At 42.0% G+C, this 72089-nt stretch overlaps 3 protein-coding genes across 3 annotated transcripts in view; all 3 read left to right on the top strand.

The window, feature by feature from the left end:
- LOC133457929 (60 kDa lysophospholipase-like) overlaps positions 1-21893 on the top strand; it is a 23811-nt gene extending 1918 nt beyond the window's left edge. Inside the window, exons 2-16 of the mRNA XM_061737315.1 lie at positions 1028-1145; positions 6871-6982; positions 7165-7290; positions 7370-7453; positions 8081-8207; positions 8302-8414; positions 9841-10023; positions 10108-10218; positions 10353-10469; positions 10746-10841; positions 14186-14349; positions 16836-16922; positions 19300-19399; positions 19480-19545; positions 21141-21893. Coding sequence (XP_061593299.1) covers positions 1028-1145; positions 6871-6982; positions 7165-7290; positions 7370-7453; positions 8081-8207; positions 8302-8414; positions 9841-10023; positions 10108-10218; positions 10353-10469; positions 10746-10841; positions 14186-14349; positions 16836-16922; positions 19300-19399; positions 19480-19545; positions 21141-21152 — 1616 coding nt within the window. The 3' untranslated portion in view covers positions 21153-21893. The remainder of the gene's footprint in view (positions 1-1027; positions 1146-6870; positions 6983-7164; positions 7291-7369; positions 7454-8080; positions 8208-8301; positions 8415-9840; positions 10024-10107; positions 10219-10352; positions 10470-10745; positions 10842-14185; positions 14350-16835; positions 16923-19299; positions 19400-19479; positions 19546-21140) is intronic.
- Positions 21894-29421: 7528 nt separating this feature from the next.
- Positions 29422-55601, top strand: trmt1l (tRNA methyltransferase 1-like). The gene is made up of 16 exons (XM_061737314.1): positions 29422-29506; positions 32859-33173; positions 34542-34619; positions 35915-36028; positions 38561-38625; positions 42563-42719; positions 42802-42922; positions 43050-43129; positions 43464-43701; positions 46330-46542; positions 47673-47863; positions 50733-50799; positions 51078-51241; positions 53229-53294; positions 53911-54037; positions 55221-55601. The coding sequence occupies exons 1-16, from the start codon at positions 29428-29430 to the stop codon at positions 55402-55404; spliced, it is 2259 nt and encodes a 752-aa protein (XP_061593298.1). The 5' UTR covers positions 29422-29427; the 3' UTR covers positions 55405-55601.
- Positions 55602-68423: 12822 nt separating this feature from the next.
- Positions 68424-72089, top strand: part of niban1a (niban apoptosis regulator 1a) — a 57536-nt gene continuing 53870 nt past the window's right edge. Inside the window, exon 1 of the mRNA XM_061739015.1 lies at positions 68424-68544. Coding sequence (XP_061594999.1) covers positions 68490-68544 — 55 coding nt within the window. The 5' untranslated portion in view covers positions 68424-68489. The remainder of the gene's footprint in view (positions 68545-72089) is intronic.

The following is a 72089-nucleotide window of genomic DNA, read 5'->3' as shown; positions in this document are numbered from 1 at the left end:
CAGGATATTCCAGTTTAAAAAGAGGAGTTGCAGCCCTCAACTGATGTTTATGTTGAAGCTCCACCCTCCACCTATCTCCCAATCACCAAGTCAGTATTGTTTCTGAAGCTCCACCCTCCACCTATCTCCCAATCACCAAGTCAGTATTGTTTCTGAAGCTCCACCCTCCACCTATCTCCCAATCACCAAGTCAGTATTGTTTCTGAAGCTCCACCCTCCACCTATCTCCCAATCACCAAGTCAGTATTGTTTCTGAAGCTCCACCCCCCACCTATCTCCCAATCACCAAGTCAGTATTGTTTCTGAAGCTCCACCCTCCACCTATCTCCCAATCACCAAGTCAGTATTGTTTCTGAAGCTCCACCCCCCACCTATCTCCCAATCACCAAGTCAGTATTGTTTCTGAAGCTCCACCCTCCACCTATCTCCCAATCACCAAGTCAGTATTGTTTCTGAAGCTCCACCCTCCACCTATCTCCCAATCACCAAGTCAGTATTGTTTCTGAAGCTCCACCCTCCACCTATCTCCCAATCACCAAGTCAGTATTGTTTTCAGCATCCGGGTTGCCAGCTCGGCTCTAATTATGGCAGCCATGGCAGCCTACGTTCCTGCTGCATTCTGCAGCCTACCTGGCAACCTCTGGTCGGGGGAGGAGGGGGAGGGTACACGCCGCTCAACAGTATTTTGAAAGTGACTGCAGTACCAGTTTTGGACATTTCTTACACACGGCTCCTTTAATTCATAACCGGTGTGTTGGAACCCACTGAGCGGGTTTAGTCGTCATGGGTTCAAGTAACCTCAAGATGAGACTTTAACTCAGTGTTTGTTAAACCTCCTTCTTGGAATACCCCCCTGGTCTGAAGTGATTTTCAGGATCGGTAACATGTTTCTCACGTTTACTTCTAGGATTCAGTATGAGACTGATGATGCTGTGTTGTTGAGACTATAGTAAATGCCTTTCAATGATGATCGGTAACCCAGCAATGGTTATACTATGACACTGTTCTCTGCTGTTGTTATCCACAGGTCTCAAGCCAAAACCCGGTGCTCTTGTGGAGTACCTGCGCAAGCAGCCCATGTTCCACGATGAGGACTATGCCAAGGAGCATCACCTGGATGACCTCAAGAACACTCTGGTCCTGCCGTAAGTGCGCCCGGCTCAGTCAGTTTCACTTTTATTTTAAACCTTCCTGTGCTCTTGTCCTATAAAGTATAAGCGTAAGGTCTCATTTGTCACTGTATGTGTAGTAATATAGTGGCCTTTATAAGTCATAAAGTCGCATTTGCAAGCAGAAAAAACAATATTAAGCAGTGTCCCAGGGATAATCGATCACAAGGAAATAAAAAGCATTTGAATTAGAACAGTAACGTTTTACTAATCTGGGAACAGCAAGATCATCAAGTAGGCATCATATAAGCATTGTTGGTAGTGTATACATTTTTAATGATCATCACTTATTTTGAACTTAATTTATTGTTATTCCTTTCCTTTCAGCCCTATCCATTTTTTGCATATCCATCGCCTAACTTAAATTTTCCATGGCGTTACTATAAAATATACTCAAAAACAAGTTACATCATTCTTGTGGAGAAATACATCACATTCAGTTGCAGAATTAAGCAACCAAAGAGCAATACAAAGTAATTGAACAGAGAGATCCAGTGCTTCATTAGAGACAACACACACACACACACACACACACACACACACACACACACACACACACACACACACACACACACACACACACACACACACACACACACACACACACACACACACACACACACACTCAGGACATCTTCATACACATGACAGTTTCTGTTTTGGGATGGAGACCAACAAGGGGAGTGCCCATCTCATGATCTGCTTTCATTATCACATTGCTTCAACTTCCTTCTTATGTTATCTGAAATTAAAGTCCTGGTGGACGGTTGCGTGGGAGTGATCACGCTTAAAAAAAAAGTGACTAATAACCTCTTGTGTCTGTATGGCCATTTTCTTTTTTTTTGGCTGCTTAATTTTGCGAGTGAGTAGCATGTGATTAATTAGTCTGTGAGGATAACGTGACTCGATCACAAGAAGGTTTAACATCCAACATTAAAGTGATGGATGGGACGCTGTGTGTGACAAATAACGACACGAGTGAAAACAGCAAATCAAGCAAACTTATGGTTTCAGTTCGAATTAAATCTAGCATAATTACATTTTCTCCCCAGCAAAAATGCAACTTTAACAGGAAATCAGTGGCTCCTTGTGCCCTGCTATCACACAGGTGCTGTAAAACTGGTTGCATGGTAGGTGTCCTCACTGTTCTTATGTGCACGATGTCCTTGACGACAAACGTTTGGGTGTGCTCGTCCGATAGAAAACATAGAAAACACAACAAATATTTCCCATAGTTTTTCATTTTCAGTTCTTAATTAGCTTACATAAGCCTCTTACATATGTAATCAGTCATTAAAAAAAGGAGTATTCCCAAGTAAAATGAAAACTGTAAAGGTAATACCCATATTCAAATCAGGAAATAGTCATATATTCTCAAACTACAGACCTGTCTCACTTCTCTCACAGTTTTCTAAAATACTGGAAAAAATATTCTATTCAAGGTTATATGACTTCATTAATAAACATGAGGTCCTGTATGAACAGCAGTACGGTTTCAGAACTGAAAGAACAACATCATTCGCTCTCATAGACTTCATGGAAAACTTAACATCTGCAATTGAAAATAAACAATATGCTGTAGGAGTATTTCTAGATCTAAAAAAAGCCTTTGACACAGTGGACCATGACCTGTTAATATTAAAACTGCAGAAATATGGAATTAGAGGAGTAGCACTTTGATGGATAAGTAGCTACTTAACCAATAGAAAGCAATTTGTGCAATTTAACAACAGTAAATCTCAATTAAGGAAGGTGAAATGTGGGGTGCCTCAAGGCTCAGTTCTGGGACCATTGCTGTTCATCCTATACATCAACAATGTGAGGTTTCAAACACACTGAAAATGATTTTATTTGCGGATGACACTAACCTGCTATGCTGTGGAGATAATTTAGAACAGCTTTTGGACACTGTGGCAACTGAATTAAAAAGAGTGAAGAGTTGGTTTGATTCAAATAAACTCACGTTAAACCTTAATAAAACCAAGTTCATAATATTTGGAAAACGATTAATAAACTCACAAAAGAAACTTATGATAAATGACATAGAAATAGAGAGAGTAAATGAAATAAAATTTCTTGGAGTCATAATAGACAACAAATTATCCTGGAAGCCACATATAGAGGGGGGTATTTTATTTGTGTTAGTTCTTTAATATTTTAGTTCTAAATTGGAAGATTATTATGATCTTGATCTTGAATTTGTGGAGAAAAACTGTCTAACAATAAACTCCCGGTTCCCCCTATGGCCAGTCCCGGCCTGGCGGCTGCTCACCGTAGTTGCGAGACCTGTTGCGGCTCAATATTGATCCATATATGAGGCGCACTGGATTGTAAGGCGCACGGACAGCTTTTGAAAAAATTGAAGGCTTTTAGGTGCGCCTTATAGTGCGGAAAACACAGTATATTTTAAACAGGCCTTGAAAGTCTTAAAAACAATCAAACGCTTGTTTATTCTACATAAATCAGAAATTCAGCCTGTGGGCCATGTCTCTATTTTTACCGCTTCTAGCCTCCTTTTCTGTGATTGATCCAAAGGGGAGGGGAGGCTAGGATAATGAGGCTCTGCGCTGATTGGCTGCCTGAATGACGTGTAGCAGGGGAGGGAACAAAGCCTCTCCGGGCTGAAGAGCAGCGGCTCCGTACACAAAGCGTGTTCCATGCGATGCGATCGAAAACTTCAGTGACAAAATCAATTCCATTGCTTTATTTTTTTTGTATTAGACTGTCCTAACTGTCCGCAAGTTTAACGGTTTCAGTGTGGACAGAGAGAGTTTAACAGTTTCAGTGTGGACAGAGAGAGTTTAACAGTTTCAGTGTGGACAGAGAGAGTTTAACGGTTTCAGTGTGGACAGAGAGAGTTTAACAGTTTCAGTGTGGACAGAGAGAGTTTAACAGTTTCAGTGTGGACAGAGAGAGTTTAACAGTTTCAGTGTGGACAGAGAGAGTTTAACAGTTTCAGTGTGGACAGAGAGAGTTTAACGGTTTCAGTGTGGACAGAGAGAGTTTAACGGTTTCAGTGTGGACAGAGAGAGTTTAACGGTTTCAGTGTGGACAGAGAGAGTTTAACAGTTTCAGTGTGGACAGAGAGAGTTTAACAGTTTCAGTGTGGACAGTCAGAGAGAGTTTAATGGTTTCAGTGTGGACAGAGAGAGTTTAACAGTTTCAGTGTGGACAGAGAGAGTTTAATGGTTTCAGTGTGGACAGAGAGAGTTTAACAGTTTCAGTGTGGACAGAGAGAGTTTAATGGTTTCAGTGTGGACAGAGAGAGTTTAACAGTTTCAGTGTGGACAGAGAGAGTTTAACAGTTTCAGTGTGGACAGAGAGAGTTTAACGGTTTCAGTGTGGACAGAGAGAGTTTAATGGTTTCAGTGTGGACAGAGAGAGTTTAACAGTTTCAGTGTGGACAGAGAGAGTTTAACGGTTTCAGTGTGGACAGAGAGAGTTTAACGGTTTCAGTGTGGACAGAGAGAGTTTAACGGTTTCAGTGTGGACAGAGAGAGTTTAACGGTTTCAGTGTGGACAGAGAGAGTTTAAGGGTTTCAGTGTGGACAGAGAGAGTTTAACGGTTTCAGTGTGGACAGAGAGAGTTTAACGGTTTCAGTGTGGACAGAGAGAGTTTAACAGTTTCAGTGTGGACAGAGAGAGTTTAACGGTTTCAGTGTGGACAGAGACAGTTTAACGGTTTCAGTGTGGACAGAGAGAGTTTAACAGTTTCAGTGTGGACAGAGAGAGTTTAACGGTTTCAGTGTGGACAGAGAGAGTTTAACAGTTTCAGTGTGGACAGAGAGAGTTTAACAGTTTCAGTGTGGACAGAGAGAGTTTAACAGTTTCAGTGTGGACAGAGAGAGTTTAACGGTTTCAGTGTGGACAGAGAGTTAACAGTTTCAGTGTGGACAGAGAGTTTAACAGTTTCAGTGTGGACAGAGAGAGTTTAACGGTTTCAGTGTGGACAGAGAGAGTTTAACGGTTTCAGTGTGGACAGAGAGAGTTTAACGGTTTCAGGACAGAGAGAGTTTAACGGTTTCAGTGTGGACAGAGAGAGTTTAACGGTTTCAGTGTGGACAGAGAGAGTTTAACGGTTTCAGGACAGAGAGAGTTTAACGGTTTCAGTGTGGACAGAGAGAGTTTAACAGTTTCAGTGTGGACAGAGAGAGTTTAACGGTTTCAGTGTGGACAGAGAGAGTTTAACGGTTTCAGGACAGAGAGAGTTTAACGGTTTCAGTGTGGACAGAGAGAGTTTAACGGTTTCAGTGTGGACAGAGAGAGTTTAACAGTTTCAGTGTGGTCAGAGAGAGTTTAACGGTTTCAGTGTGGACAGAGAGAGTTTAACAGTTTCAGTGTGGACAGAGAGAGTTTAACGGTTTCAGTGTGGACAGAGAGAGTTTAACGGTTTCAGTGTGGACAGAGAGAGTTTAACAGTTTCAGTGTGGACAGAGAGAGTTTAACAGTTTCAGTGTGGACAGAGAGAGTTTAATGGTTTCAGTGTGGACAGAGAGTTTAACAGTTTCAGTGTGGACAGAGAGAGTTTAACAGTTTCAGTGTGGACAGAGAGAGTTTAACGGTTTCAGTGTGGACAGAGAGAGTTTAAGGGTTTCAGTGTGGACAGAGAGAGTTTAACGGTTTCAGTGTGGACAGAGAGAGTTTAACGGTTTCAGTGTGGACAGAGAGAGTTTAACGGTTTCAGTGTGGACAGAGAGAGTTTAATGGTTTCAGTGTGGACAGAGAGTTTAACAGTTTCAGTGTGGACAGAGAGAGTTTAACGGTTTCAGTGTCGGACGCTCTCATGCAGTTACACGGTGGAAACGGATCTTAAAGCCTTATTTACGGTTCTGCGTTAAATCGACGCATACCCTACGCCGTAGGCTCTGCGTTGGTGTAACGCAGAACCAAAAGTCAGCCTTTAGTCACCTCGTCTTCACACAGGAAGATTTAATTGAATTCTAAACAGGGACACCATTTCTTATGTTACAAAACAAATGAATCATGTTAACTGTAAAGAACATGATATGTATACTTACCACCGTTGAATTTGCAGTGAAAAAAGGTCAAACAGGTTTTTGCTTTAAGTTAAAATGAGTTTCTACAATTAACAAGACATATCAAATAAGCCACTTTAGTGTGTGTTGGCTTTGCCTGTAATTTGCAGAACATAGTAGTTGAGTCGCTCAGACCAGTCCCACTTTACTGTGGTAAACAATTGGTCTTATTTTAAATTCTTGATCACCATGTCCACATGACAAAACCTCCCGCTTTTCCACCGGCAGAATTCTTTGTGAGTGTGTGTGAAACAGGTTCTGGCAGCCTGGGGCTGAGACAGCCGGCCTGCTAAATAGACTCTTGTCTCACTTCATAAAGTCAACATTAAACTCACTACCCCTCTTTGATCAGAACTTGATCCAACCCATTTTAAATGAGCTTAATGGACAGAATAATTTGTGTAACTGTGTGTGCTGTATGTTCTTTGGAGTGACTGCACTTGGAAACAGTGAATCCTTGGAGTTTCATGCGTTTCATCATCGGTTATCTTCTTTTTGGGGTATTTGATTGAGGGAGCACACTGACTGGAACACGGGCATGAAGAAATGTACAGTTTGTTAATCTTTTGTCCCAATTTTGATCATTTGTCCTTGCTGATGTAACAGGGTAAGTGCCCATAAATAGGCTGAATAAAAGTCTTATCTTTCAATGTTTTCTCTTTCAGAGAGACTAAGTCAAAGAAGAGGATCATTTACACGATACTGGAGTACGACCCTTTGCTGGACTCCTCCAATATGATCCCAGATAACTGGGTCAAAATGGGAAAGGACATTGAGGTACTTCTGGATTCATTTCAGTTGGATTTTGATTTTTTAAATTAAGACCTTAATTAATCACACAAACGTCATATAGCCCCTAAAATGCCGAACATAATGCAGGGGGAAAAAAATGATATGGCCTGAATGTTACCATACACAGCAATCCCCATTATGCTCTCTGTTTTCTTGTCTGACTCCAGGACAACTATTTAGATTACGATGGGTTTGTGATCCTTCACGGCACAGACACGATGGCGTACACGTCCTCTGCCTTGTCCTTCATGTGTGAGCATTTGGGAAAGCCAGTCATTCTCACCGGTTCCCAGGTAAGACCATTTGGCTTCTTAACCACCAAATTCATGAAATGTGCCTGCAGAATTTTAATAGCTTGCTTGGTGCGTTCAGGTGCCCATCTACCAGTTGAGGAATGACGGCAGAGAAAACCTGCTGGGCGCATTGATCATTTCTGGCGAGTTTGTCATCCCTGAGGTGAGGAAAAGGAGATGTGGAAAAGAGTCATTTGGTGGCTGCTTTATTCATCAGCCCTAAGTCGGCATCCATGAAAGTTTTATTTATATTACTACAGTGTTAGTGGATGGAGGTCCAAACAAAGTAAAATATTTAATAGAATAAAAAAGAAAACTACAAACATATTCAGTATATCAGTTCATGTTTTTAAAAGATGCTGTCTTTTTCTTAGAGCAACCAATAGCACGTAAAAAGTAACAAATCGTCACTTTCCTGTCGTGTTTCGAGAATGTTTTCTAATGCCTGCGAGTTGTTTCGCAACTCTGAACAAAAGTTACAGAACAGGAAGAACAATGTACTCTTCCTGTTCCGTATGTGCTGCTCAAAAGAGCCGTTAAAACGGCGTCTGCGTGGCAGCTGAAGCTCGTTCCATCTCAGATGAGTCCTTTTGGCCATTTAAACACAACGTTAATGTGCATTTGCAATACCAAAAGGGTTACTATTCAGTAGTTGAAGGGTGTCATTTTGAACATATACATATTGACCGTTTTTGCTACTAACTCTGAGTAGATGTTTGGGTAGATGTTTTTTGAGTAGATGTTTTTGACCATCTTATAATCATCTTCTGCATCTTTGTCTTTTTTCCAGGTGTGCTTGTACTTCAACAACAAACTCTACCGAGGGAACCGCGTCACAAAGGTGGACAGTGAGAGTTTCGATGGATTTTCCTCTCCTAACCTGGATCCCCTGGCCACTGCTGAAGCGGAAATTAAAAGTGAGCCACAGATAAAACACTCACCTGCATGCTGCAAACAAATCCAGAAATGCGTGGGATATTCTTTACCCTGTCTTCCTCATCTTTCCTTTAGTTAATTGCGACATCATTTGGAAGGATCCCAACCCTGGCAAGTTTCAAGTCAGCACCAAGCTGAACTCCGATGTTGGTGTGCTCAGACTGTTTCCGGGAATCACTGCTGATTCTGTGAGTCTTCCTTTAGAAATGACGTTTCCGTAGCCAGCATCTGTCACTGCTCAGCTGCTGCTTTGGAAAGGCTTTCCTTGGATTAGTTTCTGATCAACAAGCTTTCAGTACCCCACAGTGACGCCACTTAAGTAAATAAAACTGATAGATGTCCATCACCAAATGCTTTCTTTCCATGATAGGCCTTTCCAGTCATGATATGGTAAAGATGAACCGGACTTTAACCTCAACAGTCTGCAGTGCAAGAACGGCGTGTTTCCCACTTAAACAGATCAGCATTTTCATTCTCGGAGTACCAATATATAAAAGTAGTTAAAACAGCACCCAGCATGCTCCAGTCTTTTAAAGAGTTAAGCTTGAGTTATGGTTCTGCGTCAAAACGACGCCGTGCCTACGGCGTGTGGTACGCGTCGACCCAGACCACACGCCGTAGGCACGGCGTCGTTTTGACGCAGAACCATAACTCAAGCTTAACCAATAAAGGTCAAGGACTCAATACCGAGTCCGATGACACCACCCACGACTCTCTATGTCAAACCATTCAAAAGTTATAGCCGAAAATAGGGACAACCAATCAGAAGAAGGGGCGGGGCTAATTTTCACCAATTATGGTCAAGGACTCAATAACGAGTCCCATGACCCCACCCACGAGTCTTTATGTCAAACCATTCAAAAGTTATGGCAGATTCACATATCGGCCAATCAGCTACTAGTATCACTTCCTGTTTAGCGTTGAAGTTTGACGTGTGTCGTATGTCGAACGGACAATCCTGCTAGGAGAAGTTCGTTAAAGTACGAAACGTGAAAATGGCATAAAATTGCGCCAAAATGAGACGATTAATTCAAAATGGCCGACTTCCTGTTGGGTTTCGGCCATGGCGCCAAGAGACTTTTCTTTAAGTTGTGACATGATACATGTGTGTACCGATTTTCGTGCATCTACGTCAAACCGTATTGTGGGGCTTGAGGCACAAAGTTTTCTAGGGGGCGCTGTTGAGCCATTAGGCCACGCCCCTTTTTGACACTATTAGAATATGTAATTTTTCGCCACCTGGAACGTCAGTGCCAAGTTTCACAACTTTTCGAGTAAGTTATGCGCCTCAAAAACGCAATTGTTTTCGGATAAAAGAATAATAATAATCGTACCGATTTCAATAGGGCTTCGCACAAGCCTTGCTGGTGTTCGGTCTCTAATGATGTGGTACTGGGCCTCCCAGTGCCAGCCATCCAACCAGTGACAGAGATACTGGTTGCAGAGATGACACCAGATGGGCCTTTAGGAGAGTGATCGGTCTCGTGCATTGGAGTGAAATGCACTGCAGGAAAAATAACATGGAATACTAATTTTTCAATTGGATTCAGCAGACTTTAGGCAACCATAAATCTGGGGTGTTTGTAATCTGAAACAGCTCACATCTGTGACCAGGTGGAGGCTTTCCTGAAGACCATGAAGGGCGTTGTCCTGGAGACATACGGAAGTGGAAATGCCCCCAACGACCAGCCTAAGCTGCTGACAGCGCTGAAGAACGCCACCGATTCTGGCACCATCATTATCAACTGCACACAGTGTCTGAGAGGTACCGTGTCGGCATCCTATGCCACTGGTCAGGTAGGCGTTTCATTTGGTGGTCAGTCGTGACCTTTCTTCACATAGCATGTTAAGTACAGTTCAACTAAGAAAGATTTTTTGCAGGATTTGATGAAGGCAGGCGTCATACCTGGAGGTGATATGACTCCAGAGGCCAGCCTGACAAAGCTGTGCTACGTATTGGCCAAGACAGAGGACAGTAGTGAAAGAAAAAAGGTCAGTGCTTTCATTCATTCTTGAGATCAATTTCAAGACTTTCCTTTTTTTTTGATGGAGCTGAGATTTTGAAATCCGGACAGCCTTCTGACATATCATGCAATACCAAATTTTTTCTTTGTCTCCCTGCTCAGATGATGAAGGATAACCTGCGAGGTGAAATTACCCTGCTGAAAAGAAACGAGCTGTGTCTGACCAACAGCCATTTCATCCAGATCATCGGCAAGTCGCTGAGCATCAGCTGCAAGGAGGTGAGGACAGCAGCAGCTCCACGCAGGCTTCACCTCTGTACAGCTCACTTTCACCTAATTCTCCCTTGTAAAACTTGTCACATTTGTACTTAAGAGTCTCTCAGATGAGCATCAACTCTTTTACAGCCTTGACCTGGGTGATTTATTAAGAAAAACAAATGGTTGAAGAATAGAGTTAAAGTTATTTTGAGCTGTTTAAGTGTGAAAACACTGTACAAAGGTGTTATTTTTATATTCAAACATATTTCATGTGAGCTAATTTTTTGGTGTCCACAGGACCTGGAAGCCATCAGTAACGCTTTGACTCCTCCTCTGGCATGTTCTGCAGCCAAGATTGGTGACATTGGGGCCTTAGAAACCCTAAAAGACATGGTGAGTGACCCCTGTGCGTCTGTAAAGCTGATTGTGTCCATACATTGAATAACCCAGTAACACACAGTCTCCTGATTGGATGTTAATTGGGAGAGTTTGTACTCCAGCAGGGAAGTATTCGACCTGTCTCATCATGTTTGTTTTGTAGGATCAATGCTCTCAAATTTATTGCGCAAAATCTTCAGGGTCATTCTTTGTGCGTTGCGGCGCTATAGCAGGCACAAAAACAAACCCCAATGACAGGCAGGGCAGCCCAAAGAAGGCCCAGCTGTCACATCGAAATATTTTTATGTGCCTTGGCTTGTGTGAAGCCGGTACTTAGATTAATCACCAGCTTCCGAAGACAAATAGGGATCTCCTTATCTTTTAATATCTACCAAAAGTCCAATATTCACCTTCCTATCAGGGCTGGAAATCATTTTCTTTATTACCCCATGTACCGCAGTGGCAAGTAGATTTCAAAATCATTCAATTCCTTTAACCAGCTGCTTTTACTGGCATCATGTAACTAAAAAAAAAATGATGCAAAAAATTAGATTGTTTTAGTTTTTTTCTTTTCTTCTATATAAAAGCTGAAAAAACAGTCTAATATAAACTACCTTCAAGGCAAACATTTAAAATTGACCTGAAAGGTTAAATAAAATATACATTCTTAAAATAGTATTTTGTGCTGCTCGTGCACGTGGTAAACTGGTGTAAGATTAGAATAACGAAGACAAAAGCATCCTTCCATCCCTAATGACCGTCACTCTGAATACAAATCAGCTGTTCACTATATTATGATACTGGTGATGCAGAATATAGTTTTTAAAGCATTCGTAATCGTGGTATTTTCATTAGATTTGACAACCACTAGTGATCGCAGGACACCCTAGGCCGGAGGTCAATGATCGACTTTGTTGTCGTTTCATCTGACCTTCGGCCGCATGTCTTGGACACTCGGGTGAAGAGAGGGGCTGAGCTGTCAACTGATCACCACCTGGTGGTGAGTTGGATGCGCTGGCGGAGGGAGAGGTTGGACAGACCGGGCAGACCCAAACGGATTGTGAGGGTCTGTTGGGAACGTCTGGCTGAGCCCTCTGTCAGGGACATCTTCAACTCCCACCTCCGGGAGAGCTTCTCTCGGATCCCGGGGGAGGCGGGGGACATCGAGTCCGAGTGGACCATGTTCTCTGCCTCCATTGTCAACGCGGCGGCTCGAAGCTGTGGACGCAGGGTCTCCGGTGCCTGTCGTGGCGGCAATCCTAGAACCCGGTGGTGGACACCGGAAGTACAGGATGCCGTCAGACTGAAGAAGGAGTCCTACCGGGCTATGTTGGCCGGTGGGACTCCTGACGCAGTAGATAGGTACCGGCAGGCCAAGCGGGCCGCGGCTCGGGCAGTCTTGGAGGCAAAAACTCGGGTCTGGGAGGAGTTCGGGGAGGCCATGGAGGAGGACTTTCGGTCGGCCTCGAGGAAATTCTGGAGGACCGTTCGGCGCCTCAGAAGGGGGAAGCAGTACTCTGCCGGCACCATTTATGGTGCTGGTGGGGAGCTGTTGACCTCGACTGGGGACATTGTCGGACGGTGGAAGGAATACTTTGAGGATCTCCTTAACCCGACTGACATGCCTTCCACTGAGGAAGCAGAGGGTTGGGGCTCGGAGGCGTGCTCATCCATCACCCAAGCCGAGGTCACCGAGGTGGTTCGTAAGCTCCTCGGTGGCCGGGCACCGGGGGTGGATGAGATTCGCCCTGAGTACCTCAAGTCTCTGGATGTCGTAGGGCTGTCTTGGCTGACACGCCTGTGCGACATTGCATGGAGGAAGGGGACAGTACCGCTGGGGTGGCAAACCGGGGTGGTGGTCCCTCTGTTTAAAAAAGGGGACCGGAGAGTGTGTTCCAACTACAGGGGGATCACACTTCTCAGCCTCCCGGGGAAAGTCTACGCCAGGGTACTGGAGAGGAGAATACGGCCGATAGTCGAACCTCGGATTCAGGAGGAACAATGCGGTTTTCGTCCCGGTCGTGGAACACTGGACCAGCTCTATACCCTCCGCAGGGTGCTCGAGGGTTCATGGGAATTTGCCCAACCAGTCTACATGTGTTTTGTGGATCTGGAGAAGGCATTTGACCGTGTCCCTCGTGCCATTCTGTGGGGGGTGCTGAGTGAGTATGGAGTCCGGGGCCCTCTACTAAGGGCTGTCCGGTCTCTGTATGATCGAAGCAGGAGTCTGGTTCGCATTGCCGGCAGTAAGTCAGACTTGTTCCCGGTGCATGTTGGACTCCGGCAGGGCTGCCCTTTGTCACCGGTCCTGTTCATAATTTTTATGGACAGGATTTCTAGGCGCAGCCAGGGGCCGGAGGGGATCCGGTTTGGGAACCTCAGGATTTCATCTCTGCTTTTTGCAGATGATGTTGTCCTGTTGGCTTCATCAGACCGGGACCTCCAGCATGTGCTGGGGCGGTTTGCGGCCGAGTGCGACGCGGCAGGGATGAGAATCAGCACCTCCAAGACCGAGGCCATGGTTCTCGACCGGAAAAGGGTGGCATGCCTTCTCCGGGTGGGTGGAGAAGTCCTGCCTCAGGTGGAGGAGTTCAAGTATCTCGGGATCTTGTTCACGAGTGAGGGAACAATGGAGCGTGAGATTGACAGGCGGATCGGTGCAGCGTCCGCAGTAATGCGGTCGATGTACTGGACCGTCGTGGTAAAGAGGGAGCTGAGTCGAAAGGCGAAGCTCTCGATTTACCGGTCAATCTACGCCCCTACCCTCACCTATGGTCATGAACTTTGGGTAGTGACCGAAAGGACAAGATCGCGGATACAAGCGGCCGAGATGAGTTTCCTCCGCAGGGTGGCTGGACGCTCCCTTAGAGATGAGTTTCCTCCCTTAGAGATGAGTTTCCTCCGCAGGGTGGCTGGACGCTCCCTTAGAGATGAGTTTCCTCCCTTAGAGATGAGTTTCCTCCGCAGGGTGGCTGGACGCTCCCTTAGAGATAGGGTGAGGAGTTTGGTCACCCGGGAGGAGCTCGGAGTCGAGCCGCTACTCCTCCACATTGAGAGGAGTCAGCTGAGGTGGCTTGGGCATCTGTACCGGATGCCTCCTGGACGCCTCCCTAGGGAGGTGTTCCAGGCATGTCCCACCGGGAGGAGACCCCGGGGAAGACCCAGGACACGCTGGAGAGACTATGTCTCTCGGCTGGCCTGGGAATGCCTCGGACTCCCCCCGGAAGAGCTGGAGGAAGTGTCTGGGGTGAGGGAAGTCTGGGCATCCCTGCTGAGGCTGCTGCCCCCGCGACCCGGTAACGGATAAGCGGGAGAAGATGAGTGAGTGAGTGAGTAGTGATCGCTTTTGATTGTCACAGGGTAGCAACTTGTGTCTGGGAGACTACGATGGACGTACACCTCTACATGTTGCTGCTTGTGAGGGACACCTGGAAGTCGTGCAGTACCTGCTCAGTCACGGAGCCTCGGTCCACGCTAAAGATCGCTACGGAGACAACCCCCTATCCAACGCTGTGCGCTTCAGGTAAGAGAAAAATTGTGGGCCGGTGTGTTTGTTTGTGTCTGGACCACTAAAGTAATGTCTTTGTTTATGAAGTATCACACATTTGAAATCCCCACGTTGGCTATTAGCAACAGTTCTTATTCCTCAAGGACTTCCGAGTGTATACTGAAAATAATTTAATAGCTGCTATAGAGCAGATTTCATTAAATGAGCTGCTGCAAGGCAGGAAATCTGGCTCTGCTTAAATGAGGGCGCAGCGGCTGTTGCAGAGGAGCTGAAACCAAGGGAACAACTTGCACTGGAGTTTAGAGGACAGCCAACAATAATAAACTAATTCATTGTCATCTGACAGTTTAGACGATGTTTATTTTTTACTAAAACTTCAGTCATTCTCTGACATTGCTCTTAATGTACAACTGGAAATAGTCAAACGTAATGTTTCTGTGCTGGTGCTGTATCGGGCCTCTGGGGGGAAACTGAATGTGACACAGCTCTACCAAAAGGCCGTTGTCTCACTTTAACGGTTGACACTGTAGGTGTGGACTGTGGACTTTCTTTTGTAATGACAGAAGGATGCACTGGGGTAAATCCACCTGCCGTTATGGAGCGCTTCTAACACAGTATGTGACAGAGCCTGGCTGGCTCCGCCCTTTCTTCATTCATTCAGCAAAGTGACACTTGGTAGCCTCTCAGAACAGGAGAACTGGTGATTCTTGAGTTGAAGGTTTGACGCAGCTTATCACCAACATTTCAAGCTATGCTCCAGCCTGATGCCCATATGTGGAAACGGAACGAGGATAAAGAAAACAGATATGGGGAGTGTCATCGGAACCAGTCGTACCAGCCAGCTCCCAGTTTCACCGATGTCAGATACTTGCTCCTTAGTCTTTAAGAAGTCTTCTGTGTCTTTACCGTACTTTCTCAACTGTAGATCGACATACATCGCAAAACAATTAAGCTTCTTATGTAAAATATCCTTTGCAAATTGCTCTATTATCAAAATACATTATATACCCATCAATCAATTGTGTTGCTCAGTTTTTTTCCTTCCTTTTAAACTTGTTATATATCCTTTCACGCTGATTGTCACTGGGGCTCATTGTGTTGAGGCCAAAATTAATGTTGGTTAGTTTAAATATACTTTATTTACTTAATCCTTTATTTGAAAGGTATATATGAATTGGTTTTGTGGGGGCATGGTATTGTTTGTGTTGTATGTATTATGGACAGATAAGTTCAGAAAGATTAATTTTTTGTTGGTTTGTTGCGTTGTCTTCGCCCCTCCTTTCTTGTGTCAGAGCGTCTGCAGTGATTTAATGCGTGATTATTGACACCTGCAGATGAAGGGAAGAGCGTGAGAGTGGGAAGCGGGACAGTTTTTTGACTGCAAAGGGCAGATCGCAGAAATAAATTAAGATGCTTTTTTTTGCCTTTTTGATGGATACTTTTTGCAAAAGTTATAATCTGCTGAATTATCATTAAATAGCATCAATTTGGAGGTGACGCTGGATCCGCGTCTGTCTTTTGTTTTGACTGTGTTGACCCGCTCAGTAGCGGCTCACAAAAGTTTTGATAGAGAAGCCGCAACACATTGCGAAGGCTGAAACTTGTCTTAACTTGTTCAATGACATGTAGTTCCATACTAAATCTGTCACTGAATATAAGATTTAAAATATAACAACAAACCTGACTCAAAGGGAGTCCGTCACTGCGTAGTACCTTTAAGTGCTAAGCATTTGTATTGCAACTTACGGTTGTTGTTTTATTTTTAAAGTTCACATGCTAAGTCTTTTCTTTCATGAACAATTCCAAGCGGCTTTCATAATGCCGTAAAAACATGCACACCTCATGCGTTCTTCAGACCAAACATGCAGATGTTCTAAGAGCTTTGAAAAGTGGTGACTGAACTGAACTCAAGTCCAAAAACTAATTCTGAATTGCTCATAATATTGAATGTGATTGGTATGATTGTTAGTCTGGGTTTGTAATGGCCTGTAGTGTACCCCACCTACTGCCTGATGTCGGCTGGACAGGTTGAAGCTGGTGTAAAAAGAAATGAATGAGTGCATGGATAATTGTGGGTGCTACAAGTAACAGTCATGTGGTGGGGAAAGAGAAGTTAACAGAGGTTTGGAGATTATTTGTACTCTCTGGCATCGGCTGATTCAGTTCCCTTTACACTAGCCAAGTTAAGAACTTCCTGCCTTATTGTCTCCTCTTAAATAAAGTTGCATGAGCATATTCAAACCCTTTCCGTTGATCAGTTACAGATAAAGCTTCTTCAAGTTCTATGCTTTAAATTTTTCTGCAACATGAACTATAAATAGTTTTGATTTTCTTCAGTGTTCGATTAGCTTCACCTTTGCTGTCGCCCCAGATTGTTTGTCTGTTGCCTCCTCGCTGAACAGTGAGTGGTTAATATTTTAGTTGATTTGAACTGAGTTACACAGTGATGTTAAATATATGTGATTAGTCATTCTCTTTTATTGCATGTCCTCTGAATTTAGGCGCAAGGAAGTTGTGAAGCTGCTGAGAAAGACGGGAGCCCACTTATCCGGAGACCACCATGAGGAAGCAGGAACTGAACTGTGCAGGTCAGACAAAGTAAAAAAGGAAACGTGTCTTCAAACAACTATACAAGACACGCAGCCAAATGTCTCATCTGCTTAGCCCTCCTTGTTGACCCATCCTACATAGCTGACACAGGAACAACCAGTTTATTTTTATTTTATTTATTTATTTATTGGTTTATTTGACAGGGACAATGCACATCAATAAAAACATTGCTGTAAATGTGCCAGAGTTAGCCAAGAGGCTATTTTTCATCTGTAGTCCCTGGACAGATGTAAGAATACAAAAAAGTACAGAAAAGATACAGAAAGTACAGAAAAGTACAAAAGTACAGAAATAAAGAAAGGTGCAAATTAAGTTTTAGTGCTGACAGAGCTGAGTATTAATCAACCATTTCTTTAAATGAGCTCTAAATAAACTGTATGTGTCCAGTTCTCTGATAATTGCAGGGATGGAGTTCCATTCGTGTGCAGCTTTAACAGAGAATGCAGACTGACTGAAAGCACTTTTTCTGAGTGGAATAATACAATCCCCTCTTGCTGCACCTCTTGTGAACCGATCAGCAGTCGTTCTAATGTTGACAAAGTGTCTGAATGGAGGAGAAGTCAGGCCGTATATAATCTTATGCATAAGACAAACATCTACATATTTAATCATATTTTCCCAACTCAACAAGTTATATTTTTTTAGTATTGGGCAATGATGAAAATATACTGATTTCTTATCAAGGATTTTGAGTGTTCGTTTATACAAAGACTGTAATGGTTTTAGAGTAGTTGTCCCGCTGTAGACGGCTGCATTGGGATCGGGTCCCGCGGGACCCAACACAGATCTCGCGGGAGCAGCGGTTTGAACTCTCCTGCGGGCGGGAGCGGGCGGCCAAAAAAAAACCAATGCGGGATCAGGATGTAGTCTAGCGACAAGATGGAAATCAATGACGTGGAAAATAAACCTCAAACAAGGTCTTTGCAAAACAAAAACAAAGCAAGTCAGATATTTGTAGAAACTAGTTTAGTGTGGAGCATCTTGGAAGAGACGAGGGATTGGAACCAGCAGTCGATCAGCAGCTTCTCTTCCTCCACAGATATGGAATGGCCAAGCGATTCATTTGTTAAATTAAATTGTTTCGTTCATTATTTATTAGTGTTTAAGCCACTCACAGCTGCTCTCGTTGCTTTAACCTCAATCACATAATTGATGCGCGAAAGGCGAAAAGGCGCGCGATGATGACAATGATGAATTTACATCTAACTTTTGGTCAGGTGCCTATGAACGGCCAATTATCCATCAAACTCCACAATGATCATGTTAACATTAAATCAGATAGATTTCTCTTGCATCTCTATCATTGTGTGGGAATGAATTCTCAGAGTTTTACGGGAGCGGGCGGGAGTGGATATAAACACTGCGGGAGCGGCAGAATAGCTTTGAACCCTAACTGCTACTTCTACTACTACTACTTATACCTGTGCCGACAGGTATAAGACACAGTGACTGCCCCCTCCCTTATCAACACAAGACACACAACAGGTTTGGCCAAAAAGGCTCCATTTTAGAGTTTCAGGAGCACACCTTTTTGTAAAGTAAGCTGAATTGTACCCAGAGGTGGACAGAGTACTGGACCCCAGTACTTGAGTAAGAGTACAAATACTACTGGTCAAAATGTACTCCGTTACAAGTAAAAGTAGCTCAGTCAAAATATTACTCGAGTAAGAGTAGAAAAGTACTTGCTTTTAAAGGTACTTAAGTATCCAAAAGTAAATGCTTTTAAATTTACTTTAAGTAAAAGTAAGAGTAAGAGTAAGAGTAAATTTCTTATTTTCCACATCAGTAAATTACTATATTTTTTCTAAATTAATTGTTACGGCTCTGTCTTGACTTGTTGACTCTGTCTTGACAAACGCAGGCTACTTTGGCGGTATCGTTTTGAGGAGGCTTGACGTATTTCCGCTTTCCGTACATCCCAGTGGAGAGCGTGCACTGTGATAGGTCTCCTCCTTTGACAAAAACAGCTTGTGTCCAATAGGATTTTAGGGAAGAAGAAAAAAGAGCAGACCTGAAAGTAACGAGTACTTTTCAGCCTTCCTAGAAATTTACTGGAGTAAAAGTAAAAATATTTGTCTTGGAAATGTATTCAAGTAAGAGTAATAAGTACCAAAGAAATCTAATACTCAAGTAAAGTACAAATCCTCTGGATATGTACTTAAGTACAGTACTCAAGTAAATCTACTCCGTTACTGTCCACCACTGATTGTACCTTAGACATCAGTAAATCAGGAGGCCCAGTGCTGCTGTGGTTTGTTCTGCTGATGTGCTGGCTCAGACTCTGATAAATCACTTTACACAAGCTTTTTCTTGACTGGTTGAGATGAAATAAACGTGTTTCTTTGTGTGCGTCAGCCTGGCAGCCAGTGGTGACCTGGACGGCCTGGAAATCTGGGTTCTTGCTGGAGCAGATCCAAATACACCGGGCTATGATGGAAGGACGGCCATCCAAGTGGTGGGTGGCTGGCAGACACCTCGGCCTTTAACAACTGTTCAGTTCACTAAATAATATCTCTCATTTGTCATCCGTCACAGGTCGAAGCTATTGGCAAAACCGATATGGTGAAGTTTTTAGCGCAGCTCATGAGCAAGAAATCCGGGGTAATGTCCATTTTCCTTTTACATCTGTATATTCCTCCTTCAAACCCCAACAATTAGAATTGCCATTCAAATTACACCTTAAACATTTATCTTGTTCAATTTCAGTGTCTCTGGTGATTTTAGTGAGTACCATATGATGAATATGATGATGAGGTAAATGAACTATAGAAAAATATGTTTGATTCCTCGTTTCCACATCTCCTATCCTGAGCATAAGATCCTGTCTAGCATGCGTCCCTTCATCCCCGCCGTCAATTTGTGGGTTCATCAGTGGTTGTTCATCATCCATCCCTTCCTCCTGTCATTTCATAAGCTTATCCTGTTAGCGTATTCCACTTTGGGAAATTATGACAGGCAAGATTTGGAGACTAATGTGGTATAAAATAAAGGAATCAGCAGTTTAAAGGGATTGTGACATGAAAAACAAATTTTTCTTGATTTTTTGTGTTTTGTTGGGTGTCTTGACATCAATTACACCCAAAAAACAACGAACTTTTAACATTCAGTGTATTGTGTGCTTTCTGGGATTTGCCGCATAACTATGCAAAAACGGCGCATGTGGTTTGGTGGCGGATCGTTACGTAACGATCCGCTAAATCACCGCCCCCTCCACCCAGCTCCCTGCCTCCTCTCCTTTCCAGCGCACCATAAAGGCTGATTTATGGTTCCGCGTTACACCGACGCAGAACCTACGGCGTAGGCTCTGCGTCGATTTAACGCGGAACCATAAATCAGGCTTAACACGGAGCTGTTTAGAGCGTCTTTTGTTCTAATCACCGGAGGAAAACTGCTAAGAAGACCCGCGGCCACTGACTGGACTTAAGATAAGGGGACACTGCTGCTTGCATGCCTTTATTTTTATGATTGTTTGCGGTGGACTGCTTTTCCGTGCATGCTTCGCCTGTCGCTCCCGGCTTAACTCTCCGACGCCGCTGTTAGAAGTCCGGTTCGGTGTACGCACGGACTTCATCCCCGGGCTGTAGTTGCCCTGTCTGGGCTGTGTGTGTGGGTGTTTGTGGCATGGATGTATTATAGAACATTATAGATACATTATATGTATTATAGGTTTGTGGTCGGTGTGCGCGCGTGTGTGTGGAGACGCCGGCAGAAGTTTGTAGCAGTTGGTTGGAGGAGGAGGTATGGAGGAGCAGCGGAGCAATGATTGACAGGAAAGGGGGGAAAGGAAGCGTTTTTCACGGCGCAAAAAAAGACTGTAATAAAAAGCCAGGAATGGAGTACTAGAGTGAAGTTTTTCTTGTTACACCCTTTTAGACACATTTGAGGGATGTTGGCCAAGACTTTTAATAGTGTTAAAAGCATTTTAAAAATGATGTCACAATACCTTTAATGGCTAATTAAATGCATTTGCTTCGAGGAAGCTGTTGAATGTGTTTCCGAGATCTTTTCCAATAAAACATGATTGGATAAAATCTGATCATGTTTTGAATGGTTGCTTTCGGATGCCTGTGGACTCTGAACAAACAAGTCGTCTTACTGAGCTGATGCACGTTTGTGTGTGTGTGCGCCGAGTGTTGAAACAAGCGTGACCTTTCTCTGCTCTACATTAATCCATTCTCCATTTGTTGCTATGGCAGACCGGCGAGTGATGGAATTCACGGCCCCCCCGACAGGACAGTGAGCTGATGGCACCGCAGCCGGCAGGCGTCCATGTCCATCCATCTCCTGTCAAGTCGTCCTCTCAAACACCTTCCAGCCTTGTTTTTGATTTTACCTTCTTTTTTAAGAAAATGTCCACATGACTTTTAATGCCATAACTGCTTCAGTCTGTAATTTCAAATGCATTAACATATCAAGGAGTAACCACTTCTTTGACATGTTCTTTCATTCTTTGAATGTACACTGTTTACGGATGTGAACATTTGGTTGTTACACAGTTGTCTTCTGTATCTTTGAGGAAACATCTTACTGGTCTGAAACTCTTCATCAAATGTTCTCATTTCTTTGTATCAACAACAGAAATCTTAACCAGGGAAGTGTTGATAAACTTCTGTCTTTTTTTTGTATTGGATACTTTGACATGACTTCATTAAGCAGAATTTTCTTGTTCCAAAGTAATATATTCCTGATATATGTATTACAGGGTATATTCACAGATTTTATTTTTATGACTACTTTTGTACTGAGAAACTGGGAAGCGTGTTAACTTGGGAAATTATGGTTGTGTTTTTATCATCTTGGATGTTATCCAACTGCAACCCATGTCCACCTCAGTCAAGGAACACATCAGTCCCTGAAGATGAGTTTTTCACTTCCTGCTGCTCAACAGGTATCACCAAAACCTGACGTTTCCTTCAAGACTCATCCAGCCTGTTTCTTGAAGCGTGGAAGCGTCACATATCTCACACTTTGACTCAGAAAGGGGAAGTCCAGACTCTTGTGTGATACAGATGGTATTAAACACATCTGCTCTTAGTATAAATCAGCTTTTATGAATCTGTATTTGATAGTCAATATGTGATTACATCATGTATACCTCCATTTTCAATGCTGTTGCTGCTGCTATTATTTTCACAACCCTCCCCCTCCACAAAACATTTAAGAAAAGTTTCATGTGATAACACATGAAACTATGTGCACTGATCATAGTCAATCATAGTTGTGTGTGTGTATATATACAATATATATATATATATATATATATATATATATAGAGAGAGAGAGAGAGAGAGAGAGAGAGAGAGAGAGAGAGAGAGAGAGTTAAGTTGTGACATGATACAGGTGTGTACCGATTTTCGTGCATATACATCAAACCGTATTGTGGGGCTTGAGGCACAAAGTATTCTAGGGGGCGCTGTTGAGCCGTTAGGCCACGCCCATTCATGCAAACCATTAAATATAAAATTTTGCGCCAGGCCTGGCTTGCGTGCAAAATTTGGGGACTTTTGGGGCACGTTTAGGAGGAAAAAGGCCCTCCTTTCGTCAGAAGAATAATAAAAATTCCTGCAGATACAATAGGGCCTTCGCCTAATAATTAAAAACAATGTATGAAGGCTCTTATATCACAGAAAAATATGTTTGGCATTACGGAAGAACAATTTTATTTAATAGAGACTTGTCATGGTTTGGTTTGCTAAGGACCCAAGTGCAGGAGAGCAGGAGCCAGGAGTTGCAAAAAAAGGGTTTATTTTCAAAAAGTCAAAAACAAAGGAATGACAAGACAAGATATACTGAGGGGATAACGAGACACAGGTGCCGACACAATCAGGGCAGACGGGACACAGGCGGGGCAAGACAGAAACTGAAGACTGGGGGGAATGTCAACCTTGACAGAACCCCCCCCTCAAGGGACAGATCCCAGATGTCCCACTCGGCCTACCACCCAGGGCGGGTGGAGGGGGCCTGGAGGAGGGCCCAGGCCAACACACGGCCAACGTTCCGGGGGCCGTCCTGGGGACTGTGCAGACCTGCGAGACAGCTCCGGGGGTCGCCCACGAGGCGGGGCAAACCGGTGAGAACGCTCGGGGGGGCGCCCACGAGGCCGGGCAGACCGGCGAGACAGCTCGGGGGGACGTCCCCGAGGCCTAGGCCTGGGTCTTGACGCGGGTCTTGGCGTGGGGCTTGGCGGTCTTGGCGTGGGGCTTGGCGGTCTTGGCTCGACGGGAACGTGACATGGCTCTGGAACTTGACATGGCTCTGGAACTTGACATGGCTGCGGGGGTGCCCGAGTCCGTGGCGTTGGCCCCCCCTCAAGGGACAGATTCCAGATGTCCCCACAGTCCACATCCAGGGCGGGCTGGGGGGGAACACGGGTCCCCGGAGCCGGCTGAGGGGGGTCCGGGACCATCACAGGAACATGGGGAGGTGCGTCCGGGACCACCACAGGAACATGGGGAGGTGCGTCCGGGACCACCACAGGAACGTGGGGAGGTGCGTCCGGGACTACCACAGGAACAGGGACAGGTGCGTCCGGGACCACCACAGGAACATGGGGAGGTGCGTCCGGGGCCACCACAGGAACAGGGACAGGTGCAGGAGCTGGAGCCGGAACAGGCTGGCGCTGGCGCTGACGCCGTCGCCGTTGCCTCTGCAGGCTCCTGGGCCCACCCAGAGCCAGGCGTGTTCCCCAAAAGGGGTCACAATACTCCTCCTCGGCCCAGCGCACGTTTTTAGCCGCTTCACGGCAGAGGAAGTCCAAGAGGGTGAGGTACTCTCCCGCTGGGTCCACCTGGTCGGTCCGTTCTGTCATGGTTAGGTTTTGTCGAGGACCCAAGTGCAGGAGAGAGAGGGAGGCCAGAGGCAGGAGTTCTCAAAAACAAAAGGATTTATTCCACAAAAAGGCAAAAAACAAGGCGCTGCAGAGCAGGATCAAAAAACACAAAACTAACAGGGATCAAAGACCAGGAGCACATGGAGGGAAGAACCAGTACGGACCGACAGGGGACAAAGGAATGACAAGACAAGATATACTGAGGGGATAACGAGACATGATGAGACACAGGTGGAGACACAATCAGGGCAGATGGGACACAGGCGGGACAAGACAGAAACTGAAGGCAGGGGGGGAATGTCAACCTTGACACATCCTGACTCTTGTTACAGGTTTAGTTAATACATCTGCCACCATGTCAACAGTTGGGCAATATTCGATACAGATTTTCCCATCACTGAGAGCGGATCGAACGAAATGATATTTGATGTCGACATGCTTACATCTCTGACGCAGTACAGGATTTTTTGACAAAGCAATAGCACCCTGATTGTCCTCAAAAACTAACACTGGTGCATATTCACTGCCACAGTCCATTCCATTCAACAGCTGTACGAGATACATGCTTTCCTGAGTTGTTGCTGCCAGGGCCATGTACTCTGCCTCACATGTGGATAAAGCAACTGTGGGCTGTTTCCTTGACTTCCAGGAAATAACAGGCCCTGTCTCAGACAAACTAAAACAGTACACAGTTGTACTTTTCCTGTCGTTCTGGTCTTCTGCCCAATCTGCATCACTATATGCCACAAGTTTAAGTTTTACAGCACTTCTTTTGAAACACAATTCCTGATTTACAGTTCCCTTCAAATATCTCAACACATGTTTTGCTGTTACCCAATGTTGTGGTTTTGGTTCAGACAGGTATTGTGACAGTTTGCTTACAATCCAACTTAGATCAGAGGGGTATTCCAGGAAGCAGGTTTAGTGAAAAGCCTGAGTTTGTTAAGCCTGAGATCAGGGAAATCCGGAGTTTTCAGTTCCAGAAAGCGATTTAACTCAAACTCTGAGTCAGTTACTATGGCAACAGAGCCTCTGAACCTAACCTGCTCGCTAGCAGTTTTACTTCAATAAAGCCTAAGTTTCTCTCTGTCTCCTCCCTCAGTGGCGTCAATTCAGACAATGGACCTTTACAATACACATCCGTTTTCTGCACCACGGACAGCAAGCGGCAGAGAGAGCAGAAAAGGCGTATCTAACAAACGCAACGTATTTTATTCACTATGTCAGTGCAACAATATCACAGGGACATCCGAGTTTAACTTCAAACAGTTAATGTCCAAATGCAAAAAGGAGAAGGAGGAGCAGAAGACAGAAAGAGAGAGAGAGAGTAAAAAAAAAGTCAAATATTTCCCTTAAACAGATTTATAAGAGGGTAGGGTGATTTGATATCTTACCTTAAAATGAACTTCCTTCATTAATCCATCAGTGGCTACAGCCTCGTTAATATCTTCCGCTGCTGGGGCAACATTGGACTCATCACTTGCCTTCTTTCTTTTTTTTTTTTTTATCCCTTGTCTGCACACATATTAATGATTGATACCATGACGGTAGAAACCAAAAGCATATATAAGTGCCTTATTACTATAATTAATATATATACATATATATACGCATACATATGCGTACACATACATAAATATACACATACACATATACACATTTTTTTTTTTTGTGTGGGGGGGAGGGGGGGAGGGGGGGTGACGACATCCACTGCCAATCCAGGAAGCAGGAACACACGGATACACACGTCAAGCACTGGAAATCTGCAACAAAAAACCACAAACAAAACACGAAACCGGCACGGAGCCAACCAAAACAACAACAGCAATCGACCTAAATCTTGAGATCTGATCGCAGTCTGAGCTAAGCTACCGCTACCGCTACCTAACCCCAAAAACTAGAGAGCAAGCATGCAGGTGAACAGGCCAGTGTGTATGACTATGTGTGTGTGTGTGTGTATGTATATGATCATGCGTGTGTGTGTGTGTGTGTATGTATATGTTTGTGTGGCTGTGTATGTTTGTGTATATGCATGTGACTAAGTGGCTGTGTGTGTGTGTGTGTGTGTGTGTGTGTGTGTGTGTGTGTGTGTGTGTGTGTGTGTGTGTGTGTGTGTGTGTGTGTGTGTGTGTGTGTGTGTGTGTGTGTGTGTGTAATAAACCAAACAAAGCTCTACCTGAAGTGTATCTATAGTGGGGGAGGGGGGGAGCAACCCCGCCACCCGCGAGACCAGAGGCCGACACGGAAGAGCCCGGAACCCAGGCCACCGGCAACCCCACAGAGGGGAGAAGCAGGAGGGAGGCAACTCTTTCTTTTTTTTTTTAATTGTGTGGTTGTCTGCTTCCTTTTCATTTTGTAAGTTAGTAACACTGCAGAGTGCGCTAAAAACCAGATTGATAGTGACCACTGTCGTCAGGGACGCTGGGACATCACATTTCAACATATGAGGGGGGTACAAGTGTTGGGAAAGATAATACCTAGTGAAATCCATCATGTTGTTCTGATATGCATTTGTAGTTATTTTATATGTATTAAGTAATAGGATAAATCAATACAAATAGACACAGAGTAATTCCATAAATGTGTAAAAGAAAATAAAAAAAACAATTACATTTTCCCCTGAAGCCGAGGTGTGGCGGCTGTCCCTGATCTAAATGACAATAACATTTCATTCAATACCATTCCACCACTGTTTTCATCTGTAATATTATAAGACAGTGTGCTTAAATGTTAAATGAATACTGAATTCAAACTTACACATTGACTCGGGCAGCAACTTTCTCCCACGCCAATTCTCTCCTTCGCTGCTGCAGCTGTTTTTTTTTTCCGAAATCTGCTCTCATACTCGCCATACGCACGTATTAACACTTCTAACTCCAGTGGCGTGAAGTATGTGGATCTTCAGATGCAAACTAATGTTTCCTCAAAGGGATTTTGTAAATTGAAATGTTAAATAAAGTTTAAAAAAAAAAAAAAAAAAAGTATGTGGATTTTTTGTTGTCGCCGGTTGCCATGGTGAATCGTTGAATCAGGCCTCTACTGATGATGGCTTTTTAACTCGAGCTTAACAAACTCAGAGTTGATTGAACTAACTCAAATCCGCTGTTCTGGAACCGAAAAACTCTGAGTTTCCTTTCTCAGGATAAGTCAACTCGGAGTTCAGGTTTAAACTCGGACTTTGTTGAACCTGCTTCCTGGAATAAATACCCCTCTAATGTTACAAGTCGTTCTGTGTGCGGAAAGAAGAAAAGAACACCATTTACTATTTGTATCAATGAATTGCAATTACAACCTTTGTCCACCAGATGGAGCCAGAGGGCGTTATACCTCCTCTCCACCAGGGGGAGTTTATTGGCAGTGACGCAATTTGTTCTTTGTCCACCAGATGGCGGTGTTGTAAAGATAAATATACATGTATGTATGTATGTGTATGTGTGTGTGTATATATATATATATATATATATATATATATATATAGTCTTTTATACGATTCCTTTCTTTAATGTCACAAGACAAATTACACCTTAATTCTTAATTTAGATCATAAAAATAAAACCAGTCACATAAATGAGTTTTGTGTGTGAAAACAAACTCATCTGATTGTCGATACACGAGCAACAACGCGCACTCGTTATTTATTCAAAAATGAAAGGGAAAAGATAAAGTTGTTTGGATGGATGAACTGATCACCATCGTGGATGAATTGAATACTTTTATATTTTCGTTATGATTATTTTGTATATAGATCTGTATGTTTTGTTTGCTACTTTATTTTGTTAGTTTGAGTCATTGTTTGCCTCACACTTGCTGCTGAAACCTCCATATTGCCCAGTTCTGGGGAAATACAAGTATGTATGTATGTATATATAACACACTTATTCTGACCCCGGTCCCCCTGGTGGACTTTATTACTTTTAACATGAAACTTACTCTGTGATTCAGTTTATCATGTAATTACGCACATTTATATATATATACATACATTTATATATATATATATATATATATATATATATATATATATATATATATATATATATATATATATATATATATATATATATATATATATATATATATATATATATATATATTATATATGTCGACCTGTGGAGTGAAACTGTGGAACAGCCTGAACTTGGAGCTAAAACAAAGTCAAAACATGTCACCATTTAAAAAAAGATATAAGGAAACATTGTATTCGAAATACAGATGTGAATAAACATGTAGATATGTACATTTATTAATATATGTAGATATATAGACGTATATTATGGATATACAGTGCCCAGCATAAATGAGTACACCCCCTTTGAAAAGTAACATTTTATACAATATCTCATTGAAAACAAACAACATTTCCAAGATGTGCACAGGTTACGTTTAATACAGCATCTGTTGAACTTTTGACTTAAAACAAAGGTTAATAATATAACTCAGATGCCATATTTTCCTTTTTTAGTCAAATTAGTGTGGTGCAAAAATGAGTACACCCCACAAGAAAAACTACTAAATTTAGTACATTTAGTACTTTGTATGGCCTCCATTATTTTTAATGACAGCTTCAAGTCTCATGGGCATGGAATGCACAAGTTGGCGACATTTGGCAACATCAATCTTTTTCCATTCTTCTACAATGCCCTCTTTCAGAGATTGGATGTTGGATGGAGAGTGATGCTCAACCTGTCTCTTTAGAATTCCCCAAAGATGTTCAATTGGGTTCAGATCAGGTGACATACTTGGCCACGGAATCACTCTCACCATGTTCCTTTTCAGAAAGCCAGCAGTGGCTTTAGATGTGTGCTTAGGATCATTGTCGTGTTGGAAAAGGGCACGACGACCAAGGGCAAGAAGTGATGGAAGCATCTTAGTTTTCAGTATAGAGCAGTACATTTCTGAATTCATGATGCCATCAATGAAATGCAGCTCCCCAACACCAGCAGCACTCATGCAGCCCCACATAAGGACACTACCCCCTCCATGTTTCACTGTGGGCACCATGCACTTTTCTTTGTATTCCTCACCCTTGCGACGCCAGACAGTGTTGAAGCCATCGGTTCCAAAAAGTCTAGAGTTTGCCAGGGCACATGCCGACAAAGGTGAGCGCTACTGGGACTCTATACTGTGGAGTGATGAGACCAAAATCAATCTTTTTGGAACCGATGGCTTCAACACTGTCTGGCGTCGCAAGGGTGAGGAATACAAAGAAAAGTGCATGGTCGCAATTTATGAGAATAAAGTCGTAATATTATATATATATATATATATATATATATATATATATATATATATATATATATATATATATATATATATATATATTTGTATTCTGTTTTTTTTTACTTTTTTGTACACTTTTTGCATGTTCGAAATAAAATCATCAAATCAAACTTTTTCACTGCAACACTGAGACACTATCAACCACTTCTAGGTCTCTTTATTATTAGCGTTCATTCAATATTAGAAAACGTTTTTCTCAAGCGAATTCTGCAACGTGTCGGTCCGATTCTGTCCGTCCGAGGAGACAATAAGCCAAACCAGTAAAATATGAAATAAAAACGATGCACTTCGCTTTTGTGAGGATTAAAAGTTACGTTTAAAGCGCGGATCTTACGTCGAGTGCGTAAACGCGACGCAGGCCGAGCGCTTCCTGGATGCTGTCGCAGCTTGAAATGGCGGAGCTCAAAGAGGAGGACGCCGCTCGGCTTCACCGGGAGGACGTCGATAACAAACGTGAGTTTACGGCTCCAGCGGCTCGTTCGGGCGCTGGTTTCGCGGTGGAGGAGGGGGGATTTAAATTACCTTTCAGCTTTGGTCGGCGGTGCACAGCGAATTCACGGAGAATTGAGGTTTTTTAAGTGCGGAACTGAACGAGGGCCTCAGCGCGGAGCTCCGCCGTAGGACCTAAACAGTCGATAATATCAGCAATGGTGGCGGAGCGGGATCAATGGCGGGGGTTCTGGGGCTCGAACCGGACTGGGGAGACCGGGGCAGCCCTCCCCGGGGTGGGGGTATCGCTCAGCCCGGTGTCGTCCGGGTCCTGGAACCCGGTAACCCGGTAACCCCGACACGGCCTCAGCGCGGAGCTGCACGCCAGGAGCGTCCGCGGGTCCGCACACGCTCAATGTTTAAACAGCTGAAACATAAGGCAAGTTATATATATACCACAATTCTACACAAGGTAATGCAAAGTGCTTTACATCAACAAGACGCAATTAAACAGTCAATAACAAATAAATGAAATGAAATGATAGGAAAAGAGGTAAAATAATAGAAAGCACTAGTTGTTAGAAAGTAAGGGCAGTAGATCCAGACCGGGGTTGAATTGGTTTGATATTGGATATTAGACATTAACACCCATAAAACTTGTGATACATAACACTGATTTTGGTCAAACCACTTGTGATGTGTTCATGGTCATCTAGACCAAATATCACAAGAGAGTAATTATTATAAAATCATATTATGGGCTGATTTAATGTGGTTTTAGAGAGTAATTATTATAAAATCATATTATGGGCTGATTTAATGTGGTTTTAGAGAGTAATTATTATAAAATCATATTATGGGCTGATTTAATGTGGTTTTATGAATTCAACACCGATAAAACTTGTGATACATAACACTGATTTTGGTCATATTGCTTGTGATGTGTTCATGGTCATCTAGACTATATATCACAAAACAGTAATTATTATAAAATGATATTATGGGCTGATTTAATGTGGTTTAATGAATTCAAGTGGTTTGAAAACAATCTGTGTTATGTATCACAAGTTTTATGGGTGTTGAATTCATTAAACCACATTAAATCAGCCCATAATATGATTTTATAATAATTACTCTCTTGTGATACATAGTCTAGATGACCATGAACGCATCACAAGCAATATGACCAAAATCAGTGGTATGTATCTAGGGGTGTAACGATACACTAATCTCACGATACGGTACGATACTGAGGTCACGATAACGATACGATATTATAGCAGTATTTTTTTAACAACCTTGAATGAGGATCATGTGACTGGAAAAAATTGTCTTTTATTTGAAAGACAGAAAATACAAAACAATGCTGTACGTTCTCCCTATTGTTACCGTTTGTAAAGCTTTATAACTGTTTAAGTTTTAAAGAGAAAGCCAGGCCAACCATTTTCCACAAACTGAACTAAAAGTAAATGTCAGGTTTGCATTATGATCTTCAGTTTCATACAAGTACAAATATTTAGCCACAAACTGAATAGTTTCTCTCATGTATGATTTAACTTGATTTAACTCGGATGTGCGTTACTAGTCAACACAATAGATTAATATTAATATTCCAATATCGCGATACAGTTTGTCACCTCCACGACACGTATCGTGACGTTTTTGTATCACGAAATTTTGTGGCACGATATATTGTTACACCTCTATATGTATCACAAGTTTTATGGGTGTTGAAATCATTAAACCACATTAAATCAGCCCATAATATGATTTTATAATAATTACTCTCTAAAACCACATTAAATCAGCCCATATATATGATTTTTAAATCAGCCCATATATATGATTTTTTTATATGATTTTTTAATAATTACTCTCTTGTGATATATAGTCTAGATGACCATGAACGCATCACAAGCAATATGACCAAAATCAGTGGTATGTATCACAAGTTAAATGGATGTCTTTGAATATCCAATATCAAACCAATCAAACCGCGGTAGATCCAGCAGGTTCATCTCATTCTTACAATGGAGAGAATTACATTTCTATTTATTACTTTGTAATCCTGTATTTGACCCGGTCTTTGTACGTTTTAACCGTATAGAAACGTAATTCTTGTCAGTTGTGTGAAATAAGACCTGGAAACAGGGATTGTGAAGTAGAATTGTCAAATTGGTTTAATTCACCGTTCAAATAGTTACAGATTACTTTGTAATCCTGTATTTGACCCGGTCTTTGTACGTTTTTAACTGTATAGAAACATAATTCTTACCATTGTAAGAATGAGATGAACCTGCTGGATCTACTGCCCTTACTGACTAACAACTAGTGCTTTTATTATTTTACCTCTTTTCTTATCATTTTACTTAATTTTATTTGTTATTTATGTTTTAATTGTGTCTTGCCGCTTTTAATGTTGATGTAAAGCACTTTGAATGACCTTGTGTTGAATTGTGCTGTATAAATAAACTTGCCTTGGCTTCTCTACGGTCAAAACGTACAAAGACCGGGTCAAATACAGGATTACAAAAGTAATCTGTAACAATTCATACGGTGAATTAAACCAATTTGACAATTCTATGCCACAATCCCTGCATTCAGGGCTTATCCATAACTTTGTGCAATTTTCAAAAAGTATTTAATTTAAGAGTACGCTTAAATAACAAATAAAATCATAAGAAAAGAGGTAAAATAATAAGAAGCACAAGTTGTTAAAAAGTAAGGGCAGTAGATCCAGCAGGTAAGTATTTAATTTAAGAGTACGCTTTTTCCTTGGAGTTTCCATGGAAATAGTAATTCTGAATTGAGGTTTCCATGGAAACACGTTTGATGGTCTTTCTCCAATTCCTCTCCAGGTCTGGGGGTTGGGAAGGTTCTGATTGGATAGGGGGGGGACCGGAAGTTAAACTACCGGAAGAAAAACAAACTTAGCTGCTACAACTTTGAAAAGATCACAATTCTGATGTTTCCTGTTTCCATCTGTTCTTTTAATGATTTCTATTTCTTAAATAAATGTTCTCTGCTCTTGACCAGCGTTTACTGCTGCTGCATCTGGAAACTTTGTTAGGAAAACCAGCCCAGTGGAATATAAGATCATGGAGACAGACGGGGAGGGAACGAGCAGAAAGAAAGACTAAATTAATTTAAAGAGGAATGAGTGAATACATGATCTGGAATTATTCTATTCAGATTTAAAATCGGAATAAACCAGACACTTACTTCGGAATTACATTAAATTTGGAATGGCCATTTTCATTCAGAATTAGGTGTTTACGTGGTAATTATTACTCATTTTAAATCGGATTTCATTTGAATTCTGAATTAAACGCCTGAAAGGCGGCGTGAGTCTCAAACTTGTCATTTGTGTGTGAAGGTGATGGAGACGAGGATGAAGGTGCAGCGGCCGTTCAGCCCGCGGAGAAGACGGACGCCGCGGTCGCCGCCGGCAACGCCAGCAACGCTAGCAACGCTAGCAACGCCGGCAACGCTAGCAACGCTGGCAACGCCGGCAACGCCGGCAACGCCAGCAACGCCAGCAACGCCAGCGTTGCTGGCAACGCCAGCAACGCTGGCAACGCTAGCAACGCCGGCAACGCTAGCAACGCCGGCAACGCTAGCAACGCCGGCAACGCTAGCAACGCCGGCAACGCTAGCAACGCCGTCGACACCAAACCTCCGGCTGCTACAGGTAAATCACAGACACGAGTGTTTGACGGGGCAAAGCGTCTCACTGTCTAACACACACGGTTCCTACGGGGCTGGAAATCCTGGAAAGTGCTTGAATTTCAATGTTGGGTTTTCAAGGCCTGAAAAAGTGCTTGAATTTTAGTTTAAGTGCTTGAAATTATAAATCTGTGTCTTTCACAAAGTTGGGATCAGACTGTATAGTTTAGTTTTTACAAGGAGAAATAAAATCAGTAAGATGAAACATAACTAGATGTTTACAGCACGATACAATGGACATAATTGTGATAAAAAGCGGAAAAAATAATTATGAGTATATTGGGGCTCGGCAACCCGCGGCTTTAGAGCTGCATGCGGCTCTGGAGCTGCCCTAGTGGCTCCTGGAGCTTTTCAAAAATGTTTGACTTTTTTTTTTTCTTCTTTTTTTCCTTTTTCTTCTTTTTTTCCTTTTTTTTCTCTTTTTTTCTTCCTTTTTTCTTTCCTTTTTAACCTAGACGTTTCGACTTTTTTCTCAACATTTTTACTTTTTTCTCAAAATTTAGACTTTTTTCTCAAATTTTTTTCTCAACATTTCAACTTTTTTCACGAAATTTCAACTTTTCTCGAAATTTTGACTTTTTTCTCGACATTTTGACTTTTTTTCTCGACATTTTGACTTTTTCCTCAACATCTCGACTTTTTTCTCAACATTTTGGACTTTTTTCTTGAAGTTTCGACTTTTTCCTCAAACTGCATAATGAAAAAAAATCTCCCCCCAATTCTAACTAATATAGAAACATGCAGCATGTGTTGTCTTCATTCTAAGGCTTATACAAGACTTGCGTCTCCAGACATATTTGTTTTTTGTGTTTTTGGTCCAATATGGATCTAAAACGTTTTGTTTTTTTTTCTTGTTTTTTTCCTTTTTTTTCTCTTTTTTCTTGCTTTTTTCTTTCCTTTTTAATCTGGGCGTTTCGACTTTTTTCTCAACATTTTGACTTTTTTCTCAACTTTTTTTTCTCAACATTTCAACTTTTTTCACGAAATTTCAACTTTTTTCTCGAAATTTTGACTTTTTTCTCGACATTTCGACTTTTCTTTCCGAAGTGCATAATGAAAAAACGAATCTTCCCCCAGTTATAACTAATATAGAAACATGCAGCATGTGTTGCCTTCATTCTAATTCTGATACAAGACTTTTCATTTTTTGCGTCTCCAGACATATTAGTTTTTTGTGTTTTTGGTCCAATATGGCTCTAAAACATTTCTGGTTGCAGACCCCTGGTAAATATATTCCTGTAGATATTTTACCCCAGCGATAAGGTGCTTGAAGATTTGGAAAATGACCCTTGAAAGTGCTTGAAAGTGCTTGAATTTGACCTTAAATGTGCAGGAACCCTGCACTCAGAGAAACACGTGTCCATCCAGACGGAGCTGACGGGGCTGGAGACGCTGGTGGACCTGGACGGAGGTGAGTCCTGGAATCAAATACTTACCTAACAACTGGTGCTTTTTATTATTTTACCTCTTTTCTCATCATTTTATTTCATTTTATTTGTTATATAAGCGTACTCTTAAATTAAATTCTTTTTGAAAACCGCGCAAAGTTCTGGATCAGCCCTGGATGCAGGAATTGTGACGTAGAATTGTCAAATTGGTTTAATATTCAAGGACTACAGATGGAAATTAGCTTGTGGCTAACTCTGGTGCAGCCATCTTTTTAATGTACCTGCACATTGTCCTTTAAATAAATAAATAAATAAATAATTCAACGTACGAATTGTTACAAATTACTTTTGTAATCCTGTATTTGACCCGGTCTTTGTACGTTTTGACCGTATAGAAACGTAATTCTTGCCATTGTAAGAATGAGATGAACCTGCTGGATCTACTGCCCTTACTGACTAATAACTGGTGCTTTTTATTATTTTACCTCTTTTCTTATCATTTTATTTCATTTTATTTGTTATTTATTAGGGCCCGAGCACCTACAGTGCGAAGCGTATATTGTATCTGTAGGAGTTCTCGTTTTTATTTTTCCGACTAAAATGAGGGTCTTTTTTCCCCCTAAACGTGCCCCAAAAGTCACCAAATTTTGCACCAATCCAGGCCTGGTGATAAATGTGATATTTAATGGTTTGCATTAATGGGCGTGGCCTAATGGCTCACCAGCGCCCCCTAGAAAACTTTGTGCCTCAAGCCCCACAATACGGTTTGACGTACATGCAGGAAAATCACTACACACCTGTATCATGTCACAACTTAAAGAAAAGTCTCTTGACGCCATGGCCGAAGCCCAACAGGAAGTCGGCCATTTTGAATTAATCGTGTCATTTTGTCGCAATTTATGCCATTTCTTCGACAGTTAATGCGGCCCGAACCGTAACGTGCACCCAGGTGTGTTATACATCAAAATGTGCGTCTCCATCGTGCGACGACACGCATTACTTTTCTCTTTCAAAAGTGTTACCGTGGCGATGCTAGACGCCAAAAAGTGCGCCCCCCCTTTATCTGATTGGTCGATATCTGATAGTTCCTATTTGATAAAGAGAGTCGTGGGTGGTTTCAACCACTAAATGTCCAGGCCTGAAGAATCTACATGAAGTCATACAAGCTTCCACTGCAGCCTGAACCTGCACAAGGGTGGAGGAACGTTCATCACTGCTTGTAGCTTTAATGTTTTAATTGTGTCTTGCCACTTTTAATGTTGATGAAAAGCACTTTGAATGACCTTGTGTTGATATATAAATAATCTTGTGTCCCCAGCGGGGCGGAAGTCGTGCCCTCTGTGTCCCGAGGAGAAGTTCAAGGCCTGTTACAGCCACAAGCTGCGGCGCCACCTGCAGAACCTGCACTGGAAGGTCTACGTGGAGTTTGAAGGTAGGACCAGTGCCGTCGTATCGGGGGGAAAGGTGGTGACAATTATAAGGGCCCACACATGGCCCTCCCAGTAACCTATGAAAAAATGATTATGCATACATAATACACAATATATACTCATACTAATGAATCCAAATTCAAACAGAGCCACCAGTCACACAATATTCTCTCATTTAAATCACTTTGATATTTCCCTTTGCCCCTTCCCTTCTTAAAAATGGTTTGGTCCAACGAGCTCTGTCCGAGTGAGCAGCGCGCTGCGCTAACGTGAGACACAGCTGGACTAGATGTGCAGTAGCTAGATGGTGGAAAGCTATCACGCCGCCCAAAAAGCACAAATCCGGGCACCAGAAAAGGTTAGAAAAGGAGGCCCGAAATAAGAGCAGCAGAGCAGGGGCCAGGACATAAAACCTAGTTTATGTGTTTGCATGCTCAGTTGAAAAGACGAAAAGAAAACAAATGCGAGCACGTTAAACCTGATTTATGGTTCCGCGTTAAATCGACGGCGTAGGGTACGCGGAGACGCGCACCGTACGTTCGCGTCCCCGCGTATCCTACCCTGTAAGCTCTGCGTTGGTGCAATGCGCAACCATAAACCAGCCAGTGTCCGTCACTGATCCGCGTACAGCAGTTTGCTGCAGCAGCAAGACGCTGCTCTCTGCTGCTCCGGTAACACAAAGTAACCATGGATATTCTGAAGTGGTTCAAGCACAACCACGCCAGCAAGTTTACAGTATATTTATGGTTATATTTATTTTTGTTATTTATTTTTCTATGTTTTATTTTCTGTTGCTAGATTGTCTGATCTTGTCATCATTTGAAATACACTTTAAATATTCTTGTTTTGCTAGTATCATTCCACATGCAGTGGATTGTATTATGACGCATTCAAGCCTAATCAGTCATTTAAAAAAACATTTTTTTTAGCCTACCGGTAATCAGTAATTATGAGCATCAAACGAACGTCCGTTATGTTATCATGATGTGTTCAATGTTGTCTTGTAAAGATGTGTTAGAAAAAAAGTTTTGTTAGATTTGTTGGGGGCCCACGGCGATATTCTTTAAGGGGGCCCCGAATTCCTAGTAACTGCCCTGGGTAGGACCCCCGTCCTGGATTCTCCTGGTCCTGGACCTGGTCCTGGACCTGGTCCTGGTCCTGGACCTGGACCAGGTCCAGATACATTTCCTGACATTTAGGCCGCGTTCAGACTGCAGGTAAATCTGATTCATATCTGATTCCTTCTCATATCCGATTTTCAGGGCTGACTGTCCAAACTGTTTTTAGCAAGTGTCCAAATCGGATCTGGCTCTGTTCAGACTGGGCCACATCACTGACTGATCTGACGGGTTGCCGTAGCAACGAGTCGGAGCGGAGGCGTCACCCAGCGCGTGTATTGTGTGAAGTCATGTATTTCTTTTATATATATAAAAAATCCCAAAATATCTGTACCGTTTCTGATTGGGTCGGCACTGCGCATCATTTTTAGACATAAAAATTAACGCATACCGCAAAAGTTGTGTGATCGGCGGAGGAACCCGACGTCCCAGCAAAATGAGAAACAGAGAAAGGTGTTCAGAACAAAACCAGCAGCAAACTAACAAACCAACCAACAAAGCTCAGAGTTAACAAAACCAACCAGCAATTAATAACTGGCAGCCCCGCTCTTTAACCTCCTCCTGATGAGCTGACGGGCTGCAGGTTCAGGCTCTCAGCGCGACTGAAGGCTGATTTATGGTTCTGCGTTACACCAACGCAGACCTACGGCGTAGGGTACGCGGCGACCCGCACCTACGTGGAAATGCGGTCTTTTTTCTGCTATTAAAACATGATTTGTAATGTGAATTTGCAACACTTAAACTACAAATAATAGTTTTTGACGTGACATCAGAGATTGTACATGCTCTCTGTGAAAGGATGAGTAGCTCCACAACTGGAAATGGGCGGGTGGTTTGGAGCGTCTGGGACAGTCATATCCGATCTGAGTGTTTGGATGTTCAGACTGAGACGCATCTGCTCAAATGAGATATGGATCGGATATGAAACTACCTCCTGAGGTGGTTTGATCTGGTTTGCAAAGATCGGATCTCATGCGGTTTGGGACTGTTCAGACTTCAAAAGATTCATCCAGTTTCAATCTGGATGGGCTAAAAATCGGATATTTGCCTGCAGTCTGAACGCGGCCTAAAAAAGCTTCTGTGTTCCTTTTTCTAGCTGTGGGATGTCTGTATTTAGAAAAATATGTGTAAAATTAAAAAACGATTTAAATTGTTTTGGTAGTTATTAGCTATTTATTTAGTTAGTATGGACTTGTAACACCCATATTATTAAAGATTGGTTTATATGGGTTGTTTTGATACATAGCAAATAAAAATACATCCAGAAATGTAAAAGTATGTCTCATTTCCCCCGAAAGAACCTCCAGAACTTCAGCTCTGCTGCAAATGTGACCTGATCTGAGCTGACGATGATGAGCTGCTGACCTCTGACCTCTGACCTCTGACCTCTGACCTCTGACCTCTGTCTGTTCTCAGGACACAGGATGTGCATCTGCCACCTGCCCTGCAGAAACCTGAAGCCGAGCCTCAACGGAGACCAGGTGACGTTTCAAACCCAAACCCTCTGCAGGTCGGGCTGCCGAGGCCGCAGCATCGACCCGGAGGCCTCGAGGCCTCGGGACTACAGTAGCTTTCATCAACAACAATTATCACTAAATATCATCGTCAACAAACCTTTTATCACCTGAGGAAAATGAGATGAGACGGAAATGCTGGTCATGTGACGATAAGGATAATTAAATATAGAATGCAATATCGTAGAGGAATAAAAACCAAACTGAAATGGTCCTGGACAATTCTGACTAAAATTAGACTAAAATGCTCAGACTTTTAGTCCCTACATAGACGTGGAAAAGAAAACTCAATGTATTTATTTATTTATTTGACAGGGACAATGCAGTCAAACATTGATACGAGCTTGTAGAGTTTATAGCTGGTGCAAATTCTCTTCCACATCATTGCAATACAATATAAAATTCATATCCATCAATTAAAAAGAACATACAATTCGATAATGCAATATTGCATTTAAATGATCTAAAACCTTCCCTCACTCACTCTCCCACACAAACATACACACTTTTTACAGATGAGGACAGTTTGGATTTTTTTTTTACGCAGGCTTTATTTTGGTGATGAACATGTTAAACTGAGATGGATTTAGTCCCAGAGTTCCCAGCTCTGATAGGAGAAGCTGACTGTCCCAAAGTCGTCCTGATGAACAGGATTTAGTAATTGTGGTTTGAGGAGGTTCTGGTGACTCTGGTGCTTTTTTGTCTCTCAACAAATCCACAAGTTGTTTATACACTTAAAAATGAATTTAAGAAAACATAAATCACCAAAGCATTCAAAGCTTAGTAAGTTATATGTTTTTGTGGATGTGGCAGTGGTGGTACCTACGGAAGAGTATCAGGGCCATCCAGGAGAAAATATATTTGAGAGTGGAAGGCTTTTTTTTATTGTGCACTTTGAGAAAAAAGTCGAAATGTCGAGAAAAAAGTTGGGTAACACTTTACAATAAGGGTCCCTTAATTAACGTTAGTTAATGCATTATTAAGCATTAATTAACAGTTTAATAATAGTTAAATAACCATTATTATGTATTACTTAACATTAATTAGCATATTAGTTAATGCATTAATAAACAGTTAGTTAATGCATTATTAAGCATTAATTAACAGTGTAATAATAGTTAAATAACCATTATTATGTATTACTTAACATTAATTAGCATATTAGTTAATGCATTAATAAACAGTTAATTATTGCCTACTGCTCAGAGTTAATTAATACATTAGTAAGCATTAATAAACGTTACATGATGTAATTATTTATCCTTATGTATGCATTACTTAGTATTAAGTAATACATTAGTTAATACATAAGTAAAACGTTAATAATGTCCCTAGTAATCATTTACTAATGCATTAATAATGTGTTACCTAAGGCAGGGGTTCTTAACCTTTCTGACCTTGGGGCCCAATTTTTTCAGTACAGAGTGGCCCGAGGCCCATTAAATATAAACACTGTATAGCAGCGAAGGTCCAGAACATCATAATAAATATATATATATATATATATATATATATATATATATATATATATATATATATATATTCAAGTAGCCTCATAGTTGTATCAACATCTGCATCTGACTGTTATATTAAAAAAGTACATATTTGCCCATTAACATGTGTAACTTCAATTACACATTTTTTTCTCTTAAAAATAAAATAAATAAATAAGATTTTATTTTATTTTTCAAATGCTATCTTATTTTATTTCTTTACCAGCAGTTTGAATTTCCCCTTTTCTTTGTTAATTGTCTCAACACATTTTTATAATAAATTAATATAAACACATCTTAGCAATTTAAAAGTTTTGCAGTTTTTCTTTCTTCCCCTTAATCTTATGCCCTCACTTTCTGTCGTTCAGTGAGAGAACTGAGCTCTAACTTCTCCTGTCAGGACTTTAAATCTGGGCTGGATGGTGTCAGGTTCTCATGCACATGAGAAGGTGCTCATTGATGAGCCTGGAACGATATTTAGTTTTAATTATGTTCATTGTGGAGAAAGCTGCTTCACAGCTGTATCTGGACCCAAACATGTTTAAGATGGTCAGCTTATTTTCTGTGACTTCAGTTCAGACTTGAGTGGATATGTTTGATGAAAAACTTTGTGTTTTGTTTCAGTGGCGTTTTACTTTCGCACTTTGAACGCCACGGTCTCTGAACGTATGAGACACTGGTTTTGTCCCAGTGGGAAGACTGAACAGGATGAATTTGTCCATTCCGGGTTGAACTTCCCTTTCCACCTGTTAGGTTTCTCATCTCTGTAAGAGTCAAGCTAATTACTTACTAAGTAACTTACTAAGTTTTATTTACATTAATAAGTTGTCAGGACTGCGCGTGTCGGATTTCATCCGAGCCTGATCAGCTGCGACGGCCGGGCAGAACCCGCAGCTCTCTGGCCGCTGCAGCAGAGTCACTTTCCGATGCTTTTGCGAGCCCAAACAACAGTCCAGTCCAGCAGACACATCTACATGTACAATCCTTCAGCAGTAACGATGGAGCCCACCGCCCGAGCGGCACCGACCTCCCCGGCTGCGCGGACGAGTCAGGATAAATGATCACGCCGCGGCGCTCGCTCTGGGCGCAGACCCAAGTAATCGATCCCTGATCCTGGCGGATCTAAACCTACTCTGTGCAAAATGAAGGATTTTCTCTATAAATACACACCATTTATCTTACTATTACACCTAGAGCTAGCTGAGGGTCTTCTCCTCATTTGGTCGGGAGTTGCTATGCAGTCCCGCGGCCCCCGCGGCCCACACGTACAAAACTGAATTTTTTTCGCGGCCCACTAGATGGCGCTCGCGGCCCAAGTGTGGGCCGCGGCCCTATGGTTAAGAATCATCGACCTAAGGGATAAATGTGTTACACTTTACAATAAGGGTCCAGAATAGTATTTACTAATGCTTAATTATGGTTAAGTAATGCTTATGAGGCAGTTAAGCATTAATAATGTGTTACCTAAGGGATAAATGTGTTACACTTTACAATAAGGGTCCAGCAAGCCTTTACTAATGGTTAAGTAATGGTTATGAGCCACTCCTATACATTTATTAAGGTTTATGTCAGGTTACCGTTCATAAGGTCAGGTAAGCTACCTGATAACATACACAGCACCATTAGGAAATGATTACTTAAGACTCTAAATAGTTGTTTAATAATGCCCATCCAGTAAACATGTACACCATTAGCGAATGATTAGTAGATGTATTAGGTAGCTGTTACTTAATGCATATTCACTCCAAATAAACACCATTAGTAAATGATTACTAGGGACATTATTAACGTTTTACCTATGTATTAAGTAATGTATTACTTAATACTAAGTAATGCATACATAAGGATTAATAATTACATCATGTAACGTTTATTAATGCTTACTAATGTATTAATTAACTCTGAGCAGTAGGCATTAATTAACTGTTTATTAATGCATTAACTAATATGCTAATTAATGTTAAGTAATACATAATAATGGTTATTTAACTATTATTACACTGTTAATTAATGCTTAATAATGCATTAATTAACTGTTTATTAATGCATTAACTAATATGCTAATTAATGTTAAGTAATACATAATAATGGTTATTTAACTATTATTAAACTGTTAATTAATGCTTAATAATGCATTAACTAACGTTAATTAAGGGACCCTTATTGTAAAGTGTTACCAAAAGTTGAAATGTCGAGATTAATGTTGAAATACAATTTCAAGAATAACGTCGAAATTTTGCCTTTTTTCTCGACGTTTCAACTTTTTTCTCGAAGTGCACAATGAAAAAAAAATCTTCCTCCTCCAATATTATTTTTATTTTTCTCCTGCCTGGCCCTGATACTGGTCTGTCCCTGACCTTGTCCTTGACCTTGTCCCTGACCTTGACCTTGACCTTGTCCTCTCCCCCCAGGCGTCCGGCAGACACGTGGCCCACTACCACTGCGTGGTCTGCTCCGTCACCATCGCCCGTAAGACGGACATGGTGAGCCACCTGAAGCGCCACGTGAACAAGGGAGAGACGGAGGCGAGCTACAGCGCCGGCTCGGACGCGCCGTACGAGGAGCCCGGTAAGACTGGCGGCGTGGGCGGCGCTGGGACCCGGTCCGCCGGTCCCGGTCCCGGTCTCACCCGTGTGTCCCGTGTCTGCAGCTCCGTCAGGCCGGACCTGTGAGATCATGAAGGAGCTGGGGACCAACGTGCAGCTGCTGCCCAACCACAACACGCCGCAGAAGAGCGACACCTTCTTCAACCGCAAGATGAAGACCAACAGGTGAGACCAACAGGTGGGAGGCGGCCCTGCCTGGCCCCGCCCCCGGGCTGTGAGGCCCCGCCCCCGGGCCTCTGGCCCCGCCCCCTCCAGGTGGACTCAGCAGGTGTGTTTTGTGTTTCTGCTCCAGGCAGCTGGTGTTCTGCTCACTGGCGGTTCTGGCCGAGGAGAGGAGTCCGGTGGAATGTCTGGACGCCTTCGGAGCCACAGGTGAGCTAAGGTCCCTGGTCTCAAGCCACGTTTCCACAGAGGCGGGTATTCACAAAAACAGATATTTCCCCCTCTACGTTTATAAAAACACCATCATTTCCAGGAACCTGCATAAATATCTGTTAAGGTGCTATGAGCAGCCAAACCTACAGGGGGCAGTGTAACGAGAAGATAAAGTCATGCTAGCCAATCAGAATCCTGGAAAAAAACATCAACAAATGACACGAGTAACTTCCAGTTAACCGGGTCCAGCTGGTTTACGGTGTAACCAGGTCGGACTGGTTTACGGTGTAACCGGGTCGTGTTTTCCCTCCCCCCCCCCACCCGCCCTCAGGCATCATGGGCCTCCAGTGGGCCAAACACCTGGGCGGAGCCGTCAACGTGACCATCACCGACATCAACGACACGTGTGTGAAGATGATCAAGGAGAACTGTGAGCTGAACCACATCCTGGTGGACGGGGGTTCCCGGGGGCCCCGGGGGCCCGACGGAGACACGGCCCCCGTCGCCGCCGTGGAGGTCGCCAAGATGGACGCCAACGTCATCATGCACCTGCGGCCCTTCGACTACATGTAAGAGCTGGACGCACGGAGGACACCGTCCCTCCTGTGGTCACGTGATCAAACATCATGTGATCAAACATCACGTGATCAAACATCACGTGATCAAACATCACGTGATCAAACATCACGTGATCAAACATCACGTGATCAAACATCACGTGATCAAACATCACGTGATCAAACATCACGTGATCAAACATCACGTGATCAAACATCACGTGATCAAACATCACGTGATCAAACATCACGTGATCAAACATCACGTGATCAAACATCACGTGATCAAACATCACGTGATCAAACATCACGTGATCAAACATCACGTGATCAAACATCACGTGATCAAACATCACGTGATCAAACATCACGTGATCAAACATCACGTGATCAAACATCACGTGATCAAACATCACGTGATCAAACATCACGTGATCAAACATCACGTGATCAAACATCATGCAGGCCGTTCTAACAGTTCTATCCAGGGGCCGGATTCACCAAAATGTTCTTAAGAACGATCTTAAAAAATTTGTTAAAATCTAAAATTAAGAAGTTCTTAAGTGCAATTCCTCAATATTTTCATAAGAACTGTCATTTCTTACGAATTTCTTATTTTTCCTACTTAAGAACTTCTTCAAATTGCATTGCACGTGCCAACAAACAACAAATTTACAGGTAGTTTGCGTCTTAACCGTCAGTCACTCACTAAACATGGAGAAGGAGAAAAAGAGATGCATGAACTTTTCAAGGTTATGGTGGATGAGATTAATGTGTTGAAAAAAAATACTATTGGGGAAAATGAATAATAATTAACTACCACGCTAACTAACATGCTAACAAACAGTTAACAGGCTCTTTGTGTAATTAATTACAAAGTATATCCTCAAACTATGACCTACTAGTCTAAACTCGTCTAAAATGTGTTGGAAAAGGTGAAATTAGAGGCTTATTATTATTATTATTATTATTATTATTATTATTATTATTATTATTATTATTACCTTTTCACAGAATACATTTTAAGACAGGTCAAGGTTGTCTTAAAGTTAAGAAAAAAGTCAAGAACAAATTTGAGAACTTTTATTTCAAGAATACCATTTATTCTTAAGTTTTTTCTTAAGAAGAAACTTAAGAAGAAAGTTGAGAAAATATTAAGAACTTTTTTGGAGAATATGACTTCTTCTCTTTTTTCTTCTTAAGATTGAACTTAAGAAAAAAATGACACTTAAGAAGATTTTTTTTCTTAAAAAAGTGTTGTGAACCCGGCTCGGTCTGGACTTTAACTGGTTCTACGTTCGGACTCTGACCAGGTTCAGGTCTGGACTTTGTCCAGGTCCTGGGGCCTCATTTATAAATCTTGCGTACCACAAAACAGGGCTTGAAAGATGAGATGCCACCAGGTTGGGATTTAAAAAGAAAAAAACTAACGGGAAAATGTGTGTATCTCTACGCCAACACTGACCCTCCCGTAGGAACTTAAGACATGGGGAACTGGCGATGCAGGCGGTGAGGTGGTGAAATGAAGCCAGATTCATGTCATACTCTTAATGTCATCACATATCAGACTTATAGATCCATATACACCCAAGCCGGTGTTCTGCCGAGTTGTCCTACCTCGGCAGAACATACTACCGTACCATCCCTGTTTCTTTTATCTCAGTTTCTTTTTTTTCCAAAGTCTTTTTCATGCAAATAGACGATTTAACAGCAGGAAGTCAGAATGGGCTTCACATAGATCTATGTGTACGACGCTTCGGCGGAAGAAAAAACCCGTCAGATCACGTTTCCACATATATAAATGTTGATGTCTATGTGGAAGCGTGATCTGATGGGGGATTTTCATCTGTCAAATCATCCTACCTGCATTTGCATTTTCCGCCGAAGCATCGTACACATACAGTAGATCTATGTGGAAGCACATCCTGACTTCCTGCTGTTAAATCGTCTATTTGCATGAAAAAGCCTTTGAAAAAAAAAAGAAACAGGGATCATACAGTAGTATGTTCTGCCGAGGTAGGACACCTCGGCAAAACACCGGCTCGACACGTCTCATTCATCCTGATGCAGCAGAAACAGACTGCAGGAGCCGCTGCGCTTGCTCAGCAGGCTCATTCATATGCAAATACAGTCATGAACTACTTTGCATTGACCATTTATGGTATGAAGTGGGCGTGTAGAGGGCGGGGTATGAGGCGAATTCACCTTCAACCTTCCAGCTGGACTGTGATTTATAAAGAGAACATTGCGTGCACACGGTTTTATAAATCAAGATTTTTTTGTGCGCACGTGAACTTTTAGTGTGGATCCTTCACACTCTTTTATAAATGAGGCCCCTGGACTTTAACTGGGTCTACGTTCGGACTCTGACCAGGTTCAGGTCCAGACTCGGAGCAGGTCGCGACTCGGTCCAGGTCCAGACTTTTACCAGGTCTGGTCACCGCTTGTCAGTGATGATGTCATTAAAGAGGCGGGCCGGAGTTGACCTTCAAACCTTTAGGCAAACTTGTAATCTCACCAACCGATCAACGGTGGTGATCGACTGATCAACGGTGGTGATCGGCTGATCAACGGTGGTGATCAGCTGATTTCCTGTCGTCATCTTTATCCCTTGTTTCCTACCAACCTCCCGACCTGCAGCCACCTGGATCCCTTCGGCACGGCCGTCAACTACCTGGACGCCGCCTTCAGGAACGTGCGGAACCTGGGCATCATCTCGGTGACGTCCACGGACACGAGCTCGCTGTACGCCAAGTCCCCCAACGTCACGCTGCGCCACTACGGCTGCAGCATCGTGAGGACGGAGTACTACAAGGAGCTGGCGGCGCGCATGGTGGTGGCGTCCGTGGCCAGGTAGGTGTCGCCGCTCCGGCGGGATTTGTATTTATTTTATTACTTTGTTTTAGTATGTTTGCACAAGTTAAAGATGCACTGGGGTTGTATGATGGTTGTTTTGTTTTTTTTTTACAAATAATCAGCATCTGAATTGCACTGGCAGACGAGGTCAGGTTGAGTGGATGTTCCTCATCCATTTTTGGGCATGTCTTTGCACAATTTTAAGACAACTGCCAAAGAACATTTTTGTTCTTGACCTTTTTAATCTTTATCGTAGATCAGAAAGTGTTTGCTGTTGGGTGGAAAACTTGTATGTCTAAAACCATTCCTTTTATTATTGTAAATATTGGTGAAAATACTTTCTTTTTTTATCTGTTCTTTTTTTTTTTAACTAAAACTGGACTAAAACTTTTTTGAGTTTTCGTCAACTAAAACTAGACTAAAACTATCACATATAGAAATTACTAAAATGTGACTAAAACTAATAAGCATTTGCGTCCAAAAGACTAACGCTGCGTCTGAAATGCCAAACTAAAAAGTATATACTCAAAAAGTATACTTAAGTTCAGCACACTTGTGAGTAAATATCAGTATGCATTAATTGGGACGTTCTACTCAGAGACACACGGCACTTCCTGCCGTTGGGAGGGGGAGTTGTTACCATGGTAACAACTCCTGTCACAGCAGCAGTAGCAGCTGTTACCATGGTAACAACTCCTGTCACAGCAGCAGTAGCAGTTGTTACCATGGTAACAACTCCTGTCACAGCAGCAGTAGCAGTTGTTACCATGGTAACAACTCGCTCCACTCTTTCCCGTTTATCCCGGCCCAAACAAGATGAAATTATATAATATTAATATATACGAATATTGTAATATTAATATTATATAATAATATTATTCTACTTAATATTATACTTATGACATATCCGTATCACTTAGCAACCAAACACTGCTGCATTGCATTGTGGGAAGTTTCTGCTCAGCTAGTGTCCATCAATCCTATTGAGTACGTACTAATGCTTTGGATGCACTAAAAAATCTAACATACTGTTTTTGCTACTCATTAAGTATGGAATTTCGGACGCAGTTTAAGACTAAATGTAAAATGCTGCCAGAAACACGGCTGTAACCAGACTGTCTCTGCAGGGCGGCGGCGCGCTGCAACAAGGGCATCGAGGTCCTGCTGGCCGTGGCCCTGGAGCACTTCGTCCTGGTGGTGGTCCGGGTTCTCCGGGGGCCGTCGCAGGCCGACGAGTCGGCCAAGAAGCTGAGGAAGCTGGTGCACTGTCAGTGGTGCGAGGACCGGGTCTTCCTCCGGCTGGGGAACATGGCCGACGGTGAGAGGATCAACAACTACACACTCTACACACACTGAGCTGCAAACAACTACACACTCAACACACTCACCACACGCTGAGATGATGACAACTACACAACTCAACACACGTTCTCATATATATATATATATATATATATATATATATATATATATATATATATATATAAAAATACATATATTAGGGCATGTTGTCGCATGTTGTCCATAGTTAACTCTTTTAGTTCATATTAATCGCACATTTATTCACACGTTTTTTGCTGTTCTTAATTACCTTAATGTATTTATTTTATGTTTTTAAAAAAAAATTGCCGGCGTTAAGAAGACGTTAAGTTAACACGTTAACTTTGACAGCCCTAATATATATATATATATATATATATATACACACATATTTTATTATATACACACAGAGTAAACGTTATGACAATAGGAAGGGTAAAAAACATACATCAACAAAACCAATAAATATATATAAAACCGGTAAATAATGAGATGATACACAACAAGGGATAAGTCTAGATACAAATCTTACACCTCATTAAACCACTTATCGTGAATCACAATAGTTTTATCACTTTTTGCAGAATCTGTATATCTTACAGATTGTATATATGATTTAAATTTGCATGAAAAACTAATAAAACAACAACATTTGGCAGCTCTACTTTTGTTTAAATGAAATTTACCAAACAAATCAATAAGTCTGAGATTAATTCAATCCGGCTGTTTTTATGAATAAAGCAAAAGATGATAGATTCACCATTAAAGTTCACTTTATATTTGGTTTGCACGAAACATATTATTCTAGTCTGGACCAGAACATGTGATATAAAACACGTGTTAATGATTCTGATTAATTTTTACTAAAATAACACATCTAAGAATTTAGATAGATGTACGTTTGTCAAATATATATTATGCGATTCTTTGATTTTAATGTGAACACAGAATTTAAATGGTAAGTAAAGTAAAGTAACCAAAGCACTTTACCATAAAATACATCCAACAAGCTGTTCCTTTGGGGGTAATCATTCTCCTCTCGTGAACAGTATTAGGAATATGTTTATTAACACATTTAGAGTCTCACATCGATTCCATTTATCATTAATAAAGGATCTATTCTGAAGAATTCTTGAAAATGTAGATGTTTTTTCTTTTTATAAGTTGGTCTAGACCAGTGGGAATAACGACTCTCACAGATCTGAATCCTCTGTTTGTTACGGGAAAAGGTTTGATATGAAGGAATATTTGACAGGACATTATTATTGCACCAGTAAACTGTAAACAGCAGTGTTCGATCTGCTGCCCCCGTGTGGCCAGAGGCGGCGCTGCAGCGTGGAGGGTTAAACTGGCTGTGTTTAGTTTTGTTGAAGTGAGAATGCAGAATCCCAGAATGCATCAGGGCTGCTGAAACTCTTACCTGTTTTTTTCCTTGCATCTCATCTGTTTTATTTTTTCTCACTTATGTGTTTGTCTTTAATTCTGCTTTTAAACTTAATTTTGAGTGCACTTTTGAATGTTTTTACACACTTTGAACTAGGGGTGTAACGATACACTAATCTCACCATACGGTACGATACTTAGGTCACGATAACGATACGATACAATATTATAGCAGTATTTTTTTAACAACCTTGAATGAGGAACATATGACTGGAAAAAATGGTCTTTTATTTGAAAGACACAAAATACAAAACAATACTGTGCGTTTGCCCTATTGTTACAGTTTGTAATGCTTTATAACTGTTTAAGTTTTAAAGAGAAAGCCAGGCCAACCATTTTCCACAAACTGAACTAAAAGTAAATGTCAGGTTTGCATTATGATCTTCAGTTTCATACAATAAAAATATTTAGACACAAACTGAATAGTTTCTCATGTATGATTTAACTTTTTTCTTTTCCAGAAATTTAACAACTAAAATTAAATAAATAAATGTAAATAAATACATTTTTACATCATAAAACAGATTGATTCATGCTCACCTTATAAGTGTAAGAGGAGATTTATTTTAGTTAAGAATGTTATTTCATTATTTTATAAATATATTCTTTATATTGTGATGTAAATCAGGGACTATAATGACACTAGTCAGTTTATCTGTAGTGATTAGTCTGTTTTAGATTGGGCGGAGTGATACGCCACAGTACGGCACTAGGTGCTGTGTTGATGTTCTAAAATCCTACACTGTTGAGGGACATTAAAGTACACTGGAACTCAGCAGAAGTTTCCCCGTGTTTATCCTACTCACCACCCCAAAAAGGTTTAATTTAATAAGGTAAGGCTTAACTCTACACCAGCCTTACATCAGTAAAAGTTCAGACCTCAAAACGGTACTAGTTTCTTCTGAGCGGAGGAAGATTTTGGTCCGCGGGTCGAGGCGCGGTCGTTGCTAGTAAACACAATAGATTAATATTAATAACCCAATATCGCGATACAGGTTGTCACCTCCACGACACGTATCGTGACGTTTTTGTATCGCGAAATTTCGTGGCACGATATATTGTTACACCCCTACTTTGAACTATCTTGAACATGAAATGTACAAACAAACATTAGATCTGATTCCATCCTGCGTATCTGGGCGTTAACTCTGGACTAATTAACTCAGGACTAATTAACTCAGGACTAATTAACTCAGGACTAATTAACTCAGGACTAATTAACTCAGGACTAATTAACTCAGGACTAATTAACTCAGGACTAATTAACTCAGGACTAATTAACTCAGGACTAATTAACTCAGGACTAATTAACTCTGGACTAATTAACTCAGGACTAATTAACTCTGGACTAATTAACTCAGGACTAATTAACTCAGGACTAATTAACTCAGGTTTAATTAACTCTGACTGATTACCTGTTGCAGACACGCTGCCGTGTGGTTGCCAGGGAAGTTTACCGGGAAAGACGACGGTGCAGCTGGGACCTCTGTGGTAAAGACACACACACACACACACATATATATATATATATATATATATATATATATATATATATATATATATCACATACACATATATAAACACACACTGGATCCAGCTGAAGAGGCGTATCAGAAGAAGTTGGTTCAGATGTGAAGAAGGTGGAAAATAGCTCCACTTTTATCATCCATCCATCCATCCATCCAAGTTCTGGTTGGGGCAGCAGTCGGTGTGGAGCCCCAGCATGAACTCAGCGTTGTCCGTGTGTGTGTGTGTGTGTGTTTGTGCAGGTCCGGTCCGTTGTTCAACACGGGCTTCCTGAGGAGGATGCTGTCGGCCGCCGTCAAGCACAGCATGGACGACATCCAGCCGCTCGTCAAGACGCTGGTCTGCGAGTCCGAGTGCACCACGCTCAAGTCCCTGGTCCGGGGGTCGTCGGCCCTCACCAACCAGGGTAAAGCCTGAATTAAGGTTCTGCGCTACACCAACGCAGAGCCTGCGCCGTCACCGTGACGCCGTCACCGTGACGCCGTCACCGTGACGCCGTCACCGTGACGCCGTCGTGAACCTTCGGACTTCTCCGTCACTCCATTTCTCCGCGGTGCAGTACCCCCCGCGGCCGCTAGTTAGCGATCTTTTCCTGAATGGTTTATCCAACTTTTTCCGGTCACAGTGAATCAAAGAGATAAGGACAACTATTGTGCAAAAAAACCAAAACAAAAAAGGTCACACACACACGAAGAAAAAAGCGCTGAAAGTTCACGACTGCTTCAAACCGGAAACCGGATATGCGTTGCTACCAAGGGAACCAATCACAGCCCTCTCGTCTGAGTGTGGTCTGCGTCGCCTCCACGCGTAGTTACAATTTTCGGGAGGTACAGGTCAGCGAAGGCGTCAGTGACGGCGTCAGTGACGGCGTGTGGTCTGCGTGGACGCGTACCACACGCCGTAGGCACGGCATCGTTTTGACGCAGAACCAGAACTCGAGCTTAAGCCGCTCCACTAGCACCTCTCCGCTAGCACCGCTCGGCTAGCACCGCTAGCGCCGCTCCACCAGCACTTCCAGGACCAACTGGAACCAGGACCTGGTTCTGGGCCGGTTCTACTCCGGAACATCCCAGGAACTGCTGTACACTTCCTTATGAGTTATCAGTTAGATCTAGGATTGTATCTAGGATGTTTTATCTCCCGATAATTTGAGTTTGAGTTTCTGCAGATCCACATTTTTCCCGATCCGATCAATTTTTTTGGCTCCCGATACAGTTACGATACTTTTTCCCGATCAGATACATTTTGGCAATGAATTAAAAAAGAAAAAAAAAAGAGGACTAAAACTAAAACATGAAATTGTAAACTAAAACACAAAGTGCAGAATAGTGAAATAACAAAAATAAATACATTTAACTTCAAACTCACAAACACAAGAAAATTAAAATACTTTTTGTCTTAACCTTAGTGCAACATTCTGAATGAATGAATGAATGAATGAATAGCAGCAGCTTAATGAACATGAACAGCTTTAACAATTCAAACATGTAAACCATGTCAGTTTCACTTACATCGTCACACCGGTCAGAAGTGACGTTAAATGCAACGATATATAAAATGATTTAATATATATTAAAAACATTAATAACTAAGTTTGTCCCGATACTTTTTTGGCCGATACTGATGTTTTGAAAATGCCGTGATCGACCCTATCGATCGGGACAAAACTAGTTAGATCTGAATTCATAACGTTCCAAATGAAACTAATTCAAGTGAATTAATGTATTCCTCCTCTGCGGTGGCTGAAGAGCGGTGATCCTGGATGTTTTTATATCTGCAACCATTGAGGTAGCAACAGTAACTAGGGGGGCGGAGCTTAGCGATGGGCCAGTTCTTTGAATTACTGAAGTAAAGAGCTGGTCTAGCTAGTCAGGATAGGCCGGGATCCATAAACTCCTCCGGACTAGGACTGGGGTGTAAAAGGGCTTTGTACGATAAAAAGCAACATTTGCAGTACGACGTTTGTACGATTAAACACAATGTTAACTCTGCAGTACAACGTTTGTACGATAAATCGTGATGCTTGCTCTGCAGTACGCAGTACGTTTGTTTTATCGTACAAATATCGCACTGCAGAGCAAACATCGATAAAACAAGATGTCTGGTCTGCAGTACGACCTTTTGTACGATAATATACGATGTTTGCTCTGCAGTTCGACGTTTTTACGATAAAACGCGATTTTTGCTTTGCATTACGACATTTGTACGTTAAAACAGGATGTTTGCTCTGCAGTTCGATGTTTATACGATAAAATGCGATGTTTGCTCCACAGTACGATGTCCGTACGATTAAACGCAATGTTTACTCTGCAGTAAAATATTTGTACAATAAAACACGATGTTAATTCTGCAGTACGACATTTATACGATGAACCGTTCTGTTTCCTCTGCAGTGGAGTGTGGAGTCGTCATTAAGACCCTGCAGAGTGGAGAGGAGGCAGCGCCTGCAGATCAGTCCGGTAAGTACATGAAAGTATTAAAGTACCTGAAAGTTCCTGAAAGTTCCTGAAAGTACCTGAAAGTACATGAAAGTACATGAAAGTACCTGAAAGTACATGAAAGTACATGAAAGTACTTTTCTCAGACATGCATCCGTTTCCACACTCACTTCAGACGGGTCTGAACCCACAGAAGTTTCAAACCTGAAACATTTGAGGGAAAGTGACCGACTGACTCTTTATTGAAATTCAGATTCAAAATACTTTATTAATCCCCGGAGAGGAAATAAATCATCTCTGATAAATTCACTTTATCACTCAGATGTAAGTTTGTACGTCCTGCAGAGGGCAGTGTTTGTCTATTCTGAGAGACATCTTAATGTAATAAACATTTTATTTTGAAATCTCGTGCTTCCATCAACAACTTTCCCTCAGATAACTGCAGGGTTTCACGGTTTCCTGTCAGCAGATTCAGACTTTCTAGTGTTTTGCAGCTGATTCTAGAGTTTTCAGTCAAACTCTGGTCCAGTTTTCCGTCCGGATGTAATTGTAATTGTAACTGTAATTGTAATTGTAATTGTAATTGTAATTGTAATTGTAACTGTAATTGTAATTGTAACGGTGGATGTTCCTGCAGGAAAGAGGAAGAGCGGGGAGGAATGTGGGAACGTGGTGAAGAAGCTGAAGGCCGACGCGTCTCTGGAGCACCCGCCCTTCTACTACAGCATCCACCGCCACAGCATCCGGGGGATGAACATGCCCAAGTGAGTGATGGTCGCCGTGGAGACGGACCCGAGCGCCCGAGGCTGAAATACGATCACACCCCGTCCCAGATAACACACAACACTCAAACACGATCACCGTCCCAGATAACACACAACACTGATGAACAGGAAAGGAGAATATTTTCTTACTTTTACACCGAACGCTTGGAATTATGGGACAGAAAATCCTTATTTTATTCCAACTCCACTCGTAAAATAAGGCGAGACAAGGTTATTCGTAAAGCACGATTCAGTTTTACATCTACATAACTTATAAAAAGGCAATAAAATCATTCTATAAAACCTAAAAATAATCATTAATATAGAGAAATCATCCTTCTTTTCAATGTTTTTTTTAAAAAAGGTTAAGGTTCTACTTGATTTCAAATCCCTCTCTTCAGAGCCGTCTGGGAGATTTGCCCTGTGCGAAATGGCTGGGAGGGGGCCCTCGCAAAAGTTTTGGGTTTTTCGAAAAACCAAAAAATTTGTGGGTTTTTCGGGTCGGATCGGGTGTCTATGCGCAATTTTAACTCTCCAATTATCAAAATACTGGATACCTTCCCCTGCCTCATCATCATCTCTTGCCTCGACGCGGGGCCCCACGGCTGCTTGAGACCCGGGCGGATCGGTGATTTTTGTAACAAATTTATCAAATGAGCCTTTCAGAGAGGCATTAAACTCTTCCATTTTCTTTAGTTTTTTTCTTTTTTCATCCCCTGATGGAAATTTCCTGAATCTGTCTCGTTCTCTCGACATTGTGTGACAGTTTGTTCCAACTCCACCGTCTGGATCAGAGCAGCTTGTGTCTGCGCTTGGTCTGATCAGTTGTATTGAACAACAGACACATTTATTTATTGATATGCACAGACTAGTACACATTCAGGTCTGTAATGGAACGTGACTGTTGATATTTATAAGGGAAAGAAGGAAGAATGAAATTTTTTATTTATTTTTTTTTTAATTTTCAAAAACGGCCCATAGCGCGAGGCCCCGTGCGGTCGCATGGTTCGCACACCCCTTGCGGCGGCCCTGCCTCTCCTATTCCATCCATCACCGCTGCCGCTGCAGCATCTCAGTTTGGTTCTGGTTGTTGATTTCCTGTATCTCTGTCCCCTCTGAGGTTGGATTGGCTTTGTCTTAAATGAAACATGTTTAATGTGTAATGTGGGTTTGTTGTTCCCAGGCTGAACAAGTTCCTGCAGTACGTGACGGAGGCCGGGTTCAGGGTGAGCCGGACACACTTCGACCCGACGGGCGTCCGGACCGACGCCACGCTGCAGCAGTTCAAGTCCGTCCTGGGGAAGTACAGCGTTCCCACGGCAACCGCCGCCACGCAGACCACGGTAGAGAAGACCACGGAGAAGTGACCCGGCGGAGGAGACGGAGTGACCCGGTGGAGAGGACAGAGAAGTGACTCGGTTCCAGAAAGCACACGGACCGGCCCCCGGATCGGCCCCGGACCGGCACCGGTTCCTCCAAAGCAGCTATTTATTCCTCTGTAAATCAGTGTTATTCACGTCGGCTTCTCCATCTTTGTTTGAACCTTTTTGTCTAATAAAAAACCTGCAAGTCTCCTGTTTTAATCTCATTTACAGTTTAGGCTAAAAACTACTAGAGAATCAGGGCCATGCAGGAGAGAAAATACTTGAGACTACTTTTTTTTATTGTGCAAAAAAGTCGAAATGTCGAGAAAAAAGTTGAAATGTCGAGATTAATGTTGAAATACATTTTCAAGAATAACGTCGAAATTTCGTCTTTTTTCTCAACATTTCAACTTTATTCACGAAATTTTGACTTTTTTTCTCGAAATTTCAACTTTTTTCTCGACATTTCGACTTTTTTTAATGTTGAAATACAATTTCAAGAATAATGTCCAAATTTCGTGAATAAAGTCCAAATACAATTTGGTGAATAAAGTGTAAATGTCTCCTCCATCAAATCCAGTTAGGAGAGCGACTGACAGCTCTGCAGCAGCAGCCGTAACTAACTAACTTACGTCTTTGGAGAGTCTATCGGCCTACAAGGCGTTTTGTAAAGACAGTCACATGCGCTGTTTGTTATAGTCTCAGAAGGTTGACTTTATTCTCAAAATTTGTACTGTTTTCTCAACATTTCAACTTTATTCTCGAAATTGTACTTCCGTCTGTTGTCTGTAGGTTGAACACGTGTGTCTGAATTGTGCTACTCGGCTGTATTGAATCCCACATCACTGGATGTCATTTGATTTGTATCTCCAGGTTGATACCTATATCTTATGAAAACCAGGTTTTCTCTGTCTTTAACATTTATAAAGTGTTTTTTTCTTGATTTAACATTTATAAAGTGGTCTCCCGTCAGCAACTCAGAGAAGGAGGAAACAACCAGATTCTGCAGAGTCTGTACAGCTGCCTGGATGATCCTCCAGTGTGATGTGGATCTACGAGACAATAAGATTCTGCCCATTTTCGTTACGTAACCAAAATGCAAACCACGGCCACAACTATAAAAGCGTGTAACTGCAACAGCGTCCGACTATCGTAGCACTGCGTGACATCGTCTCTCTGTCCATCTCCCTCCAGCAGCTGCCACTTTATTGAGGTTTTTGTAGTGAAATGAGGAGGAATCATAGAGATAACTTCTCATTTCAACTAACTGGATCAGCCGTTCCTCATCATGACTGTTTCCTACAGCGCTTTCAACCGGCTTTCAACGCGAGCTGCAGGAAGAAAATAGAAGCAGGACGTCCGACAAATGTTCAGCTCAAAACGGCCAGTTAGGACAGTCCAATAGAAAATAAAGGAATGGAATTGATTTTGTCGCTGACGCTCGCTCGCATGCAGTTAGGACACGCTGTAAAGGCTGATTTATGGTTCCGTGTTACAACAACACGGAATCATACAGCGTAGTGTCACACCGGGCCAGTTAGTGACAAAGAGGGAGTCCACACATGAGTCACCAAATGTGGCTTTTTTTTTTTAGTGATTATGTTTTAACTGGAATGTTTAGGCCATAAGGGCCCATCATGAATGCTTGCCCCCCCCGGGCTGGGACCCCTGCTCCTAACCCTAACCCTGCTCCGCCCCTGCTGTGGACGCTGAGTGTGTTAACATTCCCCCATGACCTCAGCATCCACACCCTGGGTGGGGTCAGAAATGGCCTTTCTGTGTGGAGTTTTCATGTTCCCTTGGGTGGAATAAGGCCTCGTTTCCATGGAGCAAAAATGCTGGTGTTTTCATGCGTTTTGTTCATTCGTTTACACGAAAACGAAGCTCAAAGTCTCCAAAAACCATCATTTCTGAAAACTCCGGCCAAAGTGTAGATTTTTAAAACCTCCGTCTTCACGTTTGCTTGTAAACGGAGAGAAACGGACATTTATTCTTCAGAACGTCACATTATGAGACAGAAACGTCACCAGCGTCATGAGTGACACCTGTGGTTACAATTAGTTTATAACCGTCAATGTTTTCTTGTATTTTACCTGTTTTCTACGGTGGCCGAGACCCGCCATTGCTGAAAATAAAAGTAACGCTGCAAACAGAAACAAACGCTGCTGCAAATTAAAGAAGCGCTTTGCAAATAAAATAAACGCTGCAAACATAAAGAAACGCTACAAATATAAAGAAACGCTGCTGCAAATAAAAAAAAATGCTGCAAATATAAAGAAACCCCGCTGCAAATAAAATAAAACGACGCAAATAAAAAAGCAACAACGGAAGTGAATTACCGGGGACTATTATTGCCGATGCACCAGTGTTTTTTATGTGAGAGGAGAAGAAGAAGAAGAAGAGGACGTAAGTGAAAAGGAAGAAAGAAGAAGAGCGAGGAATAAGAAGAACAACGAACGAGAAAAAAAGTGAAAAGGTTAGTGTTCAACGTCGCTACGTGTCATTTTTGTGCAACACCGGTGCATCGGCAAAAATAGTCCCCAGTAATTCACTTCCGTTGTGGCTTTTTTATTTGCGTCGTTTTTTTTATTTTATTTGCAGCAGCGTTTGTTTTTATTTGCAGCATTACTTTTATTTTCAGCAATGGCGGGTCTCGGCCACCGTAGTTTTATATTCTAACGTCACACTTAAAAGTAACTCCACTTCTCTGTCACTCCAAACAAAGACTCTGGTTCATCTTGGAAGTAACTGGAAGTTACTCGTGTCATTTGTTGATGTTTTTTCCAGGATTCTGATTGGCTAGCATGACTTTATCTTCTCGTTACACTGCCCCCTGTAGGTTTGGCTGATCATAGCACCTTAACAGCTATTTATGCAGGTTCCTGGAAATGATGGTATTTTTCTAAACGTAGAGGGGGAAATATCCGTTTTTGTAAATACCAGCTATGTGGAAACGTGGCCTGAAACATGCAACAGTCCTGGGCTCTACGCTGCCCCCTCTGGCCAGCCGGGGAAGAGGATCTGGCCAGAATAAGGTGCATCCAACCGGCAGCAGGACAACGACCTTCAGCACGACCTTCAGCACGTCACTTTGAGACATGTTTCTACCCAAACTGTCAAAAACAGACTCAGGGAATGAAGAACCGGGTCCACCGGTACCGGGTCTGGAAGGAGGAGTCCATCACCTCACCAGGAGCAAGCTCAGACGTCCAGGGAGAGGATGTGGAGACTAATACTACTACTACTACTATTACTACTACTACTGCTACTACTACTACTGCTACTACTACTGCTGCTACTGCTACTACTGTCATTTAGCACAGTGTCTCCCAACCTGGGGTCCGGGCCCCCCTGGGGGGCGCCAGAGATCTCTGGGGGGGCGCTAAACTTTGTCTGCTTTGAGGATATTCAGTTGTAAAAATTATATTTGCGCATGTTAAATAAATAAAAAATCATAACACACCTAATGGAATACTGTAATCCAAGTCTGTATAAACCCACTTAGAAATATATTTTGGTAATTAGATAGAAATTTAAAAACGTATTATTATATAAGTATTTAACATTTAATCATACTACTACTCCGACAGGTTTTTAAAGGAAAAATTAAAAAAAGTTTTGCTCTCATTTTAAGAGACATTTTTCAGAAATGTTTTTATGTCCTTTCAATTATTTTCTGTGCGTATTTTATACATTGGTGACACAAAATGAAGTGAGAAAAACAAAGTACCGTAATCTGTATACAGGGTAAACCCAAGAGAAATGTATAAAAAAAACATCATTAATGTTCATTTTTTCAATTAAAGATTTGTAACGAATCACTTTACTCTTTTGGTGCTGGTACGTACGGGTCGGGGGGCCGGCTGGTCTTAGACACAAGTAAGGGGGACCAGGAAAAAAGGTTGGGAACCAGTGATTTAGCAGAAGCTTTTATCCAAAGCGACTTACATCTGAGAGAACAAACACAAGCAAGAAATCCCATGTTAGGGTCCAGCTGGATACGTTTTGGTTTCTGCTGCGAGTCCAGTTGGACACAGGTGCTACCATGCTAATGCTAGAATATGTGTGCTTTTTTTTTTTTTTTTAAATAAGAAAGCTACGTCTAAGGAGACACCATCTTGTCGTAAGTGCATGCATCTTATCAGATGCCGAAGTGCTCCTTAAGTGTTGTCGGGTGGCTGATGTAGAGACTGAACCTCCGCTGAGACACCAGGATCTGGGAGAAACTGGATCAGCCCGGCTGCTCTCCTCTCACTCGGATTCTCAACCCCACCCATGAACCCACTGAGTTCATGGGTGGGGTGTCCCTTGATTGTTAATTTGTTCTCATTGTTTTACATGGTAATCAATAAAGATTTTCAGTCGTGGAGATCTGAGCTGATCTGAGCTGATCTGAATCCTCATTTAAATGATGAAGAGAGATGAAGAAAGTGAAACTAGGAGAAAAACAACAACATAATCAGTTAAACCACCTAGTTTCCGTGAACATTAGTTACAGCTATAAAAATCAACAATCAACAGACTTATAAGTTCATTTAGTTAAAACAAATATGAAATATACATACAATACATGTACATTTACACACACAAGTGATGCCTCTGCTGGGGAATCCACAGGTAAGAACAAGTGTTTTTTTCTCTGGTAAAAATCAGTGTGTGCACTGATAACCAGCCTGCTGTTACACGGTGTTGCCATGGCAACCCTAGCGCCGTCTCTCCCGGAAAACAAACGCCAAAATAAGAGTCTGCAGGAAACCGAAAGACCGCCAAAATAAAAGCACAGAAGTTACAAATACAGGACTGTCTCAGAAAATTAGAATATTGTGATAAAGTCCTTTATTTTCTGTAATGCAAAAATGTCACACATTCGGGATTCATTACAAATCAACTGAAATATTGCAAGCCTTTTATTATTTTAATATTGCTGATTATGGCTTACAGTTTAAGAAAACTCAAATATCCTATCTCAAAAAATTAGAATATTCTGGGAATCTTAATCTTAAACTGTAAGCCATAATCAGCAATAGTAAAATAATAAAAGGCTTGTAATATTTCAGTTGATTTGTAATGAATCCAGAATGGATGACATTTTTTTTTTTTTTTTTTAATTGCATTACAGAAAATAAAGAACTTTATCACAATATTCTAATTTTCTGAGACAGTCCTATAGATGCCTGAAGGGCATAACACTATGGCTTTATTTGATATTCATTCAGTCATTGGCCTTTATTTAACCAGACAGGTCATTAAGAACATTATTATTTACAATGACGGCCTGGCAAGAGACAAGGAAGTGGTTTAGGGAGTAAAACACAGTAAAGGAAGTGGTTTAGGGAGTAAAACACAGTAAAGGAAGTGGTTTAGGGAGTAAAACACAGTAAAGGAAGTGGTTTAGGGAGTAAAACACAGTAGAGGAAGTGGTTTAGGGAGTAAAACGCAGTAAAGGAAGTGGTTTAGGGAGTAAAACACAGTAAAGGAAGTGGTTTAGGGAGTAAAACACAGTAAATGAAGTGGTTTAGGGAGTAAAACGCAGTAAAGGAAGTGGTTTAGGGAGTAAAACGCAGTAAAGGAAGAGGTTTAGGGAGTAAAATACAGTAAAGGAAGTGGTTTAGGGAGTAAAACGCAGTAAAGGAAGTGGTTTAGGGAGTAAAACACAGTAAAGGAAGTGGTTTAGGGAGTAAAACACAGTAAAGGAAGAGGTTTAGGGAGTAAAATACAGTAAAGGAAGTGGTTTAGGGAGTAAAACGCAGTAAAGGAAGTGGTTTAGGGAGTAAAACACAGTAAAGGAAGTGGTTTAGGGAGTAAAACACAGTAAAGGAAGTGGTTTAAGGAGTAAAACGCAGTAAAGGAAGTGGTTTAGGGAGTAAAACACAGTAAAGGAAGTGGTTTAGGGAGTAAAACACAGTAAAGTAAGTGGTTTAGGGAGTAAAACGCAGTAAAGGAAGTGGTTTAGGGAGTAAAACACAGTAAAGGAAGTGGTTTAGGGAGTAAAACACAGTAAAGGAAGTGGTTTAGGGAGTAAAACACAGTAAAGGAAGTGGTTTAGGGAGTAAAACACAGTAAAGGAAGTGGTTTAAGGAGTAAAACACAGTAACGGAAGTGGTTTAGGGAGTAAAACACAGTAAAGGAAGTGGTTTAGGGAGTAAAACACAGTAAAGGAAGAGGTTTAGGGAGTAAAACACAGTAAAACACAGTAAAGGAAGTAGTGGGGTCGTTTAAGGCTCAGTCATTTCAAATTGGTGTTAAAGTTTGGTTTTCACTTCCAAGTTGAAGTTTAGGGTCTATAGAACAATTTGAGTCCGAGTGTCAAACACATAGATAAAAAATGGCCTCTAGGGGGCGCCGTAAAATATGTAAACTGCTACAACTTTTGATTAGATTATCCAATTTTAACATATGAGGTATGTATGGATTCAGAATTAAAAGGAGAAACAGGTATACCAAGCATTTGGTGACCAGATTAAAAATAAATACACTTTTAGCCCAATATATTAAATGGACACAAGCAAATTGTGCTTTTTTTGAAGATAAAGTCTGGGAATGTCCTCAAAGTTGCTATGAAACATGATTTTTAAAGTTATTGTAAATAAAGGCTGTGTAATGACTCAACTGGATTTAAGATTGGTGCTCAGAATATCCCTATAGCACAAAGATAGCTAGGATACCCATACACAAATATGGCTACATATAACCTATGTGATATGAAGCACCCAAATTGCAGGCCTTTTGTTATTGTTGCACTTCTTAATTATTTTACTGTTTTCATACATATAGATAATACTGTGATTTTTCAAAAATAAGGTTATGGTAGAGTTATGCCATCTACTGCCACAAGAGCGCAGACTAGCAGACACATTTCCCTTCATTTGAAAACACGCAAGAGAATGCAGCACTTCAAACATCATGCAGAGCTTTATGGAAAAGCTTTCATTGTGCTGGAAAGCCGGAGCGGGAATTTGGAAGAGTTTTTTCGTCACGAGTCTTCTCCATACCTACCTGCATTATCATGTGAAGGGTCCCTCAACTCCTGTACCAAGTCAGATTTGTTGTTTTACATCCTGGGAAATCCTATGAGTGGAGAATTATCTGACAATGAGGAGATAGTTGCACCAGATCTTTATGATTTCATTGTTATTGACGGTGGAGCACTTATCCATTCAGTGCCTGGCACGACTGTCCAAGGGAAGACCTTTGAGTCCTACTTTGACGAGCTCTTCTGCCCAAGAGTTCAACGTGACTTGAAAAGATCAACACGAGTGGACATCGTCTGGGACCAGTATCGTGCTTTGACAATCAAAGGAGGAACAAGAGAAAAACGAGGGACAGGCACCTGACAACGCATCTCTGGCACTGCCAAAGTCCCAAGAGATTGGCAGGCATTTCTGGCAAATGGGGATAATAAGACAGAACCGTTTTCATTCCTGTCAACTGTGCTCGTAACAAATGGACAGTTCCCAGATGACAAAGATGTCTTCATAACAGCAGATGATTGCGTCCACCATGTTGGAAACAGTCCTCCAATGGATCGCTGCAACCACGATGAAGCTGACTCTCGTGTCCTAGTGCATCTTCTCCATGCCCTCCAAACAGTATCAGTTGGGATGGTCTATACTGGAGACACAGATGTTGTCGTAATCCTGCTGAGTAATTTCCATCATATCAAGGCTTTGAATGCAACTGCAGAAATCTGGATCTGCTTCAAAACTGGAAAGACATCAAGAATGATTTACCTGAACACTCATTCCACAAAACTGGGCACAGAAACATGTAAAGCCATGTCTCTCTTCCACGCATTCACTGGATCAGACAGCACATCTTCTTCAGGCAGCACAAGTTCAGGGGTAAGCGATCCTGCTGCTGCAATTGATGCACGAAGTTCCTCACTTGACAGAGGAGTTCGCAACTATCGTTGAGACCATTCCCAACCTCTCCAAGGCTGAAAGAAGTTGCAATAAACTTTGTCTGTAGGCTGTACTCCAGTGAATCAAATGAGGAAAATGATGTTGATCTTCTTCGAATGAGACTATTCTCACAGAAGACAAGGGATGTTGAAATAATTCCCCCAACAATGGATGCTTTGTATCTACATCTCAACAGGAGTGTCTTCCAAGCAAGCATCTGGACGACAGCCCACATGTAAGTATGCACCTGTATAGATTTGAGTATTGTAGTATATAATCACAAAAAAATAATGCATTTATTTATTTATTCTTTCATTTAGGTCAACAATGCCTGTCAAAAACCCCACTGACCATGGGTGGAAAGAAGAGGACAGCAAACTTCTTCCCATTTGGACTACGCTACTACTTGCCAAAGACGTATTCCAACTAGATGTTAAGTGCGGTTGTAGAAGTACTTGTACAAGTCGACCTGACAGTTCTCAGTGCAAGTGCATGAAGGCAAAGTTAAAGTGCACACATCTGTGCAAGTGCACATGTCAGAACTTCTAAGACTGACATAGAATAAATCAAAGAAGTAAACCATAGTTATCATTGTAGAGTTAAGTTCTCGGAATATATGTTAGCCCTATGGTCCTCTGTTCATTTTTGAATGCCAGAAAAACTATTGTTTCTCTTCTTATTGTTATTGATTTACTTTCTTCCAGATATAAAGTTCTTTAGTGGAAATTTCTTGTGTATAAAATGATGGCGTGATGGCTTGATTGATTGGTTGGTTGGTTGGTTGGTTGGTTGGTTGGTTGGTTGGTTGAAAAAAGTTGGGACTCCTGATCCTAAATCCATACATACAAAGATTATGGCTGTTACTACATTTTGGGCATAGAATAGAAGAGTGAGGAGCATTTCAATTTCAGTTTAATCGCCACACAGTATTGACCTAATGAAATAACATTAAAAAGTAAAATTCCTTAGCAACTGTGAGGATATTTTCAGACTTTATCTTTAAAAAAGCATCATTTCGCTTGTGTCCATTTCATATTTTGGGCTAAAACTGTATTTATTTTTAATCTGGTCGCCAAATGCTTAGTATACCAGTTTCTCCTTTTAATTCTGAATCCATACATACCTCATATGTTAAATTTGGTTAATCTAATCAAAAGTTGTAGCAGTTTACATATTGTGCAGCGCCCCCTAGAGGCCATTTTTTATCTGTGTGTTTGACACTCGGACTCAAATTGTTCTATAGACCCTAAACTTCAACTTGGAAGTGAAAACCAAACTTTAACACCAATTTGAAATGACTGGGAAAAATTACATATGCATCCAACCCCACTAAAGTGGTTTAGGGAGTAAAACACAGTAAAGGAAGTGGTTTAGGGAGTAAAACACAGTAAAGGAAGTGGTTTAGGGAGTAAAACGCAGTAAAGGAAGTGGTTTAGGGAGTAAAACACAGTAAAGGAAGTGGTTTAGGGAGTAAAACGCGGTAAAGGAAGTGGTTTAGGGAGTAAAACAGAGTAAAGGAAGTGGTTTAGGGAGTAAAACACAGTAAAGGAAGTGGTTTAGGGAGTAAAACACAGTAAATGAAGTGGTTTAGGGAGTAAAACGCAGTAAAGGAAGTGGTTTAGGGAGTAAAACACAGTAAAGGAAGTGGTTTAGGGAGTAAAACACAGTAAAGGAAGTGGTTTAGGGAGTAAAACACAGTAAAGGAAGTGGTTTATGGAGTAAAACACAGTAAAGGAAGTGATTTAGGGAGTAAAACACAGTAAATGAAGTGGTTTAGGGAGTAAAACACAGTAAAGGAAGTGGTTTAGGGAGTAAAACGCAGCAAAAGAAAGTAGTTTAGGGAGTAAAACGCAGTAAAGGAAGTGGTTTAGGGAGTAAAACACAGTAAAACACGGTAAAGGAAGTGGTTTAGGGAGTAAAACACAGTAAAGGAAGTGATTTAGGGAGTAAAACACAGTAAAGGAAGTGGTTTAGGGAGTAAAACACAGTAAAGGAAGTGGTTTAGGGAGTAAAACACAGTAAAGGAAGTGGTTTAGGGAGTAAAACGCAGTAAAGGAAGTGGTTTAGGGAGTAAAACGCAGTAAAGGAAGTGGTTTAGGGAGTAAAACACAGTAAAGGAAGTGGTTTAGGGAGTAAAACACAGTAAAGGAAGTGGTTTAGGGAGTAAAACGCAGTAAAGGAAGTGGTTTAGGGAGTAAAACGCAGTAAAGGAAGTGGTTTAGGGAGTAAAACACAGTAAAGGAAGTGGTTTAGGGAGTAAAACGCAGTAAAGGAAGTGGTTTAGGGAGTAAAACACAGTAAAGGAAGTGGTTTAGGGAGTAAAACACAGTAAAGGAAGTGGTTTAGGGAGTAAAACACAGTAAAGGAAGTGGTTTAGGGAGTAAAACACAGTAAAGGAAGTGGTTTAGGGAGTAAAACACAATAAAGGAAGTGGTTTAGGGAGTAAAACGCAGTAAAGGAAGTGGTTTAGGGAGTAAAACGCAGTAAAGGAAGTGGTTTAGGGAGTAAAACGCAGTAAAGGAAGTGGTTTAGGGAGTAAAACACAGTAAAGGAAGTGGTTTAGGGAGTAAAACACAGTAAAGGAAGTGGTTTAGGGAGTAAAACGCAGTAAAGGAAGTGGTTTAGGGAGTAAAACACAGTAAAGGAAGTGGTTTAGGGAGTAAAACACAGTAATGGAAGTGGTTTAGGGAGTAAAACGCAGTAAAGGAAGTGGTTTAGGGAGTAAAACGCAGTAAAGGAAGTGGTTTAGGGAGTAAAACACAGTAAAGGAAGTGGTTTAGGGAGTAAAACACAGTAAAGGAAGTGGTTTAGGGAGTAAAACGCAGTAAAGGAAGTGGTTTAGGGAGTAAATACAGTAAAGGAAGTGGTTTAGGGAGTAAAACACAGTAAAGGAAGTGGTTTAGGGAGTAAAACGCAGTAAAGGAAGTGGTTTAGGGAGTAAAACACAGTAAAGGAAGTGGTTTAGGGAGTAAAACACAGTAAAGGAAGTGGTTTAGGGAGTAAAACGCAGTAAAGGAAGTGGTTTAGGGAGTAAAACGCAGTAAAGGAAGTGGTTTAGGGAGTAAAACACAGTAAAACACAGTACAGGAAGTGGTTTAGGGAGTAAAACGCAGTAAAACACAGTAAAGGAAGTGGTTTAGGGAGTAAAACACGGTAAAGGAAGTGGTTTAGGGAGTAAAACACAGTAAAGGAAGTGGTTTAGGGAGTAAAACGCAGTTAAGGAAGTGGTTTAGGGAGTAAAACACAGTAAAGGAAGTGGTTTAGGGAGTAAAACACAGTAAAATTGTAGCTCTACAAAAGGTAGAAAAACATTAGGGAGCATTTTTCGACGAAGCAGCAGAAATTGGCCGCACACCGGCCCCCGGGGGCCCTTCACTTTCAGCTGAGTGAATCCACGTGGGAATCAAAGGAAGTTTGAAACAGAGAAGACAAGTTTATTTGTGTAGCACAATTCAACACAAGAAGCTGAAAGTCAGAATAACCAAGTAAACAACATGTGTGGGTTTTTGCTGCCGACCTTTTCTGGAAATCCGGAGGTTTTGTGGGACATTTTTTCCCCGTGACTCGCATCATTTTTACCGTCTGACTGAATAAATTCCGGAGCAATTAAAGTGCGCAGCGTGACGTCACGGCCGCTGGTGTCCCTGATGAGCAGGCGTGTAGATAATAGATATTGACAGTATGGGTAAAACTATTGTTCATTTGTTTTATGAATGTACCAAAACCTCAGCCTTTTGGAAAGAAGTAGCGTCATATATATTTAATTTTGAGCATAGAAATTATACCTTCTCTCTGAAAGATATAGTTACTTTTTATCACTTTTGATGGGGAAGTTCCATAATCATAAACAAAAATTTGCCAAATCATCCCCCAACATTCATCTTTTTCTCTTTGTGATTGAAAGCCTTATCACATCCATAAAGAATATGAAGAATCATAAATGTTAATCTATACTTGTACACCTCAACAATGTTAAAGATGGAAACCCCTGAATGTTATACTAATGTAACTCCTCCTCTCTGTATTATTTATTTTATTTATTTATTTACTTTGATTTAATTTGTTCTCCATTAGATTAGGTTGATATTAAGTTATTAATTGCATTGATATGTGAATGTACTCCCAAATGTTTTATATTTTTACTATTTGATGTTATTTCACTGGCATGATGTACACAAAGTCTTTGCTACGGAAGAGTATTAGGGCCAGGCAGGAGAAAAATCAAAATAATATTTTAGAGGAGGAACATTTTTTTTTATTATGCACTTCGAGAAAAAAGTCGAAATGTCGAGAAAAAAGTCGAAATGTCGAGATTAATGTTGAAGGACAATTTCGAGAAAAAAGTTGAAATGTCGAGAAAAAAGGTGAAATTTCGACTTTATTATTTATATTTTATATTATATTTCAACATTAATCTCGACATTTCGACTTTTTCCCGAAATTGTATTTCAACATTTTTCTCGAAATTGGATTTCAACATTATTCTCGACATTTCCACTTTTTTCTCGACATTTCAACTTTTTTCAAGTGCGTAATAAAAAAAAAATCTTCCTCCTCTAAAATATTGGGCTATTTTTATTTTTCACCTGCCCGGCCCTAATACTCTTCCGTAGCAAAGACTTTGTGTACATCATTGTCGAGAAAAAAGTCGAAATGTCGAGAAAAAAGTCAAAATTTCCTGAATAAAGTTGAAATGTTGAGAAAAAAGGCTAAACTTCGACTTTATTCTTGAAATTATATTTCAACATTAATGTCGATATTTTGACTTTTTTCTCGAAATTGTATTTCAACATTTTTCTCGAGATTTCCACTTTTTTCTCGACATTTCCACTTTTTTTCTCGACATTTCCACTTTTTTCTCGACATTTCCACTTTTTTCTCGAAGGGCACAATAAAAAAAAAATCTTCCCTTCACAAATATTTTTTCTCCTGCATTTTTTCCTCCTTTTCCGTACTTTGCTGATTCCAACTTCCCTACTATGTTAATTTTGATGCATTAAAAAAAAAAAAAAAAAAAAAAAAAAAGCAGGCATGAGCCGGCTGGGATGGGCGTGGCTGTGGGCGTGGCCAGACTAGGGGGCGGGGCCTCCTCCTCTCCCAGCTGCGGCGGCTGCAGAGCGACCGCCGGGACGCCGCTCCTACCTGCGGACCTGCGGACTGAAGCACCTGAGGATCCTCTGAGCCGCCATGGGGGTCTCCGCGTCCAGCCTGCTGGACGAAACCCGCTCCAGCTTCATCAGGGGTGAGTGGAGACACGACCGAAACCCGCTCCAGCTTCATCAGGGGTGAGTGGAGACACAACCGGGCTGGTCTAGGGCGCGCTCCCGGCGCTCCCGGCGCGCTCCCGGGGCGGCCGCAGGTAAACCCGCCGCTTCTGCGGGAATCGAACTTCCCCCGGACCCGACGGACCTGCGGCTCCAGTCGGAACCGGGAGGGGAAGGGTTTCCACCAGGAAGGGAGTCAGCTGGGAGTTTAGAGACGGAGCGGAGGAGGCACTTTTATCTCCTCTGGATTATAATAAATAATTATAATAATAATACATTTTATTTGTGTAGCGCTTTTCTCAGTACTCAAAGACGCTTTACATTAGTAAAAAATCATAAAAGCAGTTACATGACACAGGACAGTATGATGAAACTACAAGGCACATTAATCACACATTAAAATCAGTTCTGTAAAGAGGAGTTTGGAGATGGGATTTGTTTGAATATCTGGACCCGGGGACCTGGTTCTGGGGGATCTGGATCTGGGGGACCTGGATCTGGACCTGGATCTGGGGGATCTGGACCTGCCGGGCGTCATCAGGTCCGTCCAGCTTTTCCAGTCCAGCAGGGAAATGGAAAGTCCTTTATCCGCCCTGGGTGTGTCCGGCGCATCCAAGCGCGTATTGTGCGTAAATGCGCCGCAGGGCAGGACAGGTGTCTGCAGGTGTCTGCAGGTGTCGGCTGGTGTCGGCAGGTGTTGGCTGGTGTTCTGCAGGTCTGTCTGGGTCATGTTGACTCCCCAGCAGGTGATCCAGCTGGTCCAGGGTCGGGACGAGCCTTTTCTCCCGTGGCCAGGGCCGTATCTGAACTTTTTTTGGGGGCCCCTGCTGTGTAAAACTGTGACTACGTTTACATGAAGTAAAGATTCGGCTTAAAGGGGACCTATTATGGATCTAATACCTATTTTAAACAGGCCTTCAATGTCTTAAAAACAAGCTTTTGATTGTTTTTACTAAATAAATTAGAAATTCAGCCTCTGATCGATGTCTTTATCTTCCCATTCTCTAACCTCATTATCTATGCAGGATTCTGAGTGGGCGGGGCTATGACCACTTTATATATGTTAAAGCAAGAAAAAACCTGGTTTTCAGAATAGGTCCCCTTTAAGGTCAATATTCCGGTTACTGAAACATTGGGAATAATGTGTTTCCATGCGTGAGCAAACAGGGTTATCCCTGTAAACATGGCGATTAATCATTTGGGATATCTGGATCAAATCAGCGACGCACTTCATGACGCAATTTGCGTCATTTCCGCTTCTTCTTCCTGCATCCAAATCCAAAACAACAATCAAAAATCTAATCCATTATGTCAAATTGGGGGAAGGTAGATGGGTCGGACCTGCTGGTACCGTTTTGTTTCTCGGCCCCGTAGTACACCTTTTTCAGCAGAGCTGTATAAACCAGGTGCCATATAAAAATCCTGTCCAGCAGTTGTTCCAACCATCACTAAAGCAGCTCCTCTGCAGGAGGATGGTAGGTCATTAGTGAAAACACCTGTTCTAAATGAACTGGCTGATCCAGAAACATGGCAGGGGTTTTTACTTCATGGCATTATACACCTCTGTCCAGCGGAGCTTGATCTGGTCTGGGGTTCCTACAAATCCTGCTTTGCGCGACTTTTGGCTCACCTTCTTGTAAATCTTCTATCCCGGTACTTTCTACCGTCTACAAATACAGAAATGTTCATATCCTTCATTACATTTATGAATATATAAATCCGGAATATGAGCAAATTCGGGTTATTCAAAGGGGTTATTGGTGTTTACATGGCCGTGCAAAACCGGGTTATTGCTGATATTCCGGTTAGAAAAGGGTTATTGATGCTGGAAACGCAGTCTGTGATGGAGGAGTTTCTGGAAGACCTAGTTGGATAAACAGAGACCTGGGTGCAGGTGGTTTGTTCCGGTTCAGGCCTGCAGGACTGAAACCTGATCCATGGAGCTGATGTTCCGTCTCGGCGCTGCGTTTATCGGTAGATCAGCAGAGACAGGAAACGTGCTGGTACCTGCAGCCCGCCGCTGCGAGGAAGAACCTGAATCCGATAAGGTTCCTCAGCGGAGGAAGCAGCATCACCTGAACGTGAAAGGTGCCCCCCCACCCCGATCCTGGTCCCTCCATCAGAGGCTTCCTGGACTCTGGACCTCTGACCTGCTGCTGGACCTGGTCCCCCGTCTGGACCGGGGTCCAGGTCCAGGAGAGCAGTGACTGCGTTTCCAGCATCAATAACTCTTTTAAAACCCGAATATTGGCAATAACCCGGTTTTGCACGGCCATGTAAACAACAATAACCCCTTTGAATAACTGAATTTGCTCATATTCTGGTTTTTAAAAACCCCAATATGAGCCCTGGGTTACTCCTTTTAAACCTGAATATTGGGTCATGTATAACCTAACGGGATTTCCCCATCAAACGGAACAGGAATTTGTTTTCTGCTCATGCTCTGTTCACAAGGAATCCTGGTCTTTTGAGTCCAGGAAGTTCTTCTAAACACGGAGAAACCAAGACCAGGAGGAGACTAATCACTTCATAAATGTAATGAAGGATATGAACATTTCTGCATTTGTAGACGCTAGAAAGTACCGGGATAGAAGATTTACAAGAAGGTGAGAGAAAATGTTTCCGTAGCGGTGTATGGCGTCATTCAGGCAGCCAATCAGCACAGAGCCTCATTATCATAGCCCCGCCCACTCAGAATCCTGCATAGATAATGAGGTTAGAGAATGGGAAGATAAAGACATGGATCAGAGGCTGAATTTCTCATTTATTTAGCAAAAACAATCAAAATCTTGTGTTTAAGACATTCAAGGCCTGTTTAAAATAGGGATTAGATCCATAATAGGTCAGGATGTTGGCGGAGACCGAGGTCTGGGAGGAACCGGGTCGTCCCCGGTTCCGGTTTCAGCTCCAGTCTCAAACGTGGTTTCAGTCGGACCAGGACCGAGGGTTTCCGTGAGCGCCTGGTCGCCACGGTAACTCCCCGCCGGGACCGTTTGCTCATTCAATGAGGTGTGAAACTGAATCCACGGAGGGCCGGTGTCCTGCATGTTTGAGATGTGTCACTGCTTTAACACACCTGATTCTAATTAATCATCGTCACCAGCGTGTCAGCAAAGTCTGATAGTTCTGTTGATGACACGGCCTGGCTTCGTGGCGGTGGCGGCCGCGCCTCTGCTGTTGCCGTGGTTACTGAGTCACGTTCTCACTGTTCTGAGCACATGAACAGATTATTTCTGCTGCTTCTTTGGGTTTGTGGCCGGGTTTCCTCTTCTCCTCCATCCCTCCTCCATCCTTGTAAAAGTGCTCGTGGTCTCGGCCTCGGAATCCCAGACTCCCTGTTTTCATGTTTGCTGTGTCAGTTTTTCCTGGCAGGCCGAAGGGCCGGTTCCGGGTCCCTGTTCCAGGTCCCGGGCTGAAGCGGTGACCTCCCTACACCCACATTCCTGTCCGTCAGCGGGGCAGGCGGTCAGGGCGGTGAGGGGGCGGGGCCTGAGTGGGCAGGGGCGGGGCCTGAGCGGGCGGG

This window comes from Cololabis saira, chromosome 13, assembly GCF_033807715.1.
Source record: "Cololabis saira isolate AMF1-May2022 chromosome 13, fColSai1.1, whole genome shotgun sequence".
Lineage (NCBI taxonomy): Eukaryota > Metazoa > Chordata > Actinopteri > Beloniformes > Belonidae > Cololabis > Cololabis saira.
This window is presented reverse-complemented; position numbering and strand designations above follow the sequence as displayed.

Coding starts and splice junctions, on each gene's coding strand:
- trmt1l (XM_061737314.1), top strand. CDS start 29,428: ATGCTGTCGCAGCTTGAAATGGCGGAGCTCAAAGAGGAGGACGCCGCT. Junction 29,507..32,858: donor GGAGGACGTCGATAACAAAC/GTGAGTTTACGG, acceptor TTGTGTGTGAAG/GTGATGGAGACGAGGATGAA. Junction 43,702..46,329: donor CTGCGGCCCTTCGACTACAT/GTAAGAGCTGGA, acceptor CCCGACCTGCAG/CCACCTGGATCCCTTCGGCA.